At 37.1% G+C, this 62,435-nt stretch overlaps 2 protein-coding genes and 2 pseudogenes across 2 annotated transcripts; all 4 read left to right on the forward strand.

Moving 5' to 3' along the window:
* The first annotated feature begins 18,396 nt into the window (after positions 1-18,396).
* Positions 18,397-18,813, forward strand: LOC116133859 (seroin-like). The gene has a single exon (XM_031419536.1). It carries the CDS (start codon positions 18,397-18,399, stop codon positions 18,811-18,813), a length of 417 nt encoding a protein of 138 aa, XP_031275396.1.
* A 4,390-nt stretch (positions 18,814-23,203) lies between these two features.
* LOC116133803 (vacuolar protein sorting-associated protein 2 homolog 2) lies at positions 23,204-27,928 on the forward strand. Its single transcript, XM_031419485.1, has 11 exons — positions 23,204-23,387; positions 23,796-23,840; positions 24,787-24,821; positions 24,911-24,961; positions 26,033-26,137; positions 26,264-26,335; positions 26,429-26,500; positions 27,000-27,080; positions 27,169-27,204; positions 27,339-27,421; positions 27,649-27,928. The coding sequence occupies exons 1-11, from the start codon at positions 23,333-23,335 to the stop codon at positions 27,707-27,709; spliced, it is 696 nt and encodes a 231-aa protein (XP_031275345.1). The 5' UTR covers positions 23,204-23,332; the 3' UTR covers positions 27,710-27,928.
* Positions 27,929-37,592: 9,664 nt separating this feature from the next.
* LOC116133860 lies at positions 37,593-41,863 on the forward strand (annotated as a pseudogene).
* A 6,591-nt stretch (positions 41,864-48,454) lies between these two features.
* Positions 48,455-53,681, forward strand: LOC116133861 (annotated as a pseudogene).
* The last annotated feature ends 8,754 nt before the right edge of the window (positions 53,682-62,435 follow it).

Raw genomic sequence — 62,435 nt, forward strand, 5'->3', positions numbered from 1 at the left:
CAGAATAATGAGCCAAACAGAGCCTAAATTTCTATTTCAAGTTTCTTATATGAGGTTTATTGTTAACTTTTAATCCAGTTTTTTTTTTTTTTTTTTTTTTTTACTTTTTGGTGATTTTTATTAATTTGGACATTTATTATTATGATTTTGTTCAATAAAGATGGAAGAGTAATATTTTAATAATGATAACGACGGGTAAAATTGACATTTGAATGGTCAAACTCAGCCAAAGGCCAATTTGGATGGAAGGAAACTAATGTTGGGTATAAAGTTGATAGATTTTTTGAAACTTGGGGTGGGGATATTTGTTTTTTTGTCATGCCTAGGATGTAAAAATATAATTGGCCTCTTTATTATTTCATTAAAGGTTTAATTGATAAAACAAAACATTTTAAACAAAACCTTCAAATTTTGGGATTAGTCACGGGATTTTACACCTAGATTGTTTTTTAGACAAAACCTTCACATTTTGAGAAATTAATATTATTGGGTTGATTATATATGTCTAAACCTTCACTATTTTTTATATAATACAATACAATTTAATTTGTTTAAAGATTTTATTAATATTACTCTCAAGACTTAACATTAATGCAATTTAATTGTCATCATGATTATAATTATTTTCCTAAAAAAATATTCCTAAGGTTATAATATGAAGTTATTGAATTGCATTGGGTTATATGTTACCAACAAAAGGAGCGCTAACTCTCATTTCTTATTGAATTAGCTTATCAACATGCAATCGAAGATTTTCTTTTGGATTCGAAATATTTTTTTATTAGAACCTTATCGCTTATATCATTGATGCAATACTGGATGTTGCCATTCCCTAATCAAGATGTCTAATGTATGGGCCAAAAATCATCTTGGGCCTTATCAGGCGCAAGCATGAAACAGCATGAAACATCTATTACATGATTAAAGGCTATGACCCAATTCCAGTTGAGTTTACATCAAGGTTTATGTCACGGGCTAGACCCATGACACCAACCTAGCCTCTTCAGATTGGATCATCTAGATTGAGTCTCATCATTAGCCCACCTAAGTCCAAAGCCATTGGTCTATGATATCCTTTAAGGGTCCAGAATCTCACTAAAACTCTAATACATCTACTTTCTACCCACTAAAACTCTAATACATCTACTTTCTATTTGGTTTTTATCTTAATTCACTCAAGATCCTGTATCTAATGTGGATTAGGACTTTCATTCCTACAAAGGCAAGCAAATTGAGTTCTTCCTATTTACTAGAACTCTGCCATTATGGACTTAAAGTCGTACTAGATTCGAAGATCCTATGACCATTATATAAAGAGAGGTCCTGCCTCTAATTAAGTATCCATTATTCAATACCATCTACTAGTTCCTAAAGTTCTTGCTCCTGAGAACTAACACATTTGTCATAGCTCTATTCTTCGATTAGACTTCGTAAACCCTTCATTCCTTTAGCCTTCACTAAATAGCTTCTTTCAGTTTGCTGACTTAAGCATCGGAGTGCCTACGGCAGACACCATACTAGTGTTTTACGTAAGTTTCACGCTTGTTTTCTTTGTGTGTAGGTTCAACAGACTATCAATGACCTCAACCTCACAGGATCAATCCTCCTTCTGTAACCATAGATTTTACCATCTACACCTAATAATATTTACAATGCCCTAATAATTAAGGATCCATATACTAGTCAACCAATTAGTGTGACTTGCAGGGAATGCAGCTGAAAATGGCACTCGATCATTTCAATCCTCCTTCTACCAGCATTGCATTTAGTAAACTGAATTGACCTTGCAATTTTTGCTTTTTAGTTGCACAAAATCAAGATATGTTACCTTTCTCTCCCTCTCTCTTTCTCTTTCTATGTAAACTCCCCAACAGAATTCTCTTCTTCATGCATTCAGTCTCTCTTTTTCTTCAACCTCATCAGCTTAATGTCATCTTGTTGTTCACCTTGATTTTGGTTTTCAAATACGCACTTCAAGTTGTAGAAACCAAATGAATCAGAAAAGAAGATGAAGATATGGAAGACTCGCCATCTTTTCACATTATTCATGACATCCAATTTTTACAAGATTAAATGATAATTGTAGACGTAAAAATCTACCTGTACGGAAGGGGGGTCTGATCCCGTGAGGTTGAGGCCACTAGCGATCTACTGCACCTGTACATGTAGAGAAACAAACGCGTGAAGCGAACGGGAAACATCGGGGTGGTGTTTGCCGTAGGCACTCCAACGCTCAAGTTAGCAAGGCTGAAAGAGGCTAGTATAGTGAGAGCTAGGGAGTAGAGAGGTTACCGGAAGTCTAGTCAGAGACTGTGACTACAGCAGTGATATGAAGCTCTCAAGTAAGAACTTCGGGTGTGAAGGTGTTAGTGTATATTAGTGTATGCCCTAGAAACCATTCGTGTTGTCGGTTTCAGAGCATATTGTCTTGTATCTATATATATATATCATAAATAATAGAAGAAATAGTTCTTCAATTCATATATGTAAATTGCTTCCTTTATTCAGTCATGCATTTAAAATAAAGTATGTATATGAATTGTCCAGATGATTCATTTAATAGGTAAATGAATTATCGAAAAGGGTTCCCTGCGGAAGCAATATAAATTTGGGCAACTATATTGTACAGTAGGGATACCGGATGCTTCCGAAAGATATCATGAGTTGATATAAGTACGGATGACGATGATAGTCATGTCACTAGGGCATTGGTATGGATTAACGGTTGGTGAACTGTTTTTCGAACGTGACCGAATAACGACAAATCACTTGGAAAAGCATGTAGTCAATGATTTATCGTTTGGTTATATCAGTGCACGATGTAGTCCTTTGACCTGAGACATTGTAGTCGGATCCGATATGGATGCGTATGGTTCATACGGTGTATAAGTACGAGACTAATCATGTTTCGTACAATAAAGCCTATTTGGTCATGCGTTGTTCATATGCGGAAACGAACGATGGTCAAGAGGGGATCCATTGACTCGGAAATATAGGATCGGGAGTACCGCTGACTCCATCCGGATTCGAGTTCCTAGACGAACATCGATAAATGTCAGAAAACTGAATCTCTGGCCAGAGTCTATTATTAGTCATACAAAAGTAAGTTTGTGATGACAAGTTTCGGACATATTGATCGACAATTCGGTAGAAGATCGAGTTTAGGATTTTGACGTTCCATGAATCCATACTCGATTAGGATATCTCAATGGAGGGACTTTACCTGCATGGTACGTATGATCTGAAATGGGTTCGATGAAGTATTTCTTCATCGTGGTTTAGGGACTATGGCACATTGCTAGATGTTTACCATAGTCGTTGGGCCTCCGGACAGGTTTCCGGATTCATCCAGAACCGGCTCACGGCTAATCCACGGTGGACCTACATGGTCACACCAATAGCCTTGGGAAGTTAGAGAAGGATGAGAGAGAGAAATGATTATCCGAAGAGGGCTAGCACCTTCCGAGGGTAATAACGGGATTTCTATAGTAATAGTTACATAGAAATCATTTGTGACATTTTAAGGGTTAAAATGGTCAAGCAATAATTAATTATATTTAATTATTATATCTTAAAGTGTTAAGATTAATGAGATGAACAAAAATAACCTTTTAATAGTTAAAGGGTAAAAAGGGGTAAATTTTGGGTTGTTAATGTAAACTAGTTTAGTTTACATGGGCCCTTGAATAATATTGATTATTCAAAGGGTAGCATATTAAATTCGTGGGGTCCCTTTATAAAATAAGATTTTATTGGGCTTGGAAGTGAAAAATAAATAATTACAAAATTGCCCAAGTATATATAAATGCAAAAGGTTGCATTTTTGTTCATAACACACATTGTTCACTCAAAGCAAAACCAAAACTCTCTCTAAAAGCCACGACCACTCTCTAAACCTCTCAAGGTGGTGTTAAAGTGTGGAGGTCTCATTACTTTGAGGCTGATCTTCATCAATCCAAAGCAAAGGAGTAGGTATAATCTCTTTTCCAAGCTTTGTTTGAAAACCGGTTTTTTGAATCCAATTTTTTTTATGCTTTCTTCTCCATTTCCACCACTCTTCATGCATGCATGCTGATCTTTCAGAAGGTGTAATGTAGTGTGTCCTTTGTGAGAGGGCTGGCCTCTGTTTATATAGTGACTGTCTGGTCTCCCAATCTTGGTAGGAGTAGGAATCCGAGTGTAACTTTGATGCAAACCCTAGAAAAGTTAGGGCCATGGTGAGCTGTCCTACCTGCGTTCGAATAGGGACATGATCTGAATAGGAAAGTCACTTTGAGTAGGAAAGGGACCAGGAACAGGAAAGTGACTTCAAATAGGAGATTGAACAGGAGCAGGAAAATGATCAGTGGGGGCCGTGGGCTCTGAACTCGCCTATAGGCCCATGAAGTGAGCTAGAACTGGGAGGCCCGTACCCAGATGGTTTGGGTCGGCCATATCTTGTATCAAATGGGACTAATTTGGCTTGGACCTCTTTAGGACTGGGCCTGGTCTTTTCTTCATTGGTGGTCATGTTTTCTTATTTAGGCCAAGGACGATTTTTGGCCCTAACAGTTTGTCCCCTATTCTCTGAGTTAAGAGTTTCTTAAGTCAGAGAGTAGGTAGCGATCAAGGCAAGCTCGGTCTTCCTTCATGGATGAACGATTATCGGCGTGGACGATATGACTATTGCAGGTGATTCTTGGTTGGACGTCGTTCGGTATCCATTCTTGATCTAGAGTATGCCGTCATTGCATAGTGTGCCTGATCGGTGTGACGGGCTGAAGGGAAAGAGACAATTAGGCCCCAAGGCTCATGCGCTCGTTCGGTACGTCCGTCCGACTAGAAAGGTGACCTGTAGTGTTATAGTCGGGGTGTTCGCTCATCATGCCGGATCGAATGAGTTGGGAAGTTTATTAAACTAAAAGCTTCGCTCGGTCGAGATGCAGGGACGATCAAGTGGATGAGATACATGGACCTCGACTAAAGATTGTCCATTCGTTCGCTACGGAAGGATGAACGAGCGAGGCCTCCTGTCTTGTTCTGAAGAGGGCTCAAACCGGGCCGTTCTAAGCTGATTGATCGATCGGCTAGGCCTTCCGGGTTGACGAAGCATGGGACATTTGGAGTGCCTCCGGAAGTCAAGGGCTGCGTCGTTCGGGCGAATCGGGCGATGGAGTGGAAGGGATATGTGATCTTCGACATTGGTTGTCCACTCATTCGATACGAAAGGACGACTGGGTGAGGACTCTATTTCGTTCGTCTGGAGAGAGCTTGAGCCGGACCGTTCCAAGCTGATCGACCAGTCGGGAGGGCCTCCTGAGCTTGTGAATCGTGGGGGCATGTTGGGTCCACTGACAGTGCATGCTGACTCGATCAGGAGGTCAAGGCGGTCGATTCAAGCTTCTGTACGTCGTTGCAGTTTCCCGAGTGCCACAGATGCTTGCCACGTGTTCGGCGGGGATCAAATCTTTATTTTTGAGGCGGGAAAATGAAAAGACGTTCTGACTTGTGGCCAATCGTGGGCCGCCACATGTCTTCGCCTATCAGTTTTCCCTTTTAAAAACAAATGGTTAGACTGTTCATCTTCCAGTTCACATTTTTCTCCCCTTTTCTCTTCAAAAAAATTTCTTTTCTTTCCGTTTCTTCAACTTCGTTCTGGTTTCTCTTTAACGACTTTGGATTGTTTTGGAAAACGACGGCTTTCTGTCTGCAGTTTAGTGTTTTATGGTAAATCCTCTTTCCTTTGGACTGATTTTTTGGTTTGTTTTCGTTGTTTGTTAGGTTTTTGGATGATAGGGAGAAGTTTTTTGAAAACTTGAGTAGTTTTGATTGGTTTTGAAGAGTTTAGGAGTGTTGGCATTTTGGTTTTCTAGAATAGGCTCGGATTTTTGGATTTCTGGTATGTTTGCAGCAAGTTGGCTGGTTTTTTGGTGATGTTCCTGGCGTTTTGGACGGAATTGGGAAGACGAAGCCGAATTAAGTTTCGTTTGGCTTGATCGGCCTGTCTGACCGAGTGGGGAGGGGGCGTGCGAAATAGATTGAATAGGTGATCGATTATCTAGACCGAGTGGGTGATTCGGAGGGCAAGGGCGAGTAGGCCGTGTTGGATCTGAAGGCGAGTCGACCACTTGGGGCGAGCAAAGAAAGGCTTAAATCAAGGTCTGGGTCGGTCGGTAGGAAGGGTCGACCAGGGCTTAGGAGTGAACTTATTGCCTGGTAGGTCGATTGGTGTTGAGGGACGAGCGACAGCTGGGTGTTTGTGGCCTTATTCGGTCGAGTGGAATGGGTGATCGGTCACTTGGCACTTAGCTTTCTTGGAGTTTCGAAGTTTGGGTCAGGCCGATCGGTCGGTACCTAAGGTCGACCGAGGTTTAGCAGTTTTACGTGTTGCTGGGTAGGTCGACCGATGTTGAAGGGTGATCGACGGCTGGGTGTAGTATCTTCATTCGGTCGGTGTCTCAGGGCGAGTGATTCTTTGATAGTTGTGAATTTTGAATCCAAGGCCGAGTCGGTCGGTCGGTCGGGTTGGGCGATTGGGCCATTATGTCAAATATTGAATCAGCAAGCTCGAGTGAAATTGTGGTGGATGTTGGGGATGAGTATAAGCATGCCCCCCCCCAAATAGTGATGATGCCTGAAGTGGGCGTCTCGATTGAGGTGCCAACTGGAGTTAGTGTAGTTGCCCCAGGTACGAGTACTCCCGGCTCAAGTGGTCCGAGTAGGCATGGGAGAAGTGGGGAAGACTCCGAAAGAGTTGGTAGTCCATCCTCGTCCAGTAGTAGCTCTAAGGGAGAGCCGAGCCGAGCCAACAAGGCAGCGGGATTTTGACTAGAGATTATCCGTCCGTGCTAAAGGATAGTGATGTGTGGCTCATCCGGACCTTGTATCACATTCCGAGTTCGGTTGATATCTTGATGCTGCGGTCGTACGAGCGGGTTGATTAGGAGGCACAAGGTTGGACTAGTATTTACGAGAAGTGGTTTCATGATGGGTTGAGGCTACCCGTCCCTCACCTCGTCTAGGAGGTATTGAATCACTTCATGATTGCCCCATCTCAGCTTATGCCTAATGCTTAGAGATTGCTGATGGCTTTGGAGGACCTCTGTGTTTGGAATCAAGTGAGGTTCGGGCTGCACGAGCTGCTGTACTAGTACTTCTTGAAGGAGAATGATAAGGAGAAGGGTCGGTATTTGTTGAACTTGAGGCATGATCGGTCTCACCTGGTGACCGACCTGCGGTCCAATGATAAGAACTGGAAGGACCAATACTTCTTCTTAAGGGGTCAGACTGTTTTTGGGGAGAGAGGTCAGGGTGAGATCCCGATCGGCTGGCGAGCTACTGGTGAGAACTTAGTTGTTTCTTTTGTTCTTTTGATTACTAAATCTTGATTGTGTTTTTTGTTTGTAGAGCTTGAGTTCAATCAGGCTGGGTAGAGCGAAGACGGCTTGGACGTTGCGACCCAGAAAGTGTTAGCCATCCCATTGGAGCAGAGGGACTGGCGGGTAGTGCTGGCAGAGTCCAACCTGAAGACCAGCATTCTTTGGGCCAGAGTAGAGGCGATACAGAGAGGTACTCCCTTCCCCTCGTTGAAGCAGACTTGGGATGTGCTTTTGAATCGATACTATAACCATATCATTTTTGGTGAGTCCGGGATGAACCCACTAACCTTTAGAGAGTTTGCACTTGTAGAGTCACTGATGAAGAAGTTGACTATCCCGAGTGCGAGCGAATCTATCGCCCGACGCCGAGAGAAGAGAAGGAGGGAGTCCTTAGCCAGGGAGGACAGGAGAGCAGACGATATGTTAGCGACGCCCCCAAGTCAGCAACCGTCGAGTCAGTAGCCTGCAGCTGGAGCTAGCTTATCCCAGACTGTAGTCATGGATGAAGAGGCCAGGACGATTACCATCACAATCTCGGCTAATGCGTCAACTTACTCTGATGCGACTACCATGAGTAAACTGGCCAACTCATTTTTGTTCCCGGCGGACGAGGCGCATCTTAACCAGATGTGCAGTTGTTGCGGCTGATTGGGGGGTAGCCCGTGCCGTTCATGTATGACAGTAGTATTCGATGATTTTGTTTCTGAATCTCGTTCTGATGGCAATGTTTTGTTGTGCAGGTACTCACTAGTAGTCTTCATCTGAGGAAGTCTGTCGTGGCATAGGAGAAACGGATACAGGATGTATCCAAGGCCAACACTAGCCTGTGCCAAAAAGAGGCGGCAGCCCGGAAGGCCGAGCAAGAGTTTCAGCAGCATCTGAGGGATAACAAGCGTGAGTTGGAGCAGTTGAGGCGTGAGTTGGCCGAGAAGACCGCAGAGATCGAGTCTCTTAAGGAGCAGTGTATTTCCATTGCCGATGACGCTATCATCAAGGCCCGTGGTGAACTCATGCTTGAGTTTAAGGAATGGAAGACTTCTCACTAGGATCCGGACGAAGACATCCAGCTCATGCAGGAGTTGCTGGAAGAGAGAGCCGGTCATCCGGGTTTGCAAGACGATGAACAGATGCTTGACCTTGCTAGTCAGCTGGGGCCATCAGATGTTGGGGATGTGAGCGACCTGGCTGTTAGGACGGGTGCTGGTGGTGCGGACATTATGATTGAGTCAGAGATGGAGGAGGCGACTCGTACTGAGGATAGTTAGCCTAGTTTTTCCTTGCATTTTGGGGCCTGCGATGCCCTTTTGCTTGGCATGTGACGTTCTTTTGTATTTTGAACTGAGCCGTTTGAGGCTATCTATTATTATACTCGGTTGTTCTAGCTTCTGATGCTTTCTTTATGGATGAATGAGTTCATTGTTTCTCTTCTTGTAAATGCACCAGGTTGTGTTTGTTACTTCAGTGTGACCCAGCGGCTAAGGCATGTAAGCCTTATGTTGGGCTAGGTTGGCCTTTTTTTATTGCCGGTGTAAGAACCGTTCATTCGGTCTGGCCGACCGAATACTAAGTCCTAGATTGGATGAAGTTAATCCGGAGGTGTGAATTCTTGGGTCGAACGGGTCTGACTCGAAGGTGCAAATCGTAGGTTGGGCTGAGCCGATTTGATGGCGTCCCTTCGTGGATCGGGCTGGGTCGATTCGAAGATGTTTTCGTGAACCGAGCGGGGTCGATTCAAAGGTGTTTTTGTGAACCGAGCTGGGTCGATTCGAAGGTGTTTTCATGAATCAAGCTGGGTCAATTCGAAGGTGCGAAATCGTGGATCGGATAGGGCCGATTTGAAGGTGTAATAGAGAATCGAGTGGGGTCGATTTGACGGTGCAATTTCGCGGATCGGGTATGGCCAATCTGAAGGTGTTAACAATAATCGATCAACCGAAGTCGGTTTGGAGATGTAAAATTTTTGAATAGTACTTCATTAATATTTGGCCATGAGGCCGACTGTCTAAGAGGAGGTGGATAAGCCTACTCATCCCTTTTAAAATAAAAAAGGAAAACAGAAAAAAGATTAGTTCACCTAGAAGTAGTAGCGCTTGAGGTGAACGACATTCCAACTATTACTGATGTCTTTGCCCTCGGGGGTCTGGAGTTTGTAAGCACCCTTCCCTGCTTCTTTAGTTATCTTGTAGGGGCCTTCCCAAGTGGGGCCGAATTTGTCAGAGTTGATCTCCTTGGTGTTTTAAAAGACCTTACGGAGGACCCAGTCGCCTATCTTGAAAGTTCGGATCCTCACGTTGCAGTTGTAATGTCGAGCGGCCTGTTGATGGTTGACTGCGTTACGGATGCTAGCCTGTTCGCGTAGCTCGTCGATGGTGTCCAGATTCTGGCAAAGGTTCTGGTCGTTTGATTCCTCGTTTGCCTATTGGAGCCTGATGGACGGGACTGATACTTCGGTTGGGATGACTGCTTCAGAACCATATGTGAGGGAGAATGGGGTCTCACCCATTGACGAGCGAGCCGTGGTTCGGTATGACCAGAAGACTCGAAATAGCTCATCTGTCCATGCACCCTTGGCTTTCTGTAACCGCTTCTTTAGTGTCTGAATGATGGTCTTGTTTGACGACTCGGCCTGGCCGTTAGACTGGGGGTTGCGGGGGGTTGAGAAGCTCAATTCTATTCCCCACATGTCACAGAAATCCCTAAAGCCTGAACTAATGAACTGGGATCCATTGTTGGTGACGATCTCCTTTGGTATCCCGAACCTGTAGATGACATTCTTCCAAATGAAGGCTTTTACCTCTCGGTCTCTGACTTGTGCGAAGGCTTCAGCTTCAATCCACTTCGTAAAGTAGTCTGTCACAGCTAACATAAAGACTCGCTGTCTAGGTGCAGTAGGTAGTTTTCCCACGATGTCCATTCCCCACTTCATAAAGGGCCAGGGTGTGAGGATGGAATGCAATCGCTTTGGTGGGAGGTGTGAGACATGAGCAAATCTTTGACAACTGTCGCACTTCTTCACATAAGCAGCCAAATCGGCACGCATGGTCGGTCAGTAATATGCAACAGTGATCACTCGGTGTGCAAGGCTACGTCCCCCAGCATGGTTTCCATATTCGCCTTCATGTAACTCAGCAAGGACACGTTGGGCCTCCTTTGGGCTTGTGCACTTGAGTTAGGGGCCCGAGAATGATTTTCTAAGGAGTTGGCCCTTATGTATGGTGAATCTGGCGGCTCTTGTTTTTAGTCGTCATGCCTCGTTCTTGTCAGCTGGGAGTTCGTCATGCTCCAAATATCTCACTATCGGAGTCATCCAGCAGTCGGCTAGTTCAACTCCCATGGCTTCCTCGGGCGGCTTGTTTGGTTGTTGTCCCTCCCAGTTGGCGGGCCACTGCATGAATAATAGAGGGATGGACGAGGGGGAAGATCATTTGAGGGTTGAGCCGAGATTGGCAAGAGCATCAGCATGGGAGTTCTCCGCTCTGGGGATTTGGACGATGGAGAACTCATCGAATTGTGCATGCAGCTCCTTGACCATGCTCAAGTAGGATTTCATCTTCGAGTCGTGTGCTTGATACGTGCCTTAGAGTTGATTGACCATGAGCTGGGAATCAGACTTCACCTCTAGTTTCTTTCCTCCAATTTCTTTGGCTAAGGAAAGTACAACTATGAGGGCCTCATATTCGGCTTCATTGTTCGTGCACTTGAACCCACACCGTATTGCCTGCTGGATGATGTCTCTTTCTGGCGCAACCAGTACCACTCCAAGCCCGCTTCCATTTATGTTGCTCAAGCCATCTACTAAGAGGGTCCACTTGGATGGTGATCCGCTGTTCATGCATAATAGCTCACTTTCTGCCTGGGTGGTGGTATTCAGGGTGAAATCAGCAATAAAGTCGGCCAAGGCCTGGGATTTGACGGCGGTACGAGGCTGGTATGATATGTCAAACTCACTGAGCTCCACTGTCCACTATAGGAGTCAGCTTGATAGCTCTGGTTTGTGCAGTATCTTCTTGAGTGGGAAAGAGGTGAGTACAACTATTGAGTGGTACTAAAAATACGGCCTGAGCTTCCTAGATGCATGGATGAATGCGAGGGCTAATTTTTCCAGTTGACTGTATCGTGTTTCCGCGTCAAGGAGTGACTTGCTTACATAGTAGACCGACAACTTCTTCGTTTCTTCTTCCCGAACTAGTACTGCTGAGATGGCTGTCTCTGAGACCTCGAGGTAAGAGTAGAGCTTCTCCCTGTCCACAGGTTTGGAGAGGAGCGGAGGGGAGGTTAGGTACCTCTTCAGCTGTTGCAAGGCTTCTTTGTAGGAGGCGGTCCACTCGAACTTCTTGGACTTCCTGAGAGCATGGAAGAAGAGATGGCACTTGTCGGCTGACCTGGAAATGAAGCGGCTCAAGGCGGCTACCCGTCCGGTTAGACGCTGGACGTCTTTGACGCAAGTTGGAGACGGTATACTAAGGATTGCTCTGATTTGGTCGGGGTTGGCTTCTATCCCTCGCTGAGTCACCATGTAGCCCAAGAACTTTCCTGACGAGACCCCGAATGAGCACTTGGCTGGATTTAGCTTCATGTTGTACTTCCTGAGGACGACGAATGCTTGGCTGAGGTGGTCGAGGTGTTGTTCGGCCATCAGTGACTTTACGAGCATGTCGTCGATATACACCTCCATGGTGTCTCCGAGGTACTCAGCGAACATCTTGTTAACCAGCCGCTGGTAGGTGGCCCCTGCGTTCTTCAGGCCGAATGGCATCACCTTATAGCAATAGGTTCCCCTTTTCGTGATGAAAGTTGTCTTCTCTTGGTCGTCCAGGTGCATCAAGATCTGGTTTTACCCTGGGAAAGCATCCATGAAACTAAGGAGCTCGTGACCTACGGTTGCATCAACCATCATGTCGATATGTGGGAGCAGGAAGGAATCCTTGGGGCAGGCTTTGTTTAAGTCCGTGAAGTTGATGCACACTCTCCATTTCCCATTCTTCTTCTTTACGACCACGACATTCGCCAGCCATTCGGGGTAGTGGACCTCTTTGATCATACCATTACTCAAGAGCTTCTCGACCTCTTCGTTGACAATTCAATTACGCTCTGGTGCGAATTTCCTTCTCTTCTGTTTTACTAGTGGGTGATCTGGGTCTACCTTGAGCTGATGGACCATTGCTTCCAGACTGACTCCGGTCATGTCGGCATGGGACCAGGCGAAATAGTCTTGGTTGTGTTTGAGGAATTCTATTAGCTTCTCTCTTGTCTCGGACTTGAGGCGGGATCCTATGTGTGTCTTTCTTTAGGGATCTTCCGGGTGTATCTGTACTTCATCTAACTCTTCCATAGATGGTTGATCCGGATTGATCGGTGGGGTTGGATGAGACTGTAATTGCTACGAAGAGTTATCCTTGCCTTTGAAGGCATTCTTGTAGCAATCCCTAGAAGTTTTGGGGTCACCCTTGATCTCTCGTACCCCCCACTTAGTTGGAAATCTGATCGTCTGGTGGAAGGTAGATGGGACTGCCTGCATGTCGTGGATCCAAGATCGGCCTAAGATGATGTTGTATGGCGAGGGGCAGTCGATTACCAGAAAAATGGTTTGTTTGTTAACTCCACCGGTGTAGATAAGGAGGATGATCTCCCCGATAGTATACTTCTGCTCAGAGCTGAAACCAACTAGCAGCGTCGGCCGCCTGTTGATGTTTACCTCTTCCAATCCCATAGCCTTCACTGTTTCGAGGAATAGGATGTTTGTTGAAGAGCCTCCGTCTACGAATACTCTTTTTACTAGGATGTTGGCGACCTGCAGGGAGATGACTAGGGCATCGTGATGAGGAGCGGCCAAGGTGACCGGCTCGTCATCTTCAAACTGAATTATCTGATGAATGTGTGACCACGAGACCGGATGGATGGACTGGACTTCATAGTGGTGGTTGGCTTCGGCATGTCGCTTGGTCGATGAGTAACTTACCCCACTGATCTCTGATCCTCCGAAGATGAGAGAACAGAAACCTTTTGGTGTAGGGTTGAGCTTGCCTGACCACTTAATAGTGGATCCCATTCCCTTCATAACAGCGACAACCTAGGTTGGCTCGACATTGAGGCTGTATTCTGATATTTTGTACCGGTTCGATCCGAACTGTCTGCTCTCAGTTCTTGTCATACAGTTTCCTTACTCTGCTCGAATTACGTGCTAAGGGTTAGTAGCGGTGCTCCACTGGCATGTGCTCTGGCTTCCTATCATTCTGCCTTGAATCGTATCTTGAGTGAATTGTTCGGTTTATCTCATCCTCCTCCCATCTTATTTGGATCACTGCCTGGGTCAGGGCGTCTTCCATTGTGGTGCAACCCAGCTTTGTAAGTTCTTTGTATAGCTCTCCGTTTGGAAGGAGACCCTTCCTGAAGACATCTACGGCTGTCTCAAGGTTACATGCAAGGATGGAGATCTTTTCTTTGTTAAACCTGCTGACATACTCTCTTAGTGGCTCTCCCATTCTCTGGTATACTCTGTATAGGTCGGCTGACAACTTCTCGAGTTTCTTGCTGCTGGCGAACTGTTCCACAAATGTGTCTGTGAGTTGAGCGAATGAATCGATGGATCCGTTTGGGAGATTCGTGTACCATTGGAGTGCTAGGCTGGATAAGCTCGAACCGAAACTTTTGCACATGCAGGCTTCCCTAAGCAGTCGGGGTATTGAGATGGTGAACATCCGCTGCTTGTAAGAGGCTATGTGATCATCCGAATCGGTTGTGCCGTCGTACAGTTTCATGTTAGGGATAGTAAACTTCTGAGACATGTCGGCTAGGGCGATCTCATCCATGAAGGGTGAATCCGCGTAACAATGGTGCCTGCTCTTCTTGGTTGGGACCGGCATTCCTGGAATGCGTCACATCACTACTTCCACATCGACCAATCTCTTGGCTAGTACATGTTCCATAGGAGAAGGGGACGCCACTAGGTCATCCCGCATGACCGGGTCAGCCTTTGCAATTGACTTTGGTACATTCCGTTGGGTCATCCCTCGTGGGGTAGTCTGACGAGTTGTTCCTTCGTGCATTCCCTGGTAGCATAGATCTTCGGTCATGCCTTCCAGTTGGATGACTCCTATGGTAACTGTTCTGGTGTTTCGCCCTACATGGATGGTCAGAGGAGTCCTCTGATAATCATTCGGTTGGTCAGGATGGATGGGCTCAGGTGCTGTTTGTTTAGTTTGGCCGTTCATCCCGTGAGGATGAGCCGAGCCGAGTCGAGTATGTGTTGGGATGGTTGACTGGATGTAAGGTGTGATGGTTAGATTAGGTTGGTCTTGTGGATGTAAGGTGTGATGTAAGGCTCTTAACCTTGTGGTCGTGGGTTCGAGCCCCACGGTGGGCGCCAAACTGTAGACGTAAAAATCTATCTGTAGGGAAGGGGGGTCTGATCCCGTGAGGTTGAGGCCATTAGCGATCCGCTGCACCTGCACATGTAGAGAAACAAACGCGTGAAGCGAACAGGAAACATCGGGGTGGTGTTTGCCGTAGGCACTTCGACGCTCAAGTCAGCAAGACTGAAAGAGGCTAGTATAGTGAGGGCTAGGGAGTAGAGAGGTTACCAGAAGTCTAGTTGGAGACCATGACTACGGCAGTGATATGAAGCTCTCAAGTAAGAACTTCGGGTGTGAAGGTGTAATGTAGTGTGTCTTTTGTGAGAGGGCTGGCCTCTGTTTATATAGTGACTGTCTAGTCTCCCAATCCTGGTAGGAGTAGGAATCCGAGTGTAACTCTGATACAAACCCTAGAAAAGTTAGGCGGTGGTGAGCTGTCCTACCTGCGTCCGAATAGGGAGGTGATCTGAACATGAAAGTCACTTTGAGTAGGAAAGGGACCAGGAGCAAGAAAGTGACTTCAAATAGGAGATTGAACAAGAACAGGAAAATGATCAGTGGGGGCCGTGGGCTCTGAACTCGCCTATAGGCCCATGAAGTGAGCTGGAATTGGGAGGGCCGTACCCAGATGGTTTGGGCCGACCGTATCTCGTATCAAATTGGACTAATTTGGCTTGGGCCTCTTTAGGATTGGGCTTGGTCTTTTCTTCACTGGTGGTCTTGTTTTCCTATTTGGGCCAAGGACGATTTTTGGCCCTAACAATAATAAAATCAATAACAGAGCTTTTTCAACGTGATCAAGGATCATGCAACAAAGCTTTGGTGAGGAGGATAGATTGAGTATTACAACAATATTTCGTGAGGATTTTGCATTGGTTTTGGATTGATAAAAAAAAATAGATTGTAACTGGAGAGTGAACGAAGACTGAACTAAGTTGCAATTGCCTTTCAACCAGAGAGCTTTTATGTTTTAAATCTTTTTGGATAGTTGTAACGAGTTCTTTGTTGGTTAGGTAAAAACTCTATGTTTTAATTTTATATAAATGAATTGTAACTATTAGATTATATAACCACGAGATGTCTTAAAATCCTTTAAAGATTATGTAAAATTAAATTAATAGACCATCCAAATTCCGTTATTAACTAGATAAATATGATATTAATTAATTATTTATATATTTAAAAGTTAATTTCATGTAAAAGTATAAAAGATCTCACTATTAAATTAAATTGATATTTTACAGATGAATCCAATAATATTTAAACATGATCCTCACAAAATTTGCCTAAGAATGTCTTTACTAGAGAATTATTATTATTATTATATGAAAAGCTAAGGATATAATAATCGGTAATTTTAACATAAGTTAAAATCTATTGACTTGTATGATGTGGATTTTCATTATGTATTAATTCCCTTATTGAGTGATTAGATTAATATTGGACTTATTAAAATTCATCTAATAAATTTACATATTGCATCTCTAGTTTTCTAAGACCTCAATATCTGTCTATGCATTATTTCGTGTGGGTGAACAAGAATGATCTGATTCTCGTAGAAGATGCACAATTAAGTAACTCCAAAAAAAGAAAAAAATAATAATATTAAAATAATAAAAATAAAAATTCAGCATTTAATTTATTTTTTGCTAGCAAAGTGTGCCACGATCTTATCAGAAACATATTTATTTATCAAAAATTACACACTTGCAATTGTGGATTCATCCACACACTACATCTGTCATGTTTTCTTTACGCTTGGATTTCTGTTCTATTATTCGGTCAAAAACTGTAATTCTTATTTTAATTCGAAAATGAAACTAATATATATGAACCGCACAGTCATTGCCTTTTGTAAGCTGAATAAGAATATGCCCCTGCAATATTTGTATATATGGGTTCTTCATCTCAACGCCTCTAAGGATTAATAAAATATCCTTCCGTTTCAGTAATAACATATACTCCCTCCGTTTTCTTTTAATTGACGTTTTAGGTGTGGGCACAAGTTTTAATAAAAAAGAAAAATTCTCTCTCCCACCGTTTTTTTCCCTGATTTTGCAGGTGGGAGAGACTTTGAAAGTGGGAAACATTCCCGCCTATTTAAATAACATTTTTAACAATTTTGTCTTATTCATTTGTTTCTCCCACCAACTTCGTCTATTTCTTTTCTTTTAAGCTGCTCCAGTTCTTTAATTTTTCTCCCATGGACACCACTAAACCAGACTAGTCCATTCTCCCTGCACTTCTCCTCAACGCCATCGCTAAACGCCTCGCCACACGCATAGACATCCTCTCTTTCTGTGCCGTCTGTAACTCATTCAAGGACTTTCCTTTCCCATCATCTGTATCGTCACTCTCCTCTCAACTCCCTCAAGAAACTTCAGCTTTTGTTAACACCCGTGTGGACTGGAAGGAAACCCCAAAAGCTCACGAGTTCAAGGCTAATCTTCTAGAGCTCAAGAAAGAGGAAGTGAAGGTGGAGATTGAAGACGATATGGTGCTTCAAATAAGTGGAGAGAGGAACATATAGAAGGAAAACAAGAAAAAGAGAGAAAAGATGGAAGCAGAGACAGATTAGAGAAAGAAGAGGTGGCGATGGAAAATAAGGAAGAGATGAGAAAAGGGGAAGAGATAAGATAAAGATAAAAATTAAAGAGGACAGAGGCAAAAAGTAAAGAAATGACAAGATGGAATGGAAAGAGAGAGAGATGATAAAAAGTGGACAAAGGCAGAACGACTTTAATTTTGAAAATTTTAGAAAGTCTTAAAACGACAATTAAAAGGAAACGGAGGGAGTATAATATTTTCTGTCGTTGGTGAATCATTAATGTTATATTAGAATTTATAATAGATTTTTGTTATTTTATTATACCTAGGGAGGATTATTGTTGTTAATCTTTTGTGTAATACAATTTTGATTTGATTTGTTTACTGATTTTATTAATATTACTCTTCAACGCTTATATAATTTAATCGAACTCAGCTATTAGTCAAAAGAGCTTATTTTAAGGCATAAACACTCTTAAAAAAAATTTATGTTATTTAATTGCATTTCAAAAGCATTTATAGGTTTTTAAATAAGTTTTTTTATGATTTATAGGATAAGCTCAAAATTTGAATTCTTCCATAAACTCTTCATGAGCTCATTTTAAGTGTGGAAATTTGAAAGTTTCTTATTACATTTAAGAAATTTGACTTGAATTATTTTGTATAACAAACTCTTTTTGGTAAATTAATACTAGAAAACTCTTTTATATTTTTTAACTAAACTACTAACCACTTTCTATATAAACCATATTTTCATAAGCTCTACTCCATTAAACTCTTTTCTATTAACTCTATTCAATGGAACCTTAATTGTTCTCATATTATTATTCCCTAAAAAAAAAAAAAAAAAAAAACAAGAGGATTTACAAGGAAATAAATATGAAGTCTTGCATGCTGCTGAAAACGGCACTCATTTCGATTCTCCTAAATTTTACCTGCTTTGCATTTAGTAATCTGAATTGACCCTACCATTTTTGCTCTTTCAATGGCACGACCATCAAGATTCAAGAGCTTTCCGGTTTCCACCAGAGATGAGATTTTTCTTCTTCATTCAATGCAACCATTCGGTGCTTCTCTCTCTCGATCTCTATATGAACTCTCCAAGAGAGAATTCTCTTCCTCAAAAATAAACTGCAGCCATGGCACCTCAACCTCACCACCTCAACCTCATCATCATCTTGTTCACCTTGATTTTGGTATTTAAATTTGCATATTCTCGCCCACTTAAATCAAACCTCACAGAAGAAAATGAATCGGAAAAGATGGTGAATATTAACTTCAATTTGAATAACAACAGCAACAACAACAAGCAGGAGGCGAAGAAGATGAACCTTAAAGATATGAAAGACTTGCCGTCGTTTCCACTTCCTGACAACATCCCATTTTTACCTCCGTTGCCAAACTTGCCTTTGCCGCCTCCATTGCCAAACTTTCCATTTCCACCGCCACTGCCTCAGTTTCCATTTCCTCCCAACCCATTTAACATGCCATTGCCACCGTTTCCTTTTACTTTTCCATTGCCTCCCTTTCCCTTCAATTCACCTCCTGCTCCATAAAGTGCTGTCCAAAGAATAAAAAAAGTTAAACAGCTCCGAGTGATTCAGTCATGAAGCTTAATTGACTTCAATTACTACTGCTTTTCTAGCTAGCCTGCTTGGTCTTCTCTTTTCTTTCATGCGCATTGTAATTTCCACGTTCTTATTTTTCCTTTTTTCTTTTTCGTAAAAAAAAAAAAAAAAAAAAAAAACTTGTTTGAGAATGTTCATGTTTTAATTTCTTTGTTATTTAATTTGTTTTGTTTAATGTTTTAGATGGATATGTATAACATTAGTTGTATTTGTTGATACGAAAATTCTCATCAACTTGAGAGAATCGATTAACCTCAACGGAATCAGAATAGATGAATGCATAATTTAAGATAAACTAACAATTGAATGTAAAATACGGTAAAATAAACTAATAAAGAACACAAAAGGAATTTTAAGTGGCTCGGCAAGTTAGAACTTGAACTTACATCCATTGTTATCTTTTAAGGTTTACAATAACAAGTATAACATACTTAAACAAACTTGTTGACCCCTCTCTCTTCGTTTGAGGGGGTTTTTATACAAATTGTGATTCATGGAAAGAGAGATAAGTTTGGGATTACAATCAGAGTTGATTTGCAATCATGGAATCTTCATGATTAAGCGTTGAGATTGCGTTGCCAGTGGTGTTGATCTTATCCATTCTGAAATATCTGAGATTGAAACTTACCTTTGATTTCGTTGAATAACTGTTTGAATTGGTCGTTGTGATGAGCTTCACTTGAGTCGAGCTTACTCTGAATCGAACTTATTATAAGTCGAGCTCGCTTTTGGGTTGAGCTAATTCTGGGTCAAACTATCTCTGTACAAGTTTTTGGATCTGCAAGCTCTTATGGCAAATCACACACAACAATATATTAAACAAATGATTAATGTAAGTGTAGAATATAAAAAATCTTCGTATCAAATAAACTATATCTTATAGAATAATATTATTATCATCCAATTAAGTAAAGAAATCATTTTATTAAATTTATATCATGTGTGATATGACTTGATGATTTTAAAATTTAAATCTAACCGTGCAAAAACTTAAAACTTAGTTTGGGGTTGTTGTAACTCTTTTAATATTACTTATGAGTTAACTATAGAAATATTCAAAGTTTCTGCTACTGCACCACCGCTACTGCCACCTTCACTGTCATAGCCACCGCTGCCTCCGCCGTCACCGCTCTCTCTTTTGAACTACCTCTTTTCAAAAGAGTAATACTATACATACATCATTTTCATATAACATTATGTGGCAAGATATGATTGGCTAATTTAAAGTTAAAATTAAAATTTTATCAAATCATATCTTGCCACATAATATTGTATGAGAAATATTGTATGAGAATGATGTATATGTAGTATTATTCTTTTCAAAAACTCTTTCGCATAATTTTTTTTGGTTTTGGAAATTGGTATTTTGCATCTGCTTGTTTTCGGAGAAATAATTAGAAAGTCATCAAGCAGGGGCGGACCCATTTTGGGCCCAGTGGGGGCGGCTAAACCCACTGAGCCCAACTGAGCATTCAAATCTGCATATATATTTTACATTTAAAAAAAAATAATGTGAGTTAATTTAAGTTACTTTGACCCCACAAATCATTGGAAATATTTCTCTATAAAATAATTGTAGTCTAAGCAAAATTTATTAATAGATGTTATTTAAAAGAATTAAATGTCATATCTCATTTTGTTTTCTTATTTTATACATTTGTGCTTTAAAATGGACCAAAAACATTTAAAGATAAAAATTTAATCTTAGTGTATATACATTAGTAATTTATAATAATAATATTATCAATTTAAATTATTATTAAATCGTAATAAAGAATCTAAAAATTATATCATAATGAAATTATTAAATATTACTTTAAGTAAAATTTAAAAAAAAAAAAAGCATTAAGGATGTTTGTAAATATATTTAAAAAATATATAATGAATAATTATTTATTATTTATTATTCATATTTTTATACATAGTTGCCCTTGCCCCTGCTGAGGTAATTGTTCGGGTCTGCTACTGTCGTCAAGTTGGCATAATTTATTTTTAAGGTTTATTACTTTAGTTCTATTTTTATTAATTAAATAAAATTAACAAGTTTCAATTTATAAGTGGCGTGTGGTACCGATTCACACGGTTGTATTATAGATTTCCTCTAACTTTAAAACTACTTATGATTTTAGGAAATAAGATATTACCAATACAAAAAAACCAAAATAAGTATTTTCAAATAAGCTTTTCTATTATTATTAAAATATATTGAATTTAATTTCTTAAATAAAAAGTTAAAATTTAAAAAATCCAAAAATTGCCACTGGTGATGGTTGGCCATAGTTCCTTGAAAATATTTTTCAGGCATGTGAGGTTATACCACTGGCATCATTTAAATCATTGGCTGGTAATCTACTTAATAATGTTAGGGGTTTGCTCAAATCAGCTAGCGTTACTCCGTAACAAAACGGAGAATTTCGATGACAATTTTCAAATCATTGCGGCGAACCACCTAAACCGTATGTTTTGTTTATGCAAGAAACTATAGTTGTCTTTGCATTACAAGCTTGTTATATTTAATTATTTAGATAAGGGATTATGTGATTTAATCTTTTGACTTCAATTTTTGACACTCTTGGTAAATCGTTTATCTTTCTTGATCTCACGGTATCCAAAGATGCTAAGTTGGCATTGACCTTGATTACCTTAATCCTTTATCTTATCACCGTTGGATCAACAATGATCAACGTCTCACAAAAAGTGTCAAAATTTAAATGATATTGATATTGATATTAAAGTCTAATGTTGATTTGCTTAATTTTAAATATGGTGTTTCCTTTACTATTAAACATATATAAGGATCCATTTGATATAGAATTTAAATACAGTTTTTTGTTTTTGAAAATAAAGAATACAACAAATCTTATAAAAATGCATTTGGTAAAAACGGGTAGAATTGTTTTAAAAAAAAAAAAAAACAGTTTTTGAATACAATCCTAAAAACTAATATAAAATTAGAAAACGATAAAAAGTTGTTTTAATAGTTTTCTACCACTTTGAATCTGAAAACAATTTTTAAATTTTATATCAAAACACTTTTTCAAATATTAAAAATATTAAAATACAAGTTTTTGAAAATTATTTTTGAATCACAAATCAAACAAGCCTAATATTCTTATTGTTTTCTCCAAGGATCCATTTACATGATCCTTATTTACTTTATTGAGGAGATTTCGATCGTATTTAAGAATTTAGATATATATTTTTTTAAACAAATTTCCCTAAATTTTTAAGAATTTTGTGATATATTTCTATCTTTAGCAACATGTAATTATTATTTCCCACCTTCCACCACCGCTGGAAGGTGGCCTAAATCTGTCGTAATGGCGTACTATTGGCTGGATCTGACTAGTAGTGTGTCGATTTAGCATTTTCGGCCAGATCTACAGCCAAAGATTTAGTTGTTGACAGCCAGATCTTTGGCCGTCGTTGAAAATAAAACACCAGATCTGACTGTAGATCTAGCCGAAAAAGACCATATTGGAGCATGAATGGCTAAATCCAGTTGGTCGTACGCCATTACGGTGATTTTCGGCCACCCTCCGGTGGTAGTGGATGGCTGCCGACATTTAATGCGTGGGTGGAGGTGTTTTTGTTAATATTCAATGTTTTATTGTAAGGTGTTTAGCTAAATTAACAAACCTATGAGTGTTTTTGTTAGTTTTCAAATCCTACCTCTTAATAACCATCCAACTCAACTTTTTCAAAAATTCTACCCAAAATAATAAAACAAACACACCCTTAATGATTCACAAACAATTCATTAAGGGGTGTTTCTACTATTTTGGAAAATTTAAGATAATTTTACTTAGGGGGATTAATGTCATTAGCTCTTACAAATATAATATAAAAATAATGGGAAATCAATTAGAATTGGATCCAATGAGTGGTGGGGCAGTGGGAGCCAATGTTTTATTGTAGGGGTGTTTAGCTAAATTAACAAACTTAGGGAGTGTTTTTGTTAGTTTTCAAATCCTACCTCTTAATAACCATCCAACTCAACTTTTTCAAAAATTCTACCCAAAATAATAAAACAAACACACCCTTAATGGTTCACAAACAGTTCATTAAGGGGTGTTTCTACTATTTTGGAAACTTTAAGACAATTTTGTTAGTATGTCATAACTTAGGGGGATTAATGTCATTAGCTCTTACAAATATAACATAAAAATAATGGGAAATCAATTAGAATTGGATCCAATGAGTGGTGGGGGCGGTGGGACTTAAAAAAAAATAAAAAGTGAAGGGCATTGAGGTAAATACGACATAAACATAACGGCTAGTTAGACCAGTACCGTTGAATAAACGTGGCCGAGCCAAAGCACGCTCCCCGAGAACACTTCCTTCTTCCTTTGTTCTACGGAAACCCAAACCCATACGCAAAACACTCTGCACACACGCACATTCATACACTCAACTCTTTGCAGGGGGGAAGTTAGGGTTTCGAAAGATGAAGATCTTGAAGAAAACCATCAACATCTTCAGGAAGAAAACCTCTCCCAAAGGTACACTCTCTTCCTTTCTTTTTTTCACTCACTCTCATTTTTCTTTACTTTTAAGATTAGTTAAATTAACAAAGCTTTCTTTCAATCCTAAATGTTTTCGCAATGTGGGGGTTTTATGTTTCCTCTCCAGTAACGTTAGTTGGATCATCGTCCGATGGGGGCACTGGGGGGTTTCCCTAGTAATTGAGAGATCTCTCTGATTCTTTTTCTATTTTAGATTTAACAATGTCTAACTCTTAAAAGTTTCTACATTTCTCACTCAAACTCCCCAGTTAGCCCGTGGCGTTACCGGAATGACATTCTTCTTTATTTGCTACTGGGGTTTCACTCAAAAGTTTCTAGATAATGGTTACAGCCCATTGAGGTTTTACTTAGAAAATTTTCTTGTTTGTTGATGCATTTGTGCAGAGGCTTTAAGGGAGAGCAAGAGGGACATGGCCACTGCAACGAGAGGTATGAATGCTTTTCAATTTTCATGTCTTTTAAAATTGATTATCTCGATTAGTGTTGTATGTTGCTTTGTCCTGAAGAAACTTTGGATAGAAATTGACTTTGAAATTTGAGACATTGAATTTGGTTTTATCTGCTAAAATTTTACATGGAACATAACAGGAATTAAGCATTTCGATTCCAACATATTTGCATCAAGATACCTAATCTCATACCTGTGCTTGATGATTAATCCATAACAAAAAGGAATGGATGCGTTGATTAAAAAAAAAAAAAAAACAGAGAGATCAATTAAAAAAGTTTGTGTGTGTGTTTGCGGGAATGAACTACTCTCTGTGCTCAAACCGTATGAGACAAGTGAATTATCAACAAGCCATTCTTGAGGGTAAGGACCTCCTTTAAGTGGTAAGTAACAATGTGCCTCACTTATTATAGGTCTATAACATAAAACACATAAGGGTCACAGTACTAGATTAAGACACGCTTAATGACTTGTTTGACATAAGACTAATCCCTAATCAAACAAGTCTAGACACATGCTCTAAATTTTTTGTATTGATGTTTCAATTTGGTTTTGTTGCATAAATAAAAGAATACTTATGCTTCTCCTTGGAATTGTAATACAACAATATCCAAGCAAGGCAGCATACAACATGACACTTGCAATGAGGAACACCATAGTTATAGTTGATGAACTGATAAAATTATATAATGATTTAAATTGATGTTCCATGTACAAGTGTGATTAATGACATCGAAACTCTTTCTGGGGAATAATATAACCTAACCCTTTCGAGAGAGGCAGCAATATCATATGAAAATTTTTATTGAAAATGTTTGGAATTTTTAATGTCCGAGAAAGATCCTAGTCACAGAAGTCCACCACTTTCTTCTCTCTTGCCATAGACATTCTTTGATTGCCATAGTTACATAATGTTTCATTTTGTAGGAATTGAACGTGAGATTGCTTCTCTTCAGTTGGAGGTATGGTACTGCCACACAGAGTTTGAATTTCAATGAATTTTTCCAGTGATATTTCTTTTCCAAATTTTCACTCTGGTATTTGTTTTCAGGAGAAAAAATTGGTTGCGGAGATCAAAAAAACGGCAAAGACTGGAAATGAGGCAAGTTTGATTTTCAGTACAATTGTTGTCAAATGTTATTCTCACATATAGACATAGGCTGGCATTTATCTAATAAAGAGATATGATCACGGGATGAGTTGATTCTTTACTGTCCTACCTATGAGAGGTGCTTTTGTTTGCTTAAGTTGGGTTTTTATGGTTGTATATAGTGAGTTATTTTTAGGTCTGGATCGTTAATAATTTTTCCAGCTAAAGCATCATGATGTCATGACATGTAGATTCACATCCAGGAATACTGCACAGAAGCTAGACAACAGTGTTGTACAGAGCATATTCTTGTTTGTTTTGAAACTCGATTTACACAAATGGGAGGATCTGGTTTAATGGTTCTTCATGTTGTAAAGACAAAGACTCCTACCCTGTTTATGTGTCACATTATGTTATTTAATTCCAATTTGTGCTCATGATGTTACTCTTACCATTGAATTTCTGATTTCAGTTGTAACAAGGTTATCATGATCTTATTATTAACACACAAAACTTGAACATGAATAAATGATGGCTAAGAAGTGTAAGTTAAAATGCTCAACTTTCTTCAAAATGTTAGAATTCTGTCACAAAATGTGATAAATGAATAATTGGGAATAAGAAAATAGAAAGAACTAAAATAGAACAGTCTTGACACTTTTTGAACTGCCTTGTGCTTCAGGCGTAATGAGATGTGGACAAAAGACATACCTGAGAACCTTCATCGCTGGAAAATAAGAGCTACCTGAGCTAGTGTATTTGTAGTGTCCGGTAGTAAAACTATATATCATATGAAAAATGAATGTAAGACTTAAACATTATATTGTTATTGAATTTTTCGTTGATCACTCAGGATAATTTTTAAAAAATAACGTAGGATCTCTCCCTTAGAGATGGCTTAGCCATTGCATGTATTCTGGACTCGGTGACTTTGATTGTGGACTTACTCATAAGACCATCTTAGTAGTGGGCTCTCTCTCTGTGCACTAACTAAATTGCTTAACTAACATTCTAGAAATCTTAGCTTGATTTATGAAGTAGCTCCTTTTTCACTTTACTTATTACCTGTAAGTACTTGTCTAGGCTGCCACAAGAATATTAGCTCGTCAACTTGTTCGGCTACGTCAACAAATAACTAATTTGCAGGGAAGCCGTGCCCAAATCAGAGGAGTAGCAACTCATACACAGGTAATTACCACAAGCCAAATCTATTAACTAAAAGTAAAAAAAAAAAAAAAACAAAAAAAAAAAAAAAAAAAAAAAAAATTCTGTCTGGTATATTAAAGATTGTTGTGTTTGTTATTTCATTCATAGGCTCTATATGCTAGTACTTCAATTTCTACTGGAATGAAAGGTGCAACTAAGGCTATGGTGGCAATGAACAAGGTATGCATTTTAACTCTGGCATTAGCTGATAGCATTTCAGTGTTGCCATTTAGAGACTGGCTGAAGTAATATGTTTATCTTCTTTTTCCCCAGAAAATGGAACCAACAAAGCAAGCTAAAGTGATCAAAGAATTCCAGAAGCAGTCAGCACAAATGGACATGACAGTAATAATTTATGTTTCCCTAGAGTATTTTCTTTTGTTCATAATTTCACCATGTAGTTGTATGATTTGTGTGCAAGTTCCTGTTAGAAATAAAAGTAATTAGTAATTACTAGATCAAATTTACTGGGAAATCTTCAAATTAGATATTACTTAAAACTCGAGCTAGTTGCAATCTTTCAGCTCCTGCTTGGGTTAGGGTTGTGGGACAGATATCTAACCTGTGATTGGACGTGGGTTGTATTTGTAGCTTAAAATCACATAATATACTCTGTCATTTATTTGCTTCTTTAGATGTGAAACTTGAAATATACTAATGAGATTACTTAATTTCACTGTTCTCGAACCAACTAAAGTATCATGTAAAGTTTTGACATTTATGTGATAGGATGTGTTCATTTGTGTAAATTTACAGTTCCAGTGTCCTTCTTGAAGAGTCTATCACTGTTTTAGCCTATAATGTGTCATTTACCAATTTGTAATTCACATTAATGTCCCTACAGATCGAGATGATGTCTGAGTCTATTGATGAGACATTAGACAAAGATGAGGCTGAAGAGGAGACGGAGGAGCTCACTAACCAGGTGAATATTGACATCATCGTTCTTTCTCTTTGAAGTTTTCTCTACCATGCATGTTTTTTAATTTTCATCGTCTATTGTTCATTTGTAGGTTCTTGATGAGATTGGTGTGGATATTGCATCTCAGGTTGGTTTGTTTGAGATTTTGTTCAAATAACATGAATGTTTCAAACTGTCACATTATCCCTCTCACTCATTATTGTTTTATAAATTTGCAGTACTGTATCAATAATTTTAATGATTTTTTTTTTCATTAAACAGTTATCCTCGGCTCCAAAAGGCCGGATTGCGTCAAGGAATGCTTCTAATGTTGTGACGGCTGCTCCTAAAACTACCACTACTAGGTATGTACCTCGTTCCAAGCTTGTTGAAAGTTTATAAATTAATTATGATTTAGAATAACAAATTTCAATGGTAAGTCCAAATATTTTTTGTTTTACAACAAAAACCATTGTCACTCTTTTTGTTGGGTTATTTAATCATTTATCTGTGTAATGGTAGTAGCAAAGAGAGAGATTAAAATTTCAAAGCAATCCACATTTCTCTAACAATAGTTATTATCCATATGCAGATCTGAATCTGCTGATGTTAAGGATCTTGAAAAGAGGCTGGCCTCTCTTCGACGCATCTGATCTGGAATGCGTAGCAGTCAGCCTTGTTCAGTTTACATGTAAATTTTCTAAAAATATATATAATGGATTTGATGAATGAAAGCCGGAATTGTATTGCTATAGATTGTTATATCTATTTTAGTTACTAGTGAAGCGAACGGACTTGTAAAAGCATGAACAGACGAAAAATTACCTATTCAGATGCTTTTTCTTGGTTTGTAGATCTTTTCTGAAATCAAACAGTTGCTATGGCCTTGTGGTTAACTAGTAGGATATATATGCATCTTTCTCTTGTAGATCTCATTTCTTTTGTGAATTTTTCAGTACCTACCAAGAAAACTGAGCTTGTTGAATTTAGGAAAGTGGGTTCTATAGATGAGTTAACAAATTTTTCCCACCCAAATAACAGCTTGATGATACTTTTCCATCCGTAGATTTTTATTATCATTTTACTATCCAAATTTATATTCTGACGCAACAAAGAGTATGCTCGACTCAGGTTGTTAGGGCTTTTGAAGAGGAGAGACTAATGAGTCTTTTGGTGATGGAATGTTGGATTTCGGTGGTTAGTATTGATCGGAATTTGACTTAGGAGGGGTTGTTGCACAAACTCTAATCACTCAATTGTCGACAATTGGCGGGATTGGCGGGTTTGACGAAAATAGGGTTTGAGAGATTTTGGTGAGTGATGATTGGGGAAGAGAATGATGGTGTTGTGGGGTTGCAACGATGTTGTAATCAGAAACAGAATATAAATTTGAGAATGGTGGTGTTGTGGGGTTGCAACGATTCTGAAATTGGAAACGGAATATAAATTTGAGAATGGTGGTGTTGCAACGATACTGAAATTGGAAACGGAATATAAATTTGGATAATAAAATGGTATTTTTAAAAGTCAGTGGGTGGGAAAGTGTTATTAAACCATTATTTGGGTGGGAAAAAGTGGTTTACTCCTCTGTTTTAAAAACCGGATTGGACCAGCCGGTCCAACCAGTTGGACCGTGACCCGAGGCCTTCTTCGAGTCGGCTCACTCTTTTTAACTATTTAAAGTTTAAAATATAACAAACACACCCCTGATTATTACCATCAGTCCCTAAAGGTTTTAAATCTAGCAAACACACCCTCTGGCCAAATGCAAATCGGCAATGACCTCCCCTTTTCTGACGACCTTCCACCTTCCCTTACTGTCGGAAACCACCTTCTGAGTTCTGACTTTCTCCGGCGCTGTCACGCTTCATCTCCAGTCGCCGCGTGACGTTTCGTCGTCCATCTTCGTCGCGAGATTTTTCTTCCATTTCCCGACGTCAATCGGCCTTCTCCGGCATCGATAGGCTTCCTCAGCCACCGATCTACCTTCTCCCAAGCTCCCTTGCCGTCGTTCACGAAGATCTAGTCATCTCACCAAAAAAAGCAACCGCGACCAGTGACTTTACCACCGATCTGCCATTTTCCGGTGATGCCTCTACTTGCTAGCTGCCGATTCACCCTCCCCATCATCCGATCTACCCTCCCTAGTGTGTCGCCGCTGCTCTTCCAATCGATCGTCGATTTGCACTTGGCCAGGGTTGTGTTTGCTAGATTTCAAACCTTTAGGGTCTGATGGTAATTATTAGGGGTGTTTTTGTTAAATTTTAAACTTGTCAAACCATCAGTTCAACCAACGGTCCAATCGGTTGGACCGGTTGAACCGTGACCCGGCCATCAGAGCGGTTTGCCCTCCGGTCCGGTTTTTAAAACAATGGTTTACTCTTCTATAAATATTCTTCCATGTGATGCAGCAGATAATATAATTTTATGAGAAATACAATGACATATGTTAATCACATATTTATTAAATTTTCCCTTTTATTTTTTCATCTTCATGATCCATGAATAAATTACTTATTAATATTCATCAATAACCATCACTATAAGTAGTTTTGAAAATTAATCGTACATGTTTTTATTTTATTTGATGGTTTCATCATGTCAACTCTGTTTTAAAACCTGGACCGGGCTGGCCGGTCAGATCGGAATGGGCAGTCTCTTCGGTTTGCTTTAGGTTTTAGGGGGTTTTTTGTTATTTTTCAAACTTATGGGGACTAATGTGGCGTGTTTTGCAATATTTCAAAACTTTAGGGACTAACTGTTATTTGGGGCATTTTTGAAATAAATTAAAATTTCAAGGCCTAATTGGTAATTTTTTGCGGTATTTTCGTAATATACTAAAATTTAAGGGACTAGTTTACAATTTTTTAAAACTATTTTTATTGTTGACATCATCGGTTGACCTGTGACTCGATCAACTTATTGGGTTTCACAATGGATCGGGTTTTAAAACAATACATGTCAACGAAGTTGTCCCATGTAAGTGAACGCCTCAAATGAATAGCTGAAATCAAGCAATTAAAATTTGTAACAAAAACAACTCAAGGATGAGTTTAATCTATATATTTTCATCAAATAAAAACTCTTTTTACAATTATTGTTCCTTATTTTACGATTACAATTATCTTTTGACTAATTGGGGAAGGCGATAGATCTACTAATGAACACAAGCCTTATTGTAAACATCTAAAACAATAAAAATAAGAAACTATTACGAAATTGGAAGTGATTTAAATGAATAAAAATGGTTGTAAAAAATAAGGTACTACCTCATCAGTATTAGGGGTGTTTGGTTCCAGGTACCTTGTATTTTTTGAAGGAACCGAAACTGGAATCGGAACCGACGGTTTTGGTTCCGGTTCCTAGGTGCCCAGAACCAAAACCGGATCTGGAACCTGTAATAACGGTTTTGGTTCTGGTTTTGGATACCCTGTAAAATTATCATTACCCACCAAAAGTTTTAAAATGGCAAAAAACCCTTAAAAACTTACAAATACCCCCCCACCTGGCACTTGTTAACAAAAATAAAATTATAAATTCAAAATTACAAACTCCATTACTTTGTAAAGGTAGATTCTCAAAAGTCAAACCAACTTACTTTAAATGTTATGAAATATAAATACATTATTTTTTCTACAAAAGTTTTTATTAGCCCCCCTATTCTTTAATTTTATTTTATATTAGTCTCGGTTCCCAGTTTCAGTTTCGGTTCCTATAGTTAGGAACCGGAGCCAAACCCCAGGTACTCGCTGGTTATGGTTCTAATCGGTTCTTTTGAACACCTCTAAATTCAGTATTACGGACCAATACATATATAACATGATATTAGAAGTGTCTAAAAAGCTGCTTAACAAATGCAAGATTTTCAATTACAAGAGCAACTGAAAGTGTATTTAGTCTCTTCTCCTTCGGATCCTACGCCTTCTCCTTCTTTGCCTTCTGTCCCGTTCAGCTTCTGAACTTGATGACTCTGATTCTGATTCTGAAGCAGGTTCTGCTGCTGCATGATAAGCCACGGCATCTTTTTCAGGTATTCTCGCAAATTAATTGGAACACCACCAAGCCCAATGGACGTGAAGAAGTTAATGCAAAATAATGTGTTCTTCGGATTATCCTTTGAGGAAAAGGGATTCATACAAGTCTTCCACTCTGGGATCCGTGATCCTCTCCTTCAGCAATCGAATCCCAAGCTCCCCCAACAATTCCTGAAACAGAAACTTCAAAAATGTCCTGGAAGAAGAATTTGTATCCTCCTCAGTCAAAAGTACATACCCCATAACCCGCCATGGCAGAGCATCTACACCCAGTAAATCGGCAAAAAACCATTGCAACATTAAGTAATTTCTTCATTTCCAGGCGATGAACCATTGACTATTGTTGGACGAAGCATTTCTCGAAGTTTTGTATACAGATTTTTTTGATAATGCAAAACCGCTGCCCCAAAAAAGCATAATGCCTAGAATTATAAGTTCACTCTTGACTGCAACACTCCAATATCATACAGCAAATCTCCATCTCTTGACCCGGGTCGAGTTTGTGGCCCGCCTCTTCGAAATCTTTACTGGACATGATTGTTAGATGGATCGTCCTCTGAAGATTCACGAGGTTCGTTTCAGTTTCATCTTCTCTCCATCTCTACGTCCCTCGTATTTTTTTCTTTTGCTTCCTATTGGCTTCATCTCTCTCCAACTTCTACACTTTCAAAATTTAAGAATGCTTTGAAAATCAGAGTACCTTAACGAGAATAACACTTGGGATGCGTTTCGTTCATAGAATATTGTATTACTGAAAAAATATATTACCTTGACGTAGTGTTTGGTTCGAGGTCATAAAAGATAATATTGGTAATCTATCTTTTAATCTGACAATTACCACGTTTAGGTGTCAAGTAATCAAAGATTCTAGTAATCCACCAATACCAATAATGATTACTATAGGTAATATAGATGGTAATTCGATAATCGTCTGAAAGGGTGTTATTTTTTTAGTTACCGGGATAATCTACTGTTCATACTAATTTTACCCTTAATTAATAAACATTTTGGACACAAAGGCTCTCATATGTCTATTAAATAACAATTAGCCCAAATGTGCGAAATGATATTTTTAACCTCATAAAATAATTTTTTGGATAAAAGTACCATACTATTTACATGAATAATACCCAAATACCCTCAGCCACCCAAGACGACTGTTGGCCGTTGTCAGCAGTTATTAGAACGGCACGCAACCGGTTGGATTTGGCCGACTGTGCGCCATCTGGCTGTTTTTGGCCATATTGAACACGGGAAACAACCAGTTGGCCATGGATTTGGTAAGAAACGGCTAGAACTAATAGCCATTTTTGACCAGATCTAGGGCTGTTGACGGCCACAAATATAACTGTCAATGGCCAGATCCATGGCCAATTGGTTGTTTTCAGCCTTCGATTTAGCCATTTCCAGCTAGATCGACGCATGGTCGGCCAGATCTAGCTAGTTGTGCACTGTTTTGCGACTGTCGATGGTGGTTGGTGGTGGTGGTGGTTGGCGGCCGACAATCATCTTGGATGGATGAGGGTATTTTGTTAAATTTTAAACTTTTGTTGTTGGGGGGTATTTTAGCTAAATTCTCAAATGTAGGACTTTAAAAATAATACTCTAAATAATAATAATAATAATATTAAAAAGAAAGGGCAATTCAGTAAAAACCCCTCCGATAATATTTTATTAATTTCAACCAAAGATATTAATTATTTATACTCACCAATATAACCAAGCATATTAGTATAACATTCCCTATTCTATCTCAGTGGTAATTCTATCTTTTCAATAATAAAAAATTTCCTGAGCCAAACGCTACAAAAAAGTTCAACTTCCTTATCCTACACCTTTCTAGGGAAACAAGTTTATATATATAATTGCATGCACCAATTATTAACTAGATTTTCACTTATTCTCTCTCACTAATTAATTTCTTTTCATTACATATCCCCAACCCCTTTAAATTGCAAATATCCAAGCTTCTCTTTTATCAATAAAAAAAAGTAAAATAGCAGTAATTAATTTTCACAGGGAAGACTAAAAGCAATAAACAGAGAAGGAAGTGAGGAAGAAATGAAATTAGTATCCATGGGAGAAGGAAGCGAGGGGAGGCGTGTGGATAAAAAGGTTAGGGGAAAGTTAGGGGTCGTTTTATAGATTTGGTGGCTTCTGTTTTATCAATAAATAAAAAAAAAAAAGCAACAATTAATTTTCATGGGGGAAGACTGAAAGCAACGAACGGAGAGGGAAGTGAGGGAGAAATGAAAGTAGAATCCATTGGAGAAGGAACCAGTGGGAGGCTTATGGATAAAAAGGTAGGGGAAAGTTGGGGTTCATTTTACAGATTGGTGAAAATTTTCTTGGTGAAGACTGAAATGGAAGTTATGAGCATTAAGAGGTTTAGGAGTGAAGATGAAGATGAAGATTGATTCTTTCTAGGTGACTCGGTTTTTTTACTGAGCTGATTGACGGCTTTCACTATCATTCTGACAGATGAAATTCGACACCAATCCAGTTAAATGTTATTTATGGTTTTAATTACGACTTAGACCGGACAAATGGCCAGTCGACGGTCAAAACGGTCTGATCTGATTTTCAGAACACTGCATATTTGTATAAAAAAATAATATTAATCCGCTAGCATAATTAGCCACCACATAAATATATAATTTCTTTTTATAAGGGAATTAAATAAAAAAAATGTAATTATTATACTTTATTTTTTAATAAATAAAATAGATTAATTTCTTTTTGTAAGGTATTTCTTGTCTCGTGAATCTAAATTTTGAGTTTGAAATGGAAATGAAAAAAAATTAGATGTAGAGTTTAATATTTTTTGTATGATACAACAAGAAATGTTACTCCGTTATACTTTTCAGTTCACCTAAGGACAACTTTTGAACGTTGTTCTATAAATCTCGTGATTTGGGTAAGTTTATCTCTCCATTACTACAAATTTAAAAATAAAAATAAAAATGTATTAATAACTTTCCAATTATCATTATGGTAACATTTTATAGGATATTTAATATTTTCACGTTAATATGATATCAACATGTACAATTACCTAAAAAATAAAAGAAAATCAGACATTGGGCCCGATATGCACTAGTATTGATTTAATGTTCTTGAAATAGATTATAAACAATTTACTCTAACAAAAGTAACTAATTAGATTAAGACAATTAATAATATAAAGTTGCGTTAAGATATTGATAAAGTTGTACCTATATAATTATTATATCAATTATAGGAAGATGTCATTAAAACATACATCAACTTGTCAATATGAAGTAATTGTAGAGCTACAAAACAGAATATGAAGAGACTAGCTCTATATTATTATGTTTTTGTTTAGACATTTGAATGCACTTATACAATATTATTAATACACATCCGACATGTCAAAATGGTTAGACTTGGAATGCCAATGTAATGTACTATATAATTATTATTAATACTCATTCAAAGTGTGAAGGTGAAGCAATTAATTCAAAACCAACATGTCAAGATGGAGAAATTTTAGTAGGCCATTAAACTGTTAATCCAAGGTGTCAATTCAAGCAACAATTGTACAACCACAAAATGAGTACAAATGTCAACAACCATGAGTAACATTGAGAACAAACATAGAGAATAATACTTTATTAAAAAGGAAATAAGTACATCGGTTTTGACATTGTGAGTCGGTTTGGATGATGTAGGTGGTGTTTATTTCCATTTCTCTTATATTTGTTCACTCCTGCTGCAAATGCATAGTCCCTGTTATATTATAGATAATGTCCATGGCAAATTGCATGATTTTTAATATCTGGTCAATGACTTCTGAATTTAGTCTAGTAGCATGTAGATGTCTAAATTAGCGTAAACTTTTAAGAATGTCCTAATTCTGGCATTGCTTGAACAATAGCAAATCAATTGGGAAACAAAATACCATCAAATTTTATAAATATATGAAAACTGTAACATGAATTTGTAAATATAATGATGAAACGAACTTCAGCATACCAAAAAAGGTTTTTTTAATGGGTTTTATATTCCACAAATATGTAACTGTTTCATTTGACATTTTGAATTTTGTGTTCATACCTTTTAGTTCTTTGGTGGAGGTTATTGTTGTTGACGTTATTTGAAGCAATCTAAATGAGGGATTAATATCGTAGTAATATTTATTGGAGAATAGGTACAAAAAGTTGGAACATCCATACCTTCTAGTTGCTTGGTGGAGAATTATCGTTGTTGAGGTTGATGCTGATATCATAGTACACTCTTTTGGTTGTGTGTTTGTCAACATTGTCAAATTAACTTGGGAAGAAGAAATGAACAATGAAGGTGTATAATTTTGAAGAAATTTAAAGAGTTATTAATGTCAGAGGAATATTCATAGGAGAATAGGATACAAAGAGGTGGAAACTGAATAGACAACTGATAATAAATAAACATATCGATTGAAAACGTGTTAATAACTATTTGGAATAGACAATACGAAACGGTAGTAGACTATTCGCATAATATTAAAGAAACGTATATAAACATTTGCTAAGTATGCAAGTCAGAAATGTGATGATGATAATTTAATATATTAGTTAGGTAGCTAATGATGGTTCGATAATAGTTTTAAGAAACTTATATGGTTCGGCGTTGCTTTGATTTAATTAATAATGGAATGAAAGTTTTTTTTAATATGTCATAGGAATGAATTTAGGTTATACTATATTTAGACTGATGTTTGTTGAACGTGTTTAATTCTTTAACATTCTCCTAATTATTGTTGTCTAATATTCTATTAAAATCTATTATATATTGTTGTGTTTTATGATCATTGTAATTAAAATTTTGTTAATTCACATAAGAATATTATGATTTGTATATTTAAATGTGAATAGGACCAAACAGTTGGAATATGAATTGAGATATTATAATAAATAAATACGGTGATTTAATAATAATAAAATATTAGTGTTACAATTTTAAAAGAAAATATAATAAATATTTTGTTAAAATCCAACAAAGATGTCATGATGATGTCATAATATATCAGTTAAACAGTTAATGTGGTTTGACAATATGGTTTATAAACATTTATATGGTTCGACATGGACCTTGTTTATAATAATGGTACGAAAGTCTTTTAAATTTGTAATAGAAATGGTTATTTATAGTTTTTGTTAATTAAGATATAATAATTTAGATTGATGTTTATTGAATATGTTTAATTTTTTAACATTCTCATAACACTTTTGTCTAACATTCTTATTAAATATCTATTACATTATTAAATATTGTTTATGTCCTTATAAGCTTAATTAAACTCAAAGACAATACGGGCTTATATAATCGTAATACAAATAGCTATAGTTACACTTAAATTTTCCAATCATTATTGTTAATAATTAGTAGGATGTATGTGGTTGAGCTTCTTTCTTCGTTGTTTATTCTCTTGTGTGTACATTTTCTGCCTAGTTTGTACAAATATTTGATTATATAACAACAATTGCATCTGACCAAGATTCCCGCAGCAGGGGAGTTAACAGCATCTATCAACACAAATTAAGAAGTTAAAATTCTCAATGAAATCTATATGAAGTGAATGACCAAAATGAAGAAGTAATTGATAAACAGTTAATATCAACTTCCTTTCTCATTGGGCTTCCACTCCACCTTTCTGCTTCCACTTACCTATTCCTACTACCTTGTCAATATTTCCCAAAGCAAACCCGGTGGCCGCTGCCCATATACTAAATACAATGCCTATCTCGGTTATATTGAATGGGAAAAACCTATATCAATGAGCAGTTGATCGACAACAACAGATAATAAAATTATATATATGAATACAGGAATTCAATTATCATTAATATTGAAATTTCCTGAAGGAGTTTCTGCCTCCTACATATTACTATTCCACGCCAAACCAAAGACATACACTAAAAGAACACTATTCTACATCAATACCAAAGAGTTTTACTTGGTCTGGTTGATGGTTAACATAATTTTTTTTCCAAGTCTACTCCAAGTCAAATTGGTATATAATGTAGAGTAAACGACACCTTCCCACGCAAGGTTTAGTGAAATCCTAGCTTGGTACCCTGGTTTCATAAGTTTCAGATTCCCACCCGTAAATGGATGTCTTAGGGACGGATGAGTTAGACAGAATAGAAAAGTATGTTTTTACCAAACTGCTTAGACCCTCTTTTCTTCATCTCCCCTCTCTTTTTCACTGTTGGCCTTTGTGTAATTTGGTGGTTTTGCATAATTATTGCGCTTCCCCAACAAAATTATGGTTCCTCCCTTCATCGGAAATTCCCACCACCACCTTGTCACCACCGAGTTCCCTCTCTAAAACCCCCAACATCCCAAATCCCGGTCACCGGCCATTTGGGCCGCCTCTCTTCCCTTAGGTTTTCACGATTTTGGATTTGATTGGTGTTTATTCGGAGATTTTTGAAAGGAAATTTAGATTAAACGTTGTTGGAAGTTGATTGTGATTGATTTGGAAGTGTTTGAGGCGGAGATGGACCAAGATCGGAGCGGCGGCAGCAGTGCTGGGTGAGAGAATTTTTAGAAGTGAAAATGTTAATGACCAATTAACCTTCAACGGTTAAAAGAAATGAAACGCCATCCCTTAAGGTGGATATGGAAATATGAAACCAGGGGTACCACTTTAATTTGCAAAACCTCGGGTAGGAACGGGTCGTTTTCTCAATAATTGTATCACATGGGCAATAGCTATGTCATAAATGCCAAGATTTTGCTTGCAAAGAGCCTCCCAGTTTCATTCTTGAGCTATTGTTTGCTGGTGATAACAACTTGTTGATTCAGTGGTCTGACTGAATGAGTTTATTGCCTAATAAAATATTTATTTACATCTTGTAATTTTGTTGCTTGTTTCTGTCTCTTTTTCGTGCTTGTGAGTCCGTTAGTTTGATATTTGTTCAATCAGCAACAAGACAATCTCATTGTTATTACTTTTTAGAAGCATAAAGATTGAAAACTCCTATCTAGTATAAATAGTGAAGCTTATTATGAAATGGAGGAACATCCGGTTATGGTGAAATGATGTCATTTGGAGGCTACATCATGGTCAGGGCCAACAAGATTTGCCATTTAAGACCACCAATGAGTCTTTACAAGTTATGCTTTTACATGGGAATTAGATGTTTGGGTGAATGAAGCTAAGAACCTCCAACATTGATATGGTTCATAAGACTTGGAAAAGCATTTGACAAGCTTAATGTCAAGGTAAGCAGCAAAATTAAGGGTCATAAGTCTGAGGAGACAATAAGTGGTCCTTATGTCACACTCTCCATTCTGGTGCTGTAGTGGGAGGACTTTCGTATTTGTAAAAGCCAAGAGCCGGTTTGGATGCAGCATTTCAGTGTTCCTGTTGCTCATTGCGGTGCAGAAGTTCACTTTGTTTTGAAAGATGTTATGTTGTTGCTTCCGAAATTGTGGGCGCTGTGGGAATACCTCTGGAGCAACTATGCTCAGGTACAAAAATTGAGGGAGAGTTTCCTATCATTAACTCAAATGGACAGCCCTGCAATGAAGGAGCTGTTTTGAGTTTATCAATCAGTACACTATTCAGATCGAGTCTTTACAGGAACGGTAGTTTCAGGTCTGATGACAATGGAGTCCCTGGTACATACTTTCCACTAGGAGAGGTTGTAAAGAACTTTATCAAGATGCCATATTCAAGATGGTTGCCTTCAATTTGAAGCTTGATGGTGGAGTGGAGTTTAATCACGCAAGTTGTTGGCAGGACATATATGATGCTATAAGTGAGGCCCGTCATTTGATTTACATGCAGGGTGGTCTTTGGATCATACCGTTAGACTTGTCCGGGATGGTAATAACAATTGCAATTTGGGGGATCTTCTCAAAACAAAGTCACAGGAAGGTGTTAGAGTGCTGCTACTTGTGTGGGGGATACCACTTCTTTCAGCCTTTTGGGATATAAAAGGGTAAAAACTGAGTATCTTTTAATTTTCCATATTGATGCTGCTTTTCTATTTTCAAGCTCTAGGCATTAATTTTTTTTTATTTTCCCCATGTTATGCCATTGGGAAAGATCAATTGAATAGTTGCATACTTCTTATCTGTTGGATAGCTATTGCATATGTTTGTTTCCTTTAACTAAGTACTGAATGATTTATTTGATTTTTAGGAAGGTAATATGGATACCAGTGATGAGGAGGCTCACCGTTTTTTCAAGCAACTTCAGTGCAAGTTGTACTTTGCCCCCGATCGTTGGAAAGGATCAGTGCAGCAAAGCAGGTTGGATATCTTTAGGCACTGGATATAACTATCTGTGATATAGTATCGTCAAAGCTTTTGCTTGTCGCAATCCAGCTTATCAATTTCATAATCAATTTGTGCAGCTTCATTGGATATAGCTATTTTAAACTGTAAAGTTCAATCCAAAAGGAGTGCTAAATTGTTTGTAGTTGATGACTGCTTGCTTTTATAACTTGTGAAAAGAGGAAATGCGTTAGTATATAGTTCATATTTATATAGTCTACACACATAATATCCAAAATTAGTATATTTGCTTATCTTCTTTGAGGGAAAAATTAAAAAAAAACGAACTTTTCTACTTTCAGGTAGCTCTATCTATACACATCACCAGAAAACTGTGGTCGTGGATGCCGATGCTGGACAACGAAAAAGGAAATTATCTCCTTTATTGGAGGTCTTGAATGCAAGGGTCGATATGATACTCCAAACATCCTCTTTTAGTACATCAAAAACAGTGCACAAAGATGACTTTCATAACTCTTTTTGGGGTAAACATTTAACCATGTTTCTTCTACTTAATCCTCTGATAAATATTTCTCAATTTTTTACTGTTATGAAAGGATACTTTTATTAGAAGTCAAATTCAATACTTTGCTCGATTTACAATTCAGTATGCTAAGATTTTTTAATTTCTTTTATTTTGACCAATATCTGTTTTACTTATCAGAAGAATAGTTCTGCTGGTCCAAGACAACGTGGCTGACTTGCACTGTCGAATTGATGGTCCAGCTGCATATGATATTCTCACCAATTTTGAGGAGCGTTGGTTGAGGCTTCTAAGCATCACAGGCTTCGCCGCCACCGCAGTACTTCAAATGAAGATGCTTTAATCAAGCTTGAAATAATTCAGAAATTTGTTGGGAGGACAGAAATTTCTTACCTGAATGAGAATGATATAGAGGCTTGGAATGTTCAGGTATATTAGATAGCAACCAGCTCTTGATTTTCAATTCATTAGTCAATGTTTTTTTTTGGTTACATTAGAGTAAATTTCACAATATTTGCAGGTTTTCCGATCAATTGATTCAAGTTCTGTAAAAGGATTTCCAGATGACCCTAAAGATGGCACAAAACATGGTGAGAAAAAAAAATTGGTTTCATCTTCCATTTTGCATGAATCTATAAGAGACTGAGATCATTAGTGAAATAACATGTTAACTACATTGTAACAGAACCTAGCATTGGGGAGGAATGTTCTAATAGACATGAGTATACATACAGCGTATGTCAAGGCGATCCGTGCTGCCCAACACTTCATTTATATCGAAAATCGTACATTTATGGTTCTTCGTTTAATTGGGATTCTCACAAAAAATTAGGTGAGGGACTATAATCTTTGAGCTAAGGAACAATGAGCAGTATAGCATGCCTTTTAATTATGGAAGAAATAATAGAGAAGGAGATGAATGTATAAACTTTGTCAAAGGGATAGATATCAATGATTAATAGTTAAAACATGGTATTCATTTGCAGGTGCAAATAATTTAATACCAATTGAGATTGCTCTTAAAATTGCCAACAAAAACGAGCAAAGAGAGGTTTTCTGCAATATTCTTATACCAATGAGGCCAGAAGGTGGTAATAGAATCACTCAGAGGATTCTCTATTGGCGGTAGGCTTTCAAAAAAAGCAAGATAAGTAGAAGAATTGCCATTTCAGTAATATTTATTGTTACTGCTGCAGCATAAACAATGCAAATGATGTATAAAACAATTTACGAGGCTCTGGTGGAGGCAGATATAGAATGTATATGAGCCACAGGACTATTTGAATTTTTTCTTGGCAATCGTGAGCCATTAGCTGGAGTAGACAGTGCCAATGCAGCCAATACTCCACAGGTATCTTCCCTTGGTAAAAATTTCCTAGTACAAATACAGTAGTATGTTTTCATCTAATTCATCTATTGTGTAATATAGGAACTTTGTCAGAAAAACCGACGTTTCAAATATATGTTCATTCTAAGGTATGATAGTAGATGATGAATATGTGATATTAGGATCTGCAAATATCAATCAACGCTCTATAGATGGCACCAGAGATACTGAAATAGCTATGGGTGCGTATCAGCCTCACCATACTTGGGCAAGCAAACCCTCTGGTCCACATGGTCAAGTAAGCACAATGATACCAGCTTTGATTATAATAATTTTATACTTGTGTTAAATGAATGGGTGTGAAATGAGTGCAGGTGTATGGATATAGAAGTCACTTTGGGCAGAGCATATTGGAGAAAGGAGAATGGATGTTCAATTCACCAGAGAGTGTGGAATGTGTAAGAAGAGTAAGATCCTTGGGTGAACTTAATTGGGAACGATATAAAGTTGATGAGTAACAGAAATGAAGGCTCACCTTCTGAAATACCCAATTGAAGTCGATCCAACTGGCAACGTGAAGCCTCTTCCTGGCTCTGAAACATTCCAGATGTGGGTGGCAACAATTGGGCTCATTTATGCCATTCCAGACATTCGCGAAAATCTCACCACTTGACCCCATCCCTATTTGCTTGTTCTCTTGTTTCACATCTCCTAAAATACTATTATTCGTGTTAATTATGTGTTTTGCGACTTCAGTTTGTTTGATAATATTATGATTATGGTAATTTTAAGTTATATTCGATTGTTTTCGAAGTTCAAATACCAAAAACGGAGAAATACAATAAATAAGAAATTATGTTTTCAATCATGTATCATTCATGTATCATTTATGATTTTTTTTCTATTTAATTTAAATTTAAATTTAATTAATATAATTTTGAGTTAGGAGAGAGAATGGTCAAACTGTAATTTTTTTTAAGGCTTCGTTCGTGAATATTTTTACCGTTTTGTTTTTATTATTATTATTATAGCTAAAATTAAAAAATAATATCGAAGATTACTGGTAGGGGTAAGCGGTTCTGGGTATCCTAAGTTTTTTGAAGGAACCAGAAACGGAACTGGAACCTGAAACATAGGTTCCAATTCTAGTTTCGGATACCCCATTTATTTTTAATTACCCCTACTTTTTAGAAAATTCCAATAGTTTACAAAAATTACAATTTAGTCCTAGTCCTACTCGAGTATTTGGACCTTGGTTTCGATCTCGGTTCTAATTCTTGGTTTTTGCAGTGTTGGAACCAGAATCGGACCTAGGAATTCCTGGTTCCAATTTTCTAGAACCAGAATTGGACCCTAATGGGGTCATTCTGGTTCTACACTTTACCCATGCTCACCCCTAGATGAATTGAGAATGTTTAGAGAAATATATTTGGTTAGGCTGGAATAAATTGGTGGGGATGTTATATTGAAATGTTTGGTTGGAAGGAATAAATGAGGGTGAGTATGTTATATAGATTATTAAATTGCCCTCCTTTTTAAATATTAATATAATATTATTTTTTGAACCAGTTCTCTTAACCCCCTACATTTGAGATTTAGCTAAAATACCACAGCCACATAAAAGTTTAATTTCTAACAAAATCACCTCCACTCATCCCAAGCCACTGTCGGCCACCACCGTCAGTCGCAGCAATAATGGTCATAACGGCACACGACCGGCCTGATATAGCCAACCGTGCGCTACTCTAGCCGTCGTTAACAGCCAAAGATCTAGCTGTCACTAACGGCCAGAGATCTGGCCATTTTTAACGACCGAAATCAACATATTTGGCCGTTTTCAAACAGATCGACTCACGGTTGGCCAGATTCGGCCACTAGTTTTGCGTAATTTTTTTCAAGTTCAAGGGTATTTATGTCCTACAAATTTTCTATATAAGGATAAAGTAGTTCATGAATATTTTTGTAAATTGTTTTTAAAACAAGGGCATTATTGTCCAAAATTGTTAATAGTTAAGGGTAAAATTAAGATTACGCCTCCGATAATATTTTATTTATTTCAACCAAAGATATTAATTATTTATACTCACCAATACAACCAAGCATATTAGTATAACATTCCCCATTCTATCTCAGTGGTAATTTTATCTTTTCAATAATAAAAAATTTCCTGAGCCAAACGCGTTCAACTTCCTTACCCTACACCTTTCTACGGAAACAAGTTTATATATATAATTGCATGCACCAATTATTAACTAGATTTTCACTTATTCTCTCTCACTAATTAATTTCTTTTCATTACATATCTCCCCAACCCCTTTAAATTTCAAATATCCAAGCTTCTCTTTTATCAATAAAAAAAAAGTAAAATAGCAGCAATTAATTTTTATAGGGTAGACTAAAAGCAATGAACAGAGAGGGAAGTGAGGAAGAAATGAAATTAGTATCCATGGGAGAAGGAACCGAGGGGAGGCGTGTGGATAAAAAGGTTAGGGGAAAGTTAGGGGTCGTTTTATAGATTTGGTGGCTTTTGTTTTATCAATAAATAAATAAAAAAAAGCAACAATTAATTTTCATGGGGGAAGACTGAAAGCAACGAACGGAGAGGGAAGTGAGGGAGAAATGAAAGTAGAATCCATTGGAGAAGGAACCTAGTGGAGGCTTGTGGATAAAAAGGTAGGGGAAAGTTGGGGTTCATTTTATAGATTTGGTGAAAATTTTCTTGGTGAAGACTGAAATGGAGAAGTTATGAGCATTAGAGAGGTTTAGGAGTGAAGATGAAGATGAAGATTGGTTCTTTCTAGGTGACTCGGTTTTTTTACTGAGCTGATTGGACCGGCTTTCACTATCATTTTGACGGATGAAATCCAACCCAATCCGAGTTAAATGTTACTTATGGTTTTAATTACGACTTAGACCGGACAAATGGCTAGTCGACGGTCGAATCGGTCCGATCCGATTTTCAGAACACTTCATATTTGTATAAAAAAATAATTATTAATCCGCTAGCATAATTAGCCATCACATAAAATATATTAATTTCTTTTTTATAAGGGGAATTAAATAAAAAAAATGTAATTATTATTGCTTTATTTTTTAATAAATAAAATAGATTTATTTCTTTTATTTCATTGTCTCGTGAATCTAAATTTTGAGTTTGAAATGGAAATGAAAATAAAAAATTAGATGTAGAGTTTAATATTTTTGTTATGATACAATAAGAAATGTTACCTCTATTATAACTTTTCAGTTCACCTAAGGACAACTTTTGAACGTTGTTCTATAAATCTCGTTATTTGGGTAAGTTTATTCTCTCCATTACTGCAAAATTTAAAAAATAAAAATAAAAATGTATTTAATAACTTTCCAATTATCATTCATGGTAACATTTTTATAGGATATTTAATATTTTCACGTTATATATGATATCAACCATGTACAATTACCTAAAAAATTAAAAGAAAATCAGACATTGGGCCGCTAATTGCACTAGTATTGATTTAATGTTCTTGAAATAGATTATAAACAAATTTAATCTAACAAAAGTAACTAATTAGATTAAGACATAATTGATAATATAAAGTTGCGTTAAGATAAAATTGATAAAGTTGTACCTATATAATTATTAATATCAATTATAGGAAGATGTCATTAAACCATACATCCAACTTGTCAATATGAAGTAATTGTAGAGCTACAAAACAGAATATGAAGAGACTAGCTCTAATATTATTATGTTTTTGTTTAGACATTTGAATGCACTTATACAATTATTATTAATACACATCCGACATGTCAAAATGGTTAGACTTTTGGAATGCCAATATAATGTACTTATATAATTATTATTAATACTCATTCAAAGTGTGAAGGTGAAGCAATTAATTCAAAACCAACATGTCAAGATGGAGAAATTTTAGTAGGCCCATTAAACTGTTAATCCAAGGTGTCAATTCAAGCAACAATTGTACACCCACAAAATGAGTACCAAATGTCAATCAACCAATGAGTAACATTGAGAATCAAACATAGAGAATAATACTTTTATTAAAAAGGAAATAAGTACATCGGTTTTTGACATTGTGAAGTCGGTTTGGATGATGTAGGTGGTGTTTATTTCCTATTTCTCTTATATTTGTTCACTTCCTCTGCTGCAAATGCATAGTCCCTTCTGTTTATATTATAGATAATGTCCATGGCAAATTGCATGATTTTTAATATCTGGTCAATGACTTCTGAATTTATGTCTAGTAGCATGTAGATCGTCTAAATTAGCGTAAACTTTTTTAAGAATGTCCTTCAATTCTGGCATTGCTTGAACAATAGCTAAATCAATTGGGGAAACAAAATACAATCAAATTTTATAAATATATGAAAACTGTAACATGAATTTGTAAATATAATGATGAAACGAACTTTCAGCATACCAAAAAAGGTTTTTTTAATGGGTTTTATATTCCTACAAATATGTATAACTGTTTCATTTGACATTTTGTAATTTTGTGTTCATACCTTTTAGTTCCTTTGGTGGAGAGTTATTGTTGTTGACGTTATTTGAAGCAATCTAAATGAGTGATTAATATCGTAGTAATATTTATTGGAGAATAGGATACAAAAAGTTGGAACATCCATACCTTCTAGTTGCTTTGGTGGAGAATTATCGTTGTTGAGGTTGGTGCTGATATTCATAGTAGACTCTTTTGGTTGTGATGTTTTGTCAACCATTGTCAAATTAACTTGGGGAGAAGAAATGAACAATGAAGGTGTATAATATTTGAAGAAATTTAAATGAGTTATTAATGTCAGAGTAATATTCATAGGAGAATAGGATACAAAGAGGTGGAAACTGAATAGACAACTGATAATAAATAAACATATCGATTGAAAACGTGTTAATAACTCTTTGGATAAGACAATACGAAACGCCAGTAGACTATTCGCATAATATTAAAGAAAAACGTAATAAACATTTTGCTAAGTATGCAAGTCAGAAATGTGATGATGATAATTTAATATATTAGTTAGGTAGCTAATGATGGTTCGATAAGATAGTTTTAAGAAACTTATATGGTTCGGCGTGTGCTTTGATTTAATTAATAATGGAATGAAATTTTTTTAAATATGTCATAGGAATGAATTTAGGTTATACTATATTTAGACTGATGTTTGTTGAACATGTTTAATTCTTTAACATTCTCATAATTATTGTTGTCTAATATTCTTATTAAATATCTATTATATATTGTTTGTGTTTTATTGATCATTGTAATTAAAATTTTGTTAATTCACATAAGAATATATATTGATTTGTATTATTTAAATGTGAATAGGACACAAACAGTTGGAATATGAATTGAGATATTATAATAAATAAATACGGTGATTTAATAATAATAAAATCTTATTGTTACAATTTTAAAAGAAAAGATAATAAATATTTTGTTAAATATCCAAGTCAAAGATGTCATGATGATGTCATAATATATTAGTTAAACAGTTAATTGTGGTTTGACAATATGGTTATAAAACATTTATATAGTTCGACATGGATCTTGTTTAATTAGTAATGTTATGAAAGTCTTTTTAAATTTGTAATAGAAATGGTTATTTATAGTTTTTGTTAATTAAGATTATAATATATTTAGATTGATGTTTATTGAATATGTTTAATTTTTTAACATTCTCATAAACACTTTTGTCTAACATTTTTATTAAATATCTATTACATTATTAAATATTGTTTATGTCCTTAATAAGCTTAATTAAACTCCAAGACAATATGGTCTTTATATAATCGTACTACAAATAGTTATAGTTACACTTACATATTTTCCAATCATTATTGTTAATAATTTAGTAGGATGTATGTGGTTGAGCTTCTTTCTTCGTTGTTTATCTCCTTGTGTGTACATTTTCTGCCTAGTTTATGTACAAATATTTGATTATTATACAACAATTGCATCTGACCAAAGATTCCCGCAGCCAGGGGAGTTAACTAGCTCATCTATCAACACAAATTAAGAAGTTTAAAATCTTCAATGAAATCTATATGAAGTGAATGACCAAAATTAAGAAGTAATTGATAAACAGTTAATATCAACTCTCCTTTCTCATTGGGCTTCCACTCTCACCTTTCTGCTTCCACTTACCTATTCCTACTACCTTGTCAATATTTCCACAAAGCCAAACCCCGGTGGCCGCTGCCCATATACTAAATACAATGCCTATCTTCGGTTATATTTGAATGGTTAAATTAACCTATAATCAATGAGCAGTTGATCGACAACAACAGATAATAAAATTATTATATTATATAAATACAGGAATTTCATTATCATTAATATTGAAAATTTCCCGGAAGAAGTTTCTGCGTCCCTACACTATTACTATTCCACGCCAAACCAAAGACCATCAATATCAAGAACACTATTCTACATCAATACCAAAGGGTTTTACTTGGTCTGTTGATGGTTACATATATTTTTTTTTTCCAAAGTCTACTCCAAGTCAACTTGGTATTATAATTGTAGAGAAAACGACACGTTCCCACGCAAGGTTTAGTGAAAACAACACGTTCCCACGCAAGGTTTAGTGAAATTCTAGCTTAGTACTCCTGGTTTCATAAATTTCAGATTCCCACCCGTAAATGGACGTCTTAGTGACGGATGAGTTTAGACAGAATAGCAACATATGTTTTTACCAAACTGCCCTTAGACCCTCTTCTTCTTCATCTCCGCTCCTCTTTTCCACTGCCGTTGGCCTTTTCTGTAATTTTGGTGGTTGTCTATTTCTTGATTGGAGATTGAGTGTCGGGTTTATGTTTGGAGGTTGATTGAGTGTTTTTTGGAGTGCTGTTTTTCGATTTTCTGGGTTTTGGACGAGTTGGGAAGATTGATTTTTTTCAGCTGCTGGCACATGCACACCACCGGTTCGACAGATTTCCCAAGAGAACTGCCTTGCCATTTGCGTGAGCGCTCGTCCAGCGCTAGCGCCCAACGCCTGTCCCCATTGGCCGGACTTCCAGCCGGCTGCAGCCTTACCCCGGCATATCCATTCCTCCCTAGCTTTTAGCTGCCAATCCCTCTTGCCCACGAGTTTCAAGCTTTTCCGGTCAAGTCCGTCGTCAACAATCGCCCCCGATTCCACCATTAGCCTCACCGGAGTCCCCCATCCAAAACCCCCAAACTCCTCCACCACAATTGCACGCTGACCGGCGCCGCCAACCCCTTAGGGTTTTGCGTAATTATCGTGCTTCCCCAACAAAATTATGGTTCCTCCCATCATCGGAAATTCCCCCCACCACCACCTTTTTCACCACCGACATTCCCTTTCTAAAACCCCCAACATCCCAAATCCTGGTCACCGGCCATTTTCCGGCCGCCTCTCTTCCCTTAGGTTTTCACGATTTTTGGATTTGATTGGTGTTTGTTTCGGAGATTTTTGAAAGGAAATTTAGATTAAAGGTTGTTTGGAAGTTGACTGTGGTTGATTTGGAAGTGCCGACTGGGTGAGAGAATGTTTTTAGAAGTGAAAATGTTAAATGACCATTTTAACCTTCAACGGTTAAAAGAAATGAAACGCCATCCTTTAAGCGTGGGAATCTGGAAATTATGAAACCGGGGGTACCACTCTAATTTGCAAAACCTTGATAGAAAATGTCGTTTACTCTATAATTGTATCACATGGGCAGTAGCTACTTGCAGCCTCACCACTGACACCACAATATCTATCTGTCGTCTCAGTTTTTACATTTTAAATCCAGCCACTTGGTTATCATCTCGTCAAGGTAGTCATTTTCTCACTGTTTTGTGTCATAAATGCCAAGATTTTGCTTGCAAAGAGCCTCCCAGTTTCATTCTTGAGCTATTTGTTTCGCTGGTGATAACCACTTGTTGATTCATGGTCTGACTGAATGAGTTTATTGCCTAATAAAATATTATTTACATCTTGTAATTTTGTTGCTTGTTTCTGTCTCTTTTTCGTGCTTCCGTTAGTTTGATATTTGTTCAATCAGCACAAAAGACAATCTCATTTGTTATTACTTTTTAGAAGCATAAAGATTGAATAACTCCTATCTAGTAAACTTGGCTTATTATTGAAATGGAGGAACATCCGGTTTATGGTGAAATAGTCATTTGGAGGCTCACATCATGGTCAGGGCCAACAAGATTTGCCATTTAAGACCACCAATGAGTCTTCAAGTTATGCTTTTACATGGGAATTTAGATGTTGGGTGAAGAGCTAAGAACCTCCCCAACATTGATATGTTCACAGAGACTTGGAAAGCATTTGACATTAATGCAAGGTAGCAGCAAAATAGGTCATAAGTCTGAGGAACAATAGTGGTCCTATGTCACACTCTCCATTTCTGGTGCTGTTGGGAGGACTTTCGCATTGGTAAAAGCCAAGAGCCGGTTTGGATGCAGCATTTTAATGCTCCTGTTGCTCATTATGTTGCAGAAGTTCACCTTGTTTTGAAAGAAAGTTATGTTGTTGCCTCCGAAATTGTGGGCGCTGTGGGGATACCTGTGGAGCAATTATGCTCAGGTACAAAAATTTAGGGAGAATTTCCTATCCTTAACAATGGACAACCCTAAGGAGCTGTTTATCATTTCAGTATGCTCCTATTCAGGATCCGAGTCTTCACAAAAAGGGAGTAGTTTCAGGTCCCGACGACAATGGAGTCCGTGGTACATACTTTCCTCTTAGGAGAGGTTGTAAAGTTACACTCTATTAAGATGCTCATATTCAAGATGGTTGCCTTCCCAATTTGAAACTTGATGGTGGAATGGAGTTTAATCAGGCAAGTTGTTGGCAGGACATATATGATGCTATAAGTGAGGCTCGTCATTTGATTTACATTGCAGGGTGGTCTTTGAATCACACACTCAGACTAGTTCGGAATGGTAATAACACTTACAGTTTAGGGGATCTTCTCAAAATTAAGTCAAAGCAAGGTGTTAAGATCTGCTGCTACTTGTGTGGGATGATCCTACCTCTTTTAGCATGTTGGGACATAATAGAGTAAGAAACCGAGGATACTTTATTTATTTCTTATTTGAACTTTAATCTTGAATAATATGCCGGCAAATTTTTCTCATACTTTAGATTTGTTTGCATATATTTATTTCAATGTGTAATATTGCTTTAGATTTGATGAACTTCAATATGGTTTTTTTTATTGTTTTCCCATAATCTAGCCGTAGCAATGATCAATTATATACTTGCATATTTTTTATTATCTCTTCAAAATAGAAACTGCTTAATTAATTCCGTTTCCTTGTCATAAAGCATATAATTTATATGATTTGTAGGAAGAGATCATGGACACTAGAGATGAGGAGACTCGACGTTTTTTCAAACATTCTTCAGTGCAAATCATATTTTGCCCTCGATCTCTTGGAAAAGGACATAACTGGGTCACAAAGCAGGTTCGATATAATTAGGCACTGGATATATTTTTACAAGCTAATTGTTATAAAATATGGTCCAAGGTTTTGCTTGTCAGAATCCTGTCTATTTCCCCTTTTTTTTTTTCTTTTTTTTGTGTGATCCCATCTTACACATATTTCAACTAATCTTTCATAGTCCTAAAGTTGATAATCAAGTAAATACTCTCAGTGGTCACCTCTATTAACAACCCAGATGGATCGAACTCGAAACTTCTTAAGTAATATACTTAAGAGTCTTAATTGACCACTGGGCCACCCAATGGTGGTTATCCTTTTCTATTTCTTAATCCATGCATTTGTGCAGCTTCATCAGATAAAAGTGTTAACGTGTTAAGTTCCCTTCAAAAGGACGACTGAACTTGTTTGCACTTGATGACAGCTTAACTGTATATTGTTGTACTTGTGAGAACAGAAGGAATGTGAGTGTTGGAAATTGAATCTTTCTGGTAGAAGATGAAAATAGATTGCAAGATTAGTAGCAAAAAAGACTGCAAGATTGGCAGCAGAGTAGAAGTGAAGAAGCAGTTTTGTGAGAACATATCAGAGAACCCATCGTTGCGGCCCGCGGTAGTAAAAATGGTTGCTGCGCGATCACAAAGAAGAAGAAGATTTGATCAATCAGTTTTGAAGGGTTAATGAACTGATGAAAACTGATGTTTAGTCATGTGATGTCGTCATGTTCAGTTACATCTAAACCGTTAAGGTAGTTTTATGTTGTTATCACTTTATAAATCTATATAAAAAGACTGAATGTAAGGTTGTATTACGACTTGTGTATGAGATTTTTTAATAAATGAAATTGTTTTCTCTGCACTTGTTCATCTTTATGAAATTAGAAGCCAGAGACTTAATTTTCTTGGGTTCTAATTTACAGCAAATGGTATCAGAGTCCTTTATCTCAAGGGACCTGTGAGAGATGTGAGAGATTGCTGAATTTTGCGAATGAATTCGGCGAGGAGTAAGATCTTCCTGAAGGGTTGTGAAAAATCCTTGTAAGTTTGTCTTAAAAGTTTATGGCAAAGAGTGGAGAAAATCCTAGTGAGTTTGCCTTAAATTTGTGGCAAATAATTACAGAGACATTACAAAAATGATTTTGGATGATTTGTTGAGTGTTCTTGAGTCGCAAGAGCAAAGAAGAAAGATGAGTGGTATAGAGACTACTCTATGAACCAAGGCTGCAGTCAAGCCAAAGGTTTTAGAAATGACTCCAATAGGAAGATCGGAGGGAGAAGAATCCTTAGCATGTAACGTGCTTGAAGGTGAAGAAGATTTGCAGGATGATAATCTACAAGAATTCCGGCGACAGGATCGGCGAGAGGAATCTAAAGATGTCCTGAGACTCCAGTTGAAACTTGGAGGTAGATGAAGAATTGCAGCATGATTGTCTGCAAGGTTGAGGAAAAGAAGCCAACACTCTAAGCATGAAAGAGTGGTAGGCTGTAGCTGTTAAAGAAAGGAGGAGTAAGTTTGACGATGAGGTTGAAAGCGCAATGTTTATTGGATATAGAAGTTAGGCAAAGAACTCTATAATCAGAAAGTGAAGTGCCATGAAAGCAGCAAGTGTGGCAGCAAGAGTGGCTGCAAGGTCGGCTGTCGAGTTGGCTGCAAAGTAGCAAGAGTGGTTGCAAGTTTGGTAGCAAGAGTGGCTACAAGGTTGGTTGCAGGATTGGCAGCAAGGCAGCAATTTTGGCTGCAAGTTTGGCATGATAAGCCATGGAGGCATGAAGAGCCTTGAAGTAATGAAGAAGCATATCTTTGGAGTTCACTACCAAAAAGATTAAAAAGATTCAAGGAGTGTTGGAAATTGAATCCTTCTGGTAGAAGATGAAAATAGACTGCAAGATTGGTAGCGAAGAAGACTGCAAGATTGGCAGCAAAGTAGAAGTAAAGATGAAGTTTTCTGAGAAGATATCAGAGAACCCATCGCTGCGGTCTGCGGTAGTAAAAATGGTTATTGCCGCGATCGCAAAGAATAAGACGATTTGATCAATCAGTTTTGAATGATTAATGAAGTTACAACTGATGAAAACTGATGTTTAGTCATATGATATTATCATGTTCAGTTACATATGAATCATCAAGGTAGTTTTGTGATGTTATCCCTTTACAAATCTATAAAAAGGGACTGAATGTAGGGTTGTATTATGACTTGTGTATGAGATTTTTTAATAAATGAAATTATTTTCTCTGCACTTCTTCATCTTTATGAAATTAGAAGCCAGAGACTTGATAATCTTGGCTTCTAATTGCCAACCGTGAGGCGAGTTGGGATATTTGTGCTATATAGCAAAAAATAACGAAAATGGGTTTGAGCTTACTGTTCAATCTCTTTTATAGTGATGAGGTGGGGTTAATTACACTTATTTTCTTTCAAGAAATGCATTAGAAAAACTGGAACCAAAGAAAAGGTTTTCTCGTGTGCTATAATTGCCTTGCAATACTATCTCCAAATTGCGGAGATTTCAATAGATGAGTCTAATGTTTGCCAACTGTGCTACTTCTCATTATACTAATATTGTTTGTTTGTCATCTGGATTATGTATATATGTCCATCAAAATTGAACCGCAGGCAAAAAGTGCAGTGGTAACATTATGATTTCATTATCTTTGTTTTCAGTTTTAGTTCTTTTTGTTTTTCCTCATATAAATGTTGCAAATGACTATCTTATCATAAATACTTTATTAGGTAATTCATATCAGTTGCTAGTGACCTAAGTTTACTTCGCATATATAGTGCATACTTCATATTTAGATAGATCTACATATATAATATCCAAAATTTGTATTTGCTTTAACCCTTTGTAAAAAAAAAAAAAAAATTGAACATTTTACTTTCAAGTAGCTGCTATCAATACACCTCACCTGAAAACTGTGACCGTGGATGCTGATGCTGGACAACTAAAAGGGAAGATTATCTCCTTCGTTGGAGGTCTTGATTCATGCAAGGGTCGATATGATACTCCAAAACATCCTCTTTTTCGTACATCAGAAACACTGCACAAAGATGACTTTCATAACTCTTCATTTCCGATAAACATTTAACCTATGTTCCATTTGCTTAATCCACATCTCATTTGTATGATTTTGTCACTATAAGGAAACCTTTGATATTACTTGTTATAAGTTTCTTTATAATTACTCAACTTGTCACTATGTAAATACCTTACTATTATTGTCAATTGTTTGCTATGTTATGAGATTAAGGGAAGCTTTTTTTAAAGTCAATTTCAAGTTCTATCACAGGTTTTTTAAGTATTCTTGATTTTATAATATAATTGAAGTTCTATTAGAATCCGATGTTTTACTAAGTGCATAACAAGAAGCTCATGAAGTCAAAAGAGATAAGAAGTTGTTAGGATCCCACATTGGGATCTCACAACCACCAAGTGTGGTACTTAAGCCTAGGGACCCTCCCACCTATCAGGCCAGTCTTTTGGGTTAGACTCTTCCTAAGGTGTGAATTCTAACATTGGTGCTCTCGTTGAGAGTTGGGTGTGGAAAGCCCTACTTATGAGCTAGATTGAGGTGCAATGTGCTTTCCTTGGAAGGGGGTGCTGCATCAAATAACTGATAGGTGAGTGAAGCTACCCAAAGGGGGAAAGGGTTATTGGGTCAATGTTGATAGAGTGAAAGACGTCGTGGATGTGCAATGTTAAGATCCCACATTGGGATTTCACACCCACCAAGTGTGATACTTAAGCCTAGGGGCTGTCCCACCTATCAGGTTGGCCTTTTGGGTTGGGCTCTTCCTTAAGCTTGAGTTTTAACAGAAGTGAAGGAAAAATGATATCTTATTCAATTTACTATTATTTGTTTGCCAAGGTTTTCTGTTTTCTTTCAATTTTTTTATCAATATTTCTGTTATACCCTAAGCAGAAGCCTAGTTGTGGTGGTCCAAGACAACCATGGCATGACTTGCATTGTCGATTTGATGGTCCAGCTGCGTAGGATATTCTCACCAGTTTTGAGGAGCCTTTGTTAAAGGCTTAAAGCATCATAGGCTTCATTTTTATAGTACTTAAAATGAAGATGCTTTACTCAAGCTTGAAGGAATTCCAGAAATTTTTCTAAGGACACAAGTTTCCTACCTGCATGAGAAAGATCATGCAAGACTCGAATCCTCTAATTCCTGATCAGTTCCTTTCAATGTCAATGTCATTTTTAAGAATTCATATAGGTTTTCTTCTAGTGACTTAGAGACATCCATTTTATAAGAAAACAGGGCACCCTTTAAAAATGCAAATTTGGAACTGGGTTTTGTAGAATTTCTCCACAGTATGCAACATAACTATAGCACATGAGAAACCTTTTCTTGGTTCCAGTTTTCTAATGCATTTCTTGAAAAAAACAAGTGTAATTAACCCCACGTATCACTAAAAGAGATTGAAGTAAGCTCAAACCCACTTCTATTTCTTTTCATACAAGAATATCCCAACTCGCCTCACGGTTGGAAATTAGAAGCCAAGATAATCAAGTCTCTGGCTTCTAATTTCATAAAGATGAAAATTCACAGAAAATAATTTATTTATTAAAATCTCATACACAAGTCATAATACAACCCTACATCAATCCGTTTTATAAATTTGTAAGGGATAACATCACAAAACTACCTTGATGGTTCAATGTAACTGAACTGATAATATCATATGACTAAACATTAGTTTCATCAGTTGTAACTTCATTAATCATTCAAAAACTGATGATCAAATCTTCTTATCTTTGCGATCTGGTAAACCATTTTTACTACCGCAGACCACGGCGATGGGTTTCTGATATGTTCTCAGAAAACTCATCTTTACTTCTACTTTTCTCCATCTTGCAGTCTTCTTGTACCAATCTTGTGTTATTTTCATCTTCTAAGAAGGATTCAATTTCAAACATGAATCTTTTAATCTTTTTGGTAGTGAACTCCAAAGCATATCTTCTTCATTACTTCAAGGCTCTTCATGCCTCCAGGCTTTTATGCCAAACTTGTAGCCAAAATTGCTGCCTTGCTGCCAATACAACAACCTTGTAGCCACTCTTGCTAACAAACTTGCGGCCACTCTTGCTGCTTTGCAGCCAACTCGACAGCACCTTGAGCCACTCTTGTTGCCACACTTGTTGCTTTCATGGCACTTCACTTTCGGATTATAGAGTTCTTTTCCTAACTTCTATATCATAAAAAATGGCGTTTTCAACCTCATCGTCAAACTTACTCCTCCTTTCTTAACAGCTATAGCCTACCACTTTTATGCTTAGAGTGTTGGCTTTTTCCTCAACTTGGACAATCATGATGCAATTCTTCATCTACCTCCAAGTTTCAACTGGAGTCTCAGGAAATCTTCAGAGTCCCTCGCTCGATCTGTCGTCGGCATTCTTGCAGATTATCATCTGCAAATTCTTCACCTTCAAGCTGTTACATGCTAAGGATTCTTCTCCCTCGATCTTCTATTGGAGTCATTTCTAAAACTTTGGCTTGACTGCGGACTTGGTCATAGAGTAGTCTCTATACCACTCATCTTTCTTCTTTGCTCTTGCGACTCAAGAGCACTCAACAAATCATCCAAAATCATTTTGTAATGTCTCTGTAATTATTGCCACAAATTTAAGCAAACTCACTAGGATTTCTTCACTCTTTGCCATAAACTTTTAAGACAACCTATCAAGGATTTTTACAACCCTTCAGGACGATCTTACTCCTCGCCGAATTCATTCACAAAAATCAGCAATCTCTCATATCTCTCACAGGTCCCTTAAGTAAAGGACTCTGATACCATTTGCTGGAAATTAGAAGCCAAGAAAATCAATCTCTGGCTTTAATTTCATAAAGATGAAAGTGAGAGAAAACAATTATTTATTAAAAAATCTCATACACAAGTCGTAATACAACCTTACATTCAGTCCTTTTTTATAGATTTGTAAAAGGATAACAAAATAAAACACCTTGATGTTAGAGTAACTAAACATGACAACATCACATGACTAAACATCAGTTTTCATCAGTTGTAACTTCATTAAGTTCTAATTGATCAAATCCTCTTCTTCTTGTGATCTGACTAGAGGTGGAACAAATGGGCCGGGGTTAGGCGGGTCAAACCAACCCGACTGAATTAGAGAGGGTGAAATCGGACCCCTTATAGGCGGCCGGGTTAAACCAACCTGCATGCAACCCCCGAGTAGGCCAGGTTGCTATAGGCAAACGCCAACCGATGGGTTGGCCAAAAAAATTTAAAAAAATAAAAAATTAATTATTTTTTTCAAGTTTCTCCCATTTTTTTAATTCTTTTAATTAAACTATTATGATTGAACTCTTACAAATAATTTTACACAATAATATTAAACTATACTTCTAAATCATAAATATTAAAATGTATAAAACTTCGTAATATTTGACACATTGTTATTATTATTTTTATGGTACGTAAAATATAAAAAAATTAATACTAAGTCTTATTCTTAAATTCCATGTCTTGTATAAAATATAATTCTTTTATGCTAAAGTTTCATCAATTGAATGAATAAATCTATTTTTCTTATATTACAATTTTATATATTAAAATTGATAATATTGAAATGTTAATAAAAAAAATAATTTAATTGAATTATTGATATTTGAAAAGTTAACTAAAAACAATTACATTATTCATTTATAAATCGTTAATTATTTATTTGAAAAGTTAACTAAATAAAAAAAAAATCAAAAAATAGGGTAACTGGCCCACCCATAGCCTAACCCGGGTTAGGGTTGGCAAGCCGGGTTGGGCTAGCCATTACCCCAAAAATGGCGGGCCTAACCCGGCTGCCTTTGTTGGCGGGCGGGTTAGGACCAACCCACCAAAAGAAGTAACCTGCCGCAGGGGGGTCGGGTGGGTTACTTTTCCACCTCTAATCGTGACTGTTAAGATTTTCATAATATTGTAAATTTTGTAATCAGATAAAAAATTATGTAATCTCCTAATTATGTCAGACAAAATATTGTGGATCCCATACATTGAATTAGGGGATTTAGGAGATCGTATACTTCCTTATAAAGGATGGAACTCCTTAGTGATAAAATACAATTTTCAATTAAAAACATGGTAACAGAGCCACTCTCTGATCTCTAAAAAAAAAATTTGCTCATTTAGAGCAGCGCCTGAAGAAACACCACAGTATCCTCAATCCAAGAAGGAGGAAAGACTACAATCAATCCAACCCAACTACCAATATTCAAAATCCGCCATCTTGACCATTCAAATCTGCCAAATTCACAAACTACATCATCTACCAATACACAAATCTCTAGCCCAAACACCACCATGCCCCACTGCCATCAGACCTTGCTGCAAAGTGAAACCAATAAAAACCACCAGCCATAAAATCCAGCCCCAAAACACCACCACTACCCTACTGCCATAGATCTTGCTGTAACTTGAAACCAGAAAAAAAAAATCACTAGCCGCAAATCAACCAAAAAAAAAACCAATTTTTTTTTTCTTCCAGCCAAAATCAATTATGTCTCCAAATTGGAGATTTCAATAGATGAGTCTAATGTTTGCCAATTGTGCTACTTCTCATTACACTAATATTGTTTGTTTGTCATCTGGATTATGTAATATGTCCATCAAAATTGAACAAAGGCAAAAAGTGAGTGGTAACATTATGATTTCATATCTTTGTTTTCAGTTTTAGTTTTTTTGTTTTTCCCTGTATAAATGTTGCAAATGAATGTCTTATCTAAATACTTTATTAGGTGTTCATATCAGTTGTAGGACCTAAGTTTACTTCGCATATATAGTGCATACTTCATATTTAGGGGTGTTTGTCTGAGCTTATGAAAATTGCTTATAGCAACAAGTGTTATAAGCTAATTTTAGTTATAAGAATTTAAAATTTTAAGAAATTACATGTTCGGTTAAAGTACTTATAAATGACTGATAAGTTGTGACGTGTTTGGTAAAATTGGCTTATAAGTACATTTATTATAAAATACTAAAAACAGGGATACTATGGAATTTTAAAATTAACAAGGATAATGTGGTAATATACTTGGTTTTTTTTTTTTTTAATAAGCTCAACTTATAAGCTCAAAAAGTTATAAAAAAACATGTCAGCTTAATTTTAGAGCCTTATAAGCTGATTGGATCAGCGAATTCTTCTGATAAGTACTTTTGCAATGCCTTCTTTTCTTCTGGATCATTTCCTGTAGCCACCATATCATCCACATATACAATAAGTGCAGTGATCTTTCCCTGTTGTTTTTTAAGGAATAGTGTGTGATTTGAATTGCTCTGATGGTTGGTGAATCTCTCAAACGATGCCCTCGGAGATTGTTTTAACCCATACAATGACTTCTTTAACTTACATACCTTTTGGCTATATTTCACTGATAAAATACACCCTGGTGGAGGATCCATATAGATTTCTTCAGACAATTCTCCATGTAAGAAAGCATTCTTTACATCGAACTACTGTAATGGCCAATCTAGGTTTGCAGCTAAAGATAATAAGACATGTACCATGTTGATTTTAGCTACGAATGCAAATGTCTCTGTATAGTTGATCCCGTAGGTTTGGGTGTACCCTTTTGCTATTAGTCTTGCTTTGAATCTCTCAGTTGTACCATCAGCTTTATACTTCACAGTGTAAACCCATCAACATCCAACAGTTTTTTTTCCGGGTGGATGATCAACAAGTTCCCAAGTCTCATTCTTCTGTAACGATTTCATTTCCTCATTCATAGCAACTTTCCATTTTGGATCAGATAAGGCTTCGTGCACACTGTTAGGAATAGATACAGTAGATAATTGATTCACAAATGACATATTCAATTCTGATAGATGATGGTTAGACACATAATGACTCATGGGGTATTTGATTTTACTAGATAGCTCTGGTTTGTATGTTGGTTTGGGAATCCCTCTAGTACTACGCGGTGGTAACTCTTTCCTAATTGGTTCAGACTCTAAATTAGGAACATTCTCAACAAATGATGGTTGTGACATACCAGGAATAAGAGACTCGGACTGAGAAGCTTCTACGGCCGGTTTTGGTACCACCTCCACATTACCATCATCCACTTCATCTTCTTGTTGAACAACAGGTCTAGTTTGTGACTCATGGTCTCCCACATCTTGAACGTCATCTTGAACTGCATAGTCAAGAGTCTGAATTTCTTCTTGACAATACTACCCCTGAAGTTCAAACTCAGAAGGAAAATTCATCAACTCTTCATGGAAAACAACATCCATCATTACAAACGTCTGTTGAGTTAGAGGATGATAACATCGATACCCTTTTTGATGAACATCATACCCAACAAAAATACATTTCAATGCACAAGGGGACAACTTGTTGCGTTGATGTTTATGGAGGTGAACAAATGCAATATAGCCAAAAAATAAGGCGATAAGTTCAGGACCATTGGAGTATTCACTGCTTTACCAAAGGCCTAAAAAGGTGTCTCAAACGGAAAAGAACTAGAGGGTACCCAATTGATTAGGTAGGCTGCAAAAGTAAGTACTTCTCCCCAAAAAGATAACAGCATGTGAGCCTCTATTAAGGAGGCACGAACAACCTCCAATAAGTGCCAATTTTTTCGCTCAGCAACACCATTTTTTTGGTGTGTGTTGGACAAGTAGTCTGATGAATGATACCATGTGTTGCTAAGTACTATTGAAGATATGAACTTTGATATTCTCCTCCATTGTCACTTCGAAGGATTTGAACATGTGCATTATACTGTGTACGAACCATTTTGTGAAATCCTTGAAAGAGTAAATTAACCTCTGCTTTAGATTTCATTAGACATACACAAGTCATTCTCGTACAGTCATCAATAAAAGTAAGAAACCAACGAGATCCACCTAAAGTAGTAACTGGTGATGGCCCCCAGACATCTGAATGTATAAGCATAAAAGGACTTGGACTTTTAGTGATTGCTGTTAGAAATGGGACTCGATAGCTTTTTGATAGTTCACAAATATCACAGCGGAAGTTACTGATATCAGTTTTTTCAAAAAAACTTGGAAAAAGTTTCTTCAAATAGCCAAACGAAGCATGTCCGAGGCACTGATGCCATAACCAAATGTCGGATTTTTGTTTATCCCTTTTAGAGTAATCTACAGTCAAAGCCTGTTGTAACATGGTAGAACTTTGTGAATCTAAATCCAAGTAATACAATTGCCCCCGTCTAATACCACAGCAAATCGTCTGCTTTGTTTGAATACTTTTAAACTCACAAAATTCAGGCCAAAAAATCAAACAAGTTATAATTTAGGGATGGGACAACTAAGACAGAATCTAAGTATAAAGAGTTTTTTAGGGTTAACAAACCTTCCCAATGACCGGGTTAGATTCACCATTGGTAGTAGAAACAAAGTTTTGTGAGGATGACTTAAGGTTCAACACATGCCTAGAATCAAATGTCGTATGATCAGTAGCACCAGAATCAATTATCTATGCACTATTAGAAACAAATATACACATATTTAAAGACTTACCATCATTTCCAGCAATAGCTACAAATGATGAAGATTGTTGGACATTTGCTTTCTTTTCCACAACAACATCAACATCAACATCAGTAGAACTTTTCATTTTGTTGTTATTGAGCATGCCGGGTTTAGTCGTCTCTGAGTAACTTGCTTCCAAATTTGGAACTGGGTTTTGTAGAATTTCTCCACAGTACTGCAACATAACTATAGCACATGAGAAAACCTTTTCTTTGGTTCCAGTTTTTCTAATGCATTTCTTGAAAGAAAACAAGCGTAATTAACCCCACGTAATCAGTATAAAAAAGATTGAACGGTAAGCTCAAACCCATCTTCGTTATTTTCTTTTCTATATAGTAAAAATATCCCAACTCGCCTCACGGTTGGAAATTAGAAGCCAAGATAATCAAGTCTCTGGCTTCTAATTTCATAAAGATGAACAAGTTCACAGAAAATAATTTCATTTATTAAAAAATCTCATACACAAGTCATAATACAACCCTACATTCAGTCCGTTTTTATAAATTTGTAAAGGGATAACATCACAAAACTACCTTGATGGTTCAAATGTAACTGAACATGATAATATCATATGACTAAACATTAGTTTTCATCAGTTGTAACTTCATTAATCATTCAAAACTGATTGATCAAATCTTCTTATTCTTTGCGATCGTGGTAATAACCATTTTTACTACCGCAGACCACGGCGATGGGTTATCTGATATGTTCTTAGAAAACTTCATCTTTACTTCTACTTTGCTGCCAATCTTGCAGTCTTCTTCGCTACCAATCTTGTAGTCTATTTTCATCTTCTACCAGAAGGATTCAATTTCCAACACTCCTTGAATCTTTTTAATCTTTTTGGTAGTGAACTCCAAAGCATATTCTTCTTCATTACTTCAAGGCTCTTCATGCCTCCATGGCTTTTCATGCCAAACTTGTAGCCAAAATTGCTGCCTTGCTGCCAATCCTACAACCAACCTTGTAGCCACTCTTGCTACCAAACTTGCGGCCACTCTTGCTGCTTTGCAGCCAACTCGACAGCCAACCTTGCAGCCACTCTTGTTGCCACACTTGTTGCTTTCGTGGCACTTCACTTTTGGATTATAGAGTTCTTTTCCTGACTTCTATATCCAATAAACATGGCGTTTTCAACCTCATCGTCAAACTTACTCCTCATTTCTTTAACAGCTATAGCCTACCACTTTTCATGCTTAGAGTGTTGGCTTCTTTTCCTCAACCTTGCAGACAATCATGATGCAATTCTTCATCTACCTCTAAGTTTCAACTGGAGTCTCAGGATATCTTCAGAGTCCTCTCGTCGATCCTGTCATCGGCA

This window comes from Pistacia vera, unplaced genomic scaffold, assembly GCF_008641045.1.
Source record: "Pistacia vera cultivar Batoury unplaced genomic scaffold, PisVer_v2 Contig276, whole genome shotgun sequence".
In the NCBI taxonomy this organism is placed as follows: Eukaryota; Viridiplantae; Streptophyta; class Magnoliopsida; order Sapindales; family Anacardiaceae; genus Pistacia; species Pistacia vera.

Coding starts and splice junctions, on each gene's coding strand:
- LOC116133859 (XM_031419536.1), top strand. CDS start 18,397: ATGGCACCTCAACCTCACCACCTCAACCTCATCATCATCTTGTTCACC.
- LOC116133803 (XM_031419485.1), top strand. CDS start 23,333: ATGAAGATCTTGAAGAAAACCATCAACATCTTCAGGAAGAAAACCTCT. Junction 24,822..24,910: donor TTGCTTCTCTTCAGTTGGAG/GTATGGTACTGC, acceptor ATTTGTTTTCAG/GAGAAAAAATTGGTTGCGGA. Junction 26,501..26,999: donor CAGCACAAATGGACATGACA/GTAATAATTTAT, acceptor ATGTCCCTACAG/ATCGAGATGATGTCTGAGTC.